Source organism: Quercus lobata, chromosome 10 (assembly GCF_001633185.2).
Source record: "Quercus lobata isolate SW786 chromosome 10, ValleyOak3.0 Primary Assembly, whole genome shotgun sequence".
NCBI lineage: Eukaryota > Viridiplantae > Streptophyta > Magnoliopsida > Fagales > Fagaceae > Quercus > Quercus lobata.
The window spans coordinates 36,055,382-36,127,470 of NC_044913.1; the positions used below are offsets into that span (position 1 = coordinate 36,055,382).

Below are 72,089 nucleotides of genomic sequence, written 5' to 3' on the forward strand. Positions count from 1 at the left end.
CATATTTCACGGGTATATAGGTCTATATATAGTGGGGTGAGAAAGGAATGCGAAGAGTCAGTTTTTCCCAAACAGGGTGGTCTGGCGACTTGGCCTCGCGATTGGACTGAGTCGCGAGTTCAAGTCGTGAACTAACGGCCTAGCCAGCCTAGGACTTTTGTCTTGTAGTGCAACAGCTAGCATGACTCTTCAGCTCCCCTGCATGCTTCACATGTGTGTCAGCTTTGGCGGCTTGCCAGTCGCGAGTCACCCGCGAGTCCCTGCTACAAGTCTCTACATCTTTGTACAATCTTGAACATTTCTTCACAGTCTCTCACTCACTACACTTACATGATTCCCACCTAAATACAGGGTTACTAATTGCTAAAATACAAGCAAATTTGGCACGGAATAAAACCAATAAGATGGTTGATAAAATTCAACCTTACAAGGTCCATTATTCTCTCAGGATTAAAAGTTCATGTAAATAAAAGTTGTGAAATTTATTATTCATTTGATAGTCGTTAGGAGAATAATAAATCTGATAGCGGTCCAATTCAATATGTCTTAATTCTTAAAACATATCAACTAGAAGTCTCCACTTCCATGATCAAGACAAATTATTTTAGTTGATATGTTATAGTCTTTACAGATGAAATACCCAATTTCATCACAAACTATGAACTAAATTTCTGAGTTTACAAAGAACTTGTGATTTATATCTTCTGTGACTTTTCATATAAATTACATACTATGCATCTCATGGACTATATGATAATGTCCGAATATTCATGTTACCATTATTTTAGATAATAATAAGATAACTTTATCAATCACAATATTAAGTCATACAAAATGTCATACTTAATATCATACATTGCATCATACAATAGGATTTAAGAGCACTAATCCTAACAATATCTCCCCAAGCACTATTGTGATTGTAGGTCTAAACGCATCAAGATGAGTTTTAATGAGTTCATGAAGCATATTGATGTCTCAGATATTCAGTGGGTAGTGGAATGGTGGCGCATTACAACCATGGTCAACTGCATCTTCAAAGACAATTGTGTTCCTTTGGTTAGGCTTCAGCATTGCCCTTATTATTCCCTAGACCATATTACAAGGAAATTTAGAGATCGTCAAGGGATTCCTAGTGATGATAATTTCTTTCATATCTCTGTCTTCATAGAGACGGTCTTAGGTAGGATCTGTGGGACTTGGTTGAAAAGGATGGTGGCTAAAGTCATTTGTTTCCCTCAGTTTCTTCATCCTACTTTGGGCTACAAAGCTTGGCTAGAGGCTGACATGAAGTGGTTTCACATGGATGAAAAAGCTTATAATAGGTCCAAAAAAAGAAAGAAGGCGGACTCACTACCTTGATATGCCCTAAATTTTACTTTTCTGCACTTTATGATTCTCATGTCTTTTCTTTTGAATTTAATAAAGGATTGGAATGTTCCAATTACCCTATGGAAACAATTTATTATCTTTTAATTTGAGCATTAAGAGAATCATCCATTTATTATATTTGCTTATTTTCATTATATTTCTTCTTCTTTTTTCTTTTTCTTTCTTTTTTCCGTGCCATGTAACTTTTGCCCATGATGTCCTTATATGAATTTTCGCTATGTCCATGGTCTTTTCCCCTATCTTTTGCCTAGACTGCCCTTTCGGGTTTTCAATTTAGCGGGGTTCTTTTGCCTTAATTTTTGCCTAGGCTGCCTTTTCGGGTTTTCAACCTAGAAAGCTTTTTTTTTTTTTTTTTCCTTTTTTTTTCTTTTAAATATTATACCTTCGGAGCCTATCCATGTTGATTGGGATGAAGCATCTCTTCTCCATCCAAATCAATAATTCTTGTAGCACCTCTGACATGATTTTCTTGATAATGAAAGGCCTAGACCATCTTGGCTTCATCTTCCCTCTTGGATCAAAAGTTTCATCTCTAAGCACTTTTATGACCAGGTCCCTTTCTTTAAAGTTCCTAGGTTTCAATTTTTTGTTGAATGCTCTAACAATCCTCTTTTAGTACCCTTGTGCGAGATATTGTGCCCTAGATCTCTTTTCATCTATCAAAGCCAATTGCTCATATCTTTCCTTCATCCAATCCTCCTCTAAGACCTTGGTTTCCACTAGCACTCATAAAGATTGTATCTCTACCTCAATAGGAAGGACTGCCTTGCTTCTATAGACCAAAGAGAAAGGGGTTGCCCCAGTCGATGCTTGAATAGAAGTTCTGTAACCCCATAGGGCGAATGGGAGCTTTACCACCATCTTGGCTAGGATATTCTTGACATTCTTATTGGTTGCTTCTATGGCCCTATTAGTCTGTGGTCGATATGGTGAAGACTTGTGATGCCCAATGTTATAAAATTCCATATCTTTCAAACCTCCCTCAAAGTGGGAGCCATTATCTAAGATGATCTCTTGTGATACCCTATATTGGCAAATGATTTTATTCTCTATGAACCGAGCCATATGTTTGGCTTTTAATACGGAGTAAGAAGCCGCCTCTACCCACTTGGTGAAGTAGTCAATTGCCACTAGGATGTACTCGTGCCCTTTAAAGACTTAGGGGTTATCCTTCCAATCACATCTATGCCCTAGACTGACAAAGGCCAAGGAGAAGTCATGCTGTATGGCTCACTAGGTGGTACATGATTCAAGTTTACATGTGTTTGGCAGTCATTACAACTTCTCACAAAGTCTATACAATCGGTTTCCATTGTATTTCAATAGTACCCTATCCTTAGGATTTTTTTGGCTAACATTCTCCCATTCATGTGAGGACCACAAATCCCTTGATGAACTTCTTCCATGACTCTTTCAACTTCTTTCTTCAAATAATGGAAGTGTATGCCATCAAAGATCTCCTATAAAGCTGTCCTCCACATAGGATATATTACATAGCTATCATCCTAATCGAATGACGTTCTCTCTTATCGGCCCCCTTAGGATACACTCTCAATTCCAAAAATTTCATAATGTCATAATACCAAGGAACCCTTCTTCTTCTATGGCCAAGACTGAAGATTCTGCTTTCCCTTTGTACATTAGTTCATAACTCTATTCAATCTCTAAGGGTTGTGTCCATACTCCTTCAAGTATTTCAACCATGGAGGCTAAGGTAGCCAAGGTATTTGCAAACTAATTATGAGCCCTAGGGATGATAGTGTATTTAATTTTATCAAAGGTTTTGGTCAAATCCTCTAAATATTGTTGATAAAGCTTCGAATTTTCTTCTTTTACCTTCCATAACTTCTGCGCTTGGGCTATGACCAAGGTTGAATCCCTAAAGACCTCTGCTTCCTTTACCCCTAACTCTCAGAGAGCTTCCATTCCAGTGGTACAAGCTTCATATTCTGCCATGTTATTAGTTGCCTCAAAGCAATGTTATGAATACCGTTTCGAACCCCATTTCGGTTTATCTAATGGAATAGAATATTTTGGTACCAACTAATTTTGGTGTACCATTTTAGGGTGTTTCGGGGTTCCTAAAAAAATAATATATATACATATAATTTCATATCCTATTAATTTTTATATTAAAAAAAAAAACATAAAAGTTATATTTTCATACATTTATAAAATTTGTTATTTTAAAATTAATCTAATTAATTCACTTAAAATATTATTATTTAAATTAAAATACTAGATAATTTTTTTTAATGCAAAGGCAAATTTGAAATAAGCCTAGATAGTGGTTTCATAATTTGGCTAAAGCACACTAGCCAAGCCAACTCTATTTACAACTTTTTTTTTTATTATATTTTTCCTCACCCACCATATTTCACTTTCTTCCTATTTTTAATTTTTTTCCTCTTGTTTTTTCTCATCCACACACTTCTTCTGTATCTAACTCCTTGATATTTACCCTTCTCACTTTTGAATTCTATCCCATCTTTATGAGATCTACACATTAACTGACACACTATCTTATCTTTTCATGATTTCATCTTTCTTTCTATTTTTTTTACTCTCACACACAACTTATCTCAGTTTTCCTCTCAATTCTATTCTCTCTTCTCTATTCTCCTCTCTCTCTCTCTCTCTCTCTCTTTGATGGATATCCAAATTTGTTAAGCATGACTACGTGAGCCACAACATTCCTCTAGTTCTGATACTGTTATTCTTCTACAACTCATCATATGAAGCAAAAGACTGTGTTTGAGGAAAGGAACGATGAAATTGATTTTGGTCTGTTCTAAAGATCCAAGTTCAACTTTATGCACAACAAACTCATATCGGCCGAATCTTTTATTTCAAGTGAAATTAACTAAAACGGCTCGGAACTACCAAAACACACCAGAATAGGCCGAAATCTTACCTGAGGTGGAATAGAGGGGCTTGCCATTCCAATTTGCTTGCCGATATGAAATTTTCCGGCCATTCCGGCCGGAACAGAACGGTATCCATAACGTTGCCTCAAAGTTCAACTTGACCACCAAAGGCACATGAGATCCATCGGGGGCGATCAAAAGTACTTTTATCCCATTCCTATATTGATTCACGACTTCATCACAGTACATCTTCCATGCCCCTAGTTCAATATCCAAAATATCCTCACCTAGGAAATCTTCTTTTCCATCTTCTCCTTCTATGGGATTCTTAGCACAAAAATCTGACATGACGCTTCCTTTGATAATTTTTCTGCCCACATAATTTAAATCAAATTCTGCCAATAGAATCAACCATCTTGACAATCTTCCACTCATGGCGGGCTTCTCAAATAGGTACTTCAATGGGTCCATTCTGGCTACTATCCATATCTAGAATGGTAGGATGATGTGTCTCAATTTCTGCACGACCCTTATGAGAGCAAAGCATGACTTTTCTATGGGTGTGTATCATGTCTCATAATCATGGAACCTCTTGCTTAGGTAGTATACGGCTCTCTCATTCTTATCATCATCCTCTTATACAAGCATACTCCCAATCGCATCTCCCATGATAGAGAGGTAGAGTAGTAATGGCCTACCATGTTTCGAGGGTACTATGATGGGTTGATGGAGGAGGGATAGGCTAATAAGTGGAGGTAAGTTTGGCAATGAACCAGCTGATATACTGTAGTCGACCAAAGAATCCCCTTATTTCTTTCTCACTCTTGGGTGGAGGCATGTCCAGTATGGCCTTGATCTTTGAGAGGTCAACTTCTATCCCTCTATCACTTACCAAAAAGCCTAGCAATTTCCCAACTGTCACTCCAAAGGTACACTTTTGAGGGTTCAACCTCAATCTATTCTCTTTAATCCTTTCAAAGAACTTCCTTAAATTAATTATGTGACCCCCTTTATCCTTGGATTTCACAATCATGTCATCAACATACACCTCTACCTTATTGTGCATCATGTCGTGTAGCAAAGTTGTGCCCATTCTTTGATTTATTTCTCTGGCATTCTTGAGCCCAAATGGCATTACTGTGTAGTAGTAGTTTCCCCCATTCTGTGGTGAAGGTAGTCTTAGTCACATCTTTAGAAGTCATCTTGATTTGGTTATATCTTGAGAAACCATCCATGAAAGACATCAAGGCACTACCAGCCATATTTTTTGGAAAAATACATGTTTGTATCGCATACAAAACATACGCAGTGAAAGAATTAACGGATCTACTTCATTCGCAATTGATAACATGTACTATGTAAGTTTCAAAATTTGAGAACAAGAATGCGTACCTTGGTGTGGTCAAATTCAAAACCAAAGATCAGAAGTTCTTGGGAAGACTTTTAATCTTCACTCCAATTCCACTTAATGCCCAAGATGTGTGGTCTCTCGATCTGTTTCTAAGGAGAGAATAAAGAGTGTCCAACACTTACATACACTATTTCATTTTTTATGAGAACTCTTATGAAAAACCCTTAATCAAATTTTGTATGTTTCTCTCCTTATATATAACTGATTATCTAATTGGGCCAGCCTTTTGGGCCATTCCAATTGGGCTCTAGTATGTGGCTTGGAGTGGGACCAAAAGGGAATAAATAAGACTTTAGCTCCAATGGGCCTTGGTCCTTTCTGCCAACTCTTGACAAGTCTAAAGTTACCATTAATTATATTTAATACCATTATATGAATATAATTGCACTCTAAGCCTTATTAATAAATTATATCCCAAGACTTTATTATACATGCAACCCCTTCATTAAAATATTCGTAGTAATACAAAGTCATAAAACAGATTGCCACTTTGAAGATTATTACTTCTTAATCCTTGAGTACCCGGTTTAATCCTTTATGTTATTCAATATATATTTATGAAATCCAATTTCATAAATATATATACTTTAGTAACTCCTTACTAAAGTGGTTGGGCCCAACACTCTGAATAACCAAATCCATTAAACTTATCTCAAGGGAATATTTTATATCTCCGTTAAGAGATTATGAATTTCATCTTGTGAATATATGTTCCATCAACATTAAATGCGACTATCCAACATACTGAGGTTTTGACCATAACTTATAGATCTCACTCCTAATATTCAAAGCAACCTATATCTCATGATCAGGTCCATTATTCTCTCAGGATTTGAGTTGATGTAAATAGAAGTCGTGAGATTTATTATTCATTTGATAGTCGTTAAGAGAATAATAAATCTCACAGTGGTTTAGTTCAATATGTCTTAACTCTTAAAACATATCAACATACCAACTAGAAGTCTCCACTTCCATGATCAAGACAAATCATCGTAGTTGATATGTTATAGTCTTTGCAGATGAAACGCCCAATTTCATCACCGACTACGAACTAAAATTCTGAATTTACAAAGAACTTGTGATTTATATCTTCTGTGACTTTTCATATAAATCACATATCATACATCTCATGGACTAAGATAATGTCCCAGTAGTTCATTAATAAATAGTCTCATAATTAAACAATTTAATTATTTATGTCATGCCAATAAATTGGATTTTAGGGCATAAACCCTAACAATATTATCCATTAAGACATCTATATGAGGAAGAGGGAAATCATCCTTAGGGCAAGCTTTTTTCAAATCACTGAAATCCACGCACATCCTTACCTTTCCATCCTTCTTTGGTAAGGACACAACATTGGCTATCCAATCAGCTTGGTGTACGGGTTTGATGAGCCCAGCTTTCAATTGTTTTGTGACCTCTTCTTTGATTTTTAGGTACTATGTGAGCATAGGTATCAATGTGGTGTTAAGCTATCTCAGGATCAATTCCAAGCATATCTTCATAGGACCATGCATAAACTTCTTGAAATTCTGCGAGAAGCTCTTTGAGATCTTTCCTTTCTTTGTCATTTAGGGTTGAACCAATTATAATTAAGCGTGGATTCTCATCATTTGCCATATTAAGAGTTTCAAAAGTTGGTTCCATAGGTTCAATTTCCTTTTCCAATTGTTTATTAATTTCATTTTCAAATACATTAGAATCATTTAAGTGCAGAATTTCAATATTATGGGGCACATCAAAATAAGTGTAGATACCGTATTTTGTCTGCCCTTAATTTGCATGTTAGACCTCGAAAATTCCAAATATTATCTTTTCTCCATGGGGCCATGGAAACATCTAGATTGACGTGTTGCAACCCGTTCGGGCATTATAACTATTATAAAAATAAAAAATAAAAACAGGAAACAAAAAACAAAAGAATCAGTAGTGAAGTTAGATAGAGAAAATTAAACATCTTAGACTTCTCAAGTGATCAAGCAGAGCAGGCATCCAATTCATATTCATTTGTAGGCCCAAAATGTCCTAACTATAAATGGAGCAAGGTGAAGGTGAAGGTGACTGTTGCTACCATTTTGAAATAAAAAAGGTAAAAAATTTCAATTGCTCAAGTCTTTGCAAACAATTAAATGTTATTGTTCATGAGAGAGGGCCATAGATCATATTAGTTTTATGCTGATTTTAAAAGGGGAAGATGAAAGGAAAAAGTCAGAAAAATTCAAAGAAAAGACAAAAGAAAAGAACCAATTTATCTTAATTAGATACAGATCCAACCACAATTCTTCTAGCATACAGTCTAAATGCATAAGTATAGAGAATCAGGACATTTTGGAAGTAGTTTAACATAGAAACAACTTTGAAATACAAAATAATTTCAACTTAAAAGACATAATGCTATGATGTTAATTGTTTCATTTGGTCATAACTTGCTGGGTTAACGGCATTTACTATAGCATTTTGTGCTACATTAGGGCCAAGGCTAGTCCAATAATTTTCTTAACAGATTTGTGAAAGACATAATAGCTTACATTCATGATTCTTGTATTTGAATTCAGTCAACTGTTCAACTCAAAGTTTTGTTGATCTGGGTAAAAGTGACTTAGAGTAATTAATAATATGTACAATTCCCCTACTACATAGTTAATTTGTATTTAAGTTGAGCATGCTTAAATATCTAAAGAATTTAAAGAATGTAGATGTCAGTGGTACTGAACTCTTAACTTCCAAGGATTTGTTCACAAATGATGGAAATATTATACTTGAGCACTTATTATCTCTAACTAATGCATAAATCATTATGAAATTTGTAATTCTCATGCCTATAGTGGTTCTATTTTAAGAGAACCATCTATAGCTCACAATATCAATGGAATAAGAATAACAAATTCTAAAAAAATATAAATTATGCAGTAACAAGATTACCAATCAAAGTGAGTATTGGCTTTGCAATGCCCCAATTTATACTATCTTCCTTTGCCCTGCTCTACCTCATTTATTGGCCAACAATCTCATCTTTTTTTCTTTTCTATATCAATTAACAACATGTCAGAACAAAGAAAAAACAACAAAATTCAACTTTATGTGATATCCCAGAACATTAATAGTGAAACTAAAACAAATCCAAATATTTTATTAATAGTGAAACTAAAACAAACCCAAATATTTAATTAGACTGTATAAAATACAGATCAAACCAAAAAAAAAAAAAAAATCCATCTTTGTTTCTCATAAAAGACCTTAAAACACAACAAATTTTTCCAACATACTTAAAATATGTCTTTACCTAAACATCATAGGGTTCAATTGTATCCTTATGGCTTGCAGAATCTTGATGAGTAATGCCTCCCTAAAATCCAAAAAACCCAATTTTAATTTCTTTACAATTAAACCTAATAATGATCAAGTAATTGAATAGCTTTGTGACAAAGTGTACTTGTAACATGTATGTGACAGTCAAAAAACCTATAAAACATAATATATATATATATATATATCAGAATATACTGAAATTATCATACACAATGAGTTAAGATTAATGAACACACATAATATCAAAAACAACAATGAGTGCAAAACCTCTGTGTGGATGATATAGAAATCCACTAAGAGGAATCACTGCAATCCATATTAAACAAAGAAAATTGAAATTTGAAAAAGATCAAAATGAAAAATTTTCATACATTAAAAATAGTCAAACATTAGAAGAATCCAAATTCTTCAAGTCAATCCTGAAAATCTAATACCCAGATGATAAAAACTCAAGAAAACAAAATAACCATGAATCAAAATTGAAATAAACCAAACTTTAAGGAGTGAGAGGAGTGAGGCCTTATTGAAACACCAACCAAACTTTAAGGAGTGAGAGGAATATGGTTGGAGAGGGAGTTGAGGGCAACCTTGGAGGTAGAATGCTCGACATGTTCGGTGGAATCAGAAATTTCAAAGTGATTGGGAGCAAAAGAAATAGAACCAGAAAAGAGTCGGTTTTTTTTTTTTTCTTTTTCTTCAAAGATATCGTGTCGGTTGCATGGTATTCATTTAACTCTAACATCGAATTCTACAAAAGACAATTAGAATCTACCAAGATTTTTCTCTACAAATGTTTGGCTGCCCCAACCTTATCATGTGAAGAATTGGAACAGAAGAAAAAAAATGGGAAGAATTGGAGTTTGATTTTGAATTAAACTCAGATTTAAGTAATTAAGATTTGAAATTATATATCAACAAATAGTACACATTGCTTCTGTACTGTTTTTGCAGAAAATAAACTAAACAATAAGGAGGAAAAAATGGAGTGAAACGGAACAAACAATATGGAGAATCACCTTCACCTTCAACTAACTTGAAAGCCCATCCTTCAAGACTTGTAGTGTCCAATCTAAATGTAGGTTGTTTTAATAGATTTTCTTTTGAAATAGAGCAATGTGGGTATTATCGACAACTATAATAAAACACATTGTAGACAATCCATTAAATGATGAAAATGACATCAAACAGTGATATAGATGTGTATATTACAAATTAACAATTGAAACTAAATTTAACTCCCACTATTGAATGAAATTTAGTTTATTAAATAGAGGAATAAACAAACTTTAATACATTCAATCACCCCACTAAAAATATGGTGTAGTACTCTTAAATTTCACTAGTTTAAACAAATCATTGGTTTTTTTTGGGGGGGGGGGGTGTGGTATTCAAAAAATAAATAAATAAATTTAAAAATTAAAATGAGACACACATGCTCAACAATCTTGAACGAACATACTAACCAATCTAAACCTTCAAAATAGAAATAAAATCGCCATAAAATGCAAAATAGCAGCAGCCCCAACATACATTCCACAGTCCAGCATATAAAAAACTGAAAGATTATATTACCCATTAAACTTGTTTACTGTTTCTTAATGTACAAAACTAACTTACATTTACAATGCCCATATAATAAATTATAGAAAGGGAAAACCAATGTAAGATAAATACAACAAAAAATACCATACATCAAACCAAAAAAAACCCAGAATCAAAACCAAATTAAAGAATCCCAGGAAAATAAAAATCCAATAAAAATTGCATTAAAAAAAATTCAATACCAGAATTTTAATGATTCTTCTTTGGTATAACTTTGACAACAAAGGAAGAAGAAGATGTAGAAACTCCGCAAAAAACAAAAAATCAATTAAGAGGAAAGAGAAAGAGGAAAAGAAGCACACCACAAAGCAACGATTGGATTTTCTGAAGGAAGGCCCAGTTGGCTGGGTCGTACTAATGGACGGGCTAGGAGGCGATCGTGAAGGCCACTTTCGCCTTCAACAGTGGCGATGTCAACCCGGTTTAGATTAAGCCCACTTCTTTATTGTTGTTAGATTCAAAGAAAGGCGAGTAATAAAGAAGAAGGAAGGGCTGTGCAAATTTGTGCACTTGTTATTATAGGGATATATCATACTGTGTCAAACTCAAATGAGGAAAACGAAGAAATTGTTTCAATTTTATGCAGTTACAGAGAAAGAGAGAAGACGAATATAAAGAAGAATTAAGAATTTTTTTTTTTTTTTGGGAAAGGAATATGAGTAATGCTGCAGACACAAACTATTTTACAATATTTTTACAAACTATTGTTGTGGCTTATGTAATTTTCAAATAATCATTAATAAACATAAATGTGATGTTAGTAGTAGACCCATATTAGAACTAATAAGAATTTGTCATGTCAATTTTGTAAAAATATTGTAAAATAATTTATGACTATAACATTACTCAGGGAATATTAAAAGGCCAAAACGTTGTCTATTTTTGTAGTTTAGGGTCTGTTTGGATATTGCTTATTTTGTTGAAATTGAAAACTTATTGTTAAAAGTACTGTAGATAAAGGTAAAAATTAGCTAAAAAAGTATAATGGGGCTCATGAATAGTAGCAAAATAAATTGAATAGTGAAATAATTTTCATTTTTTATTGGTATCCAAACGGAGGCTTAGTATATTTTTCTAGTTATAGGTGTTATCTTTTAAAGAAGAGAAATGATATATTCACAACATTTTCACAGCATTTTTATAACAAATCCTAAGTAGCAAGTTATTATTGGTTGTTATTGTTGGAGTGAAAAAGTTATTAGATTCAAAATAAACTTGAAGTTTTTCATTTTTTTCTAACGAAATATAAGCTAAAATTATTAGGAAATGTGTGAAATTTATAAGTTCCCGCTAGAACAGTGGAACTGAACACCAACCATAGCAAAAAATGGTATTGAAACGTTACTTTTATTCCACCAAATGAAAAGGCACAATGTTTCATTATTTTAAAACGTAAACGTAGACTTAATTTATGTGTGTGTGTATATATTTCATAATTTTTTTTTTTTATGAATAGAACAAAATTTCAACTTAAAATTTTTATGGTCAAATCAAGGAACAAAATTGGTTTTTGGTGTAAAACCCCATAAATACTAGTAGTGTATTTAGAGCATTTTCATCAAAGGTGCTAAAAATGCTATATTTTAGCATTTTTAGCACCTCAAATCAATGTGGGTAATACCGTATCGTACCAATCGGTACAACCAATTTATACCATACCGGCCAGTGCATCAGTATCGATACACCCCTGTTTTGTACAAAAAAAAATACCGGCTGTACTGGTGAAATTCGATTGTTTTAGCTGGTAAATGGATACCGGGCCAAAACATGAAATGCAAATCTGAGTAAGCCAAGAAAACCTAGCAGAAAGAAGGAGAAAAATGCAAAAGGTAACCGGTAAACACTCTAGTTTTGTAAACTTACAAAACCGGAAATTCCACTTTTGGGAGAGAGAAAGAAGTAGAGTGAATGAAAGGCCGAACCTGTAAAAGAGAGACTTTGTTGTTATAGATTTTTTGAGGAACTAGGGAAGACACGGACAGAGAAGTGGGGAGAGGAAGAGACAAAAATTGAGAAGTGGGTTGGGAAGATAAAGTAAAGGACTAGAAAGGAGTTTATTAGATTGCTTGGAAAACTATATCAGATTGCTTGGAAACCGTAATTTTAGTGGGAAATGAGTTGGCTTCTTTCATTATTTATTTAAGAGAAATTACCTTTAATGTAAAAAAGCCAATGTTGAGACTTGAACTAGATGACGTGACAGTGGGTAGACATTTGATTTTAATGAGTTGAGAATATTATATTTTTATTTTTGTTGATTCAGATTTTGGAGTAGATACTTTTCTATATAACTTCTTGAAGAGTATTCTTTATTTACTTTTTTTTTTTTTTTAAAAAAAACCCCCTCTTTATTTACTCTAAAGTATTATATAAAACATTAAACATACCAATAAAACAATCATTATAACTAAATATTTATAAAAAAAAAAAATCATTATAACTTTGTATATTGTATAAAATAGTAAAAAATAGCAGTAAACTCGAAATGGTATACTGGTATTGACCAGTACCCGAAATATATCGTATCGCTGGCTAAACTGGTACAGCTTCCAGTACGGTATTGACTTCCTTGCCTCAAATGATAAAAACCCACTTACATCAAACATTCTAAATCTTAAAAAAATTAGTACCGAGTTAAAGGATAATCTCATTTTTGAGACTCTACTGTAGCAAGATGTTAGAGTTTTTTTTTTTATTTTTTTTATTTTTTTTTCCTTTTCTCTCTCTCTCACTCCCTACTTTCATCTCTTTCTCTTTCTCCTTCATAGACCACCATATGCTCTCAATCTCAGTCTTAAACTCTCTACTTTCCTCTTTCTCTACAAGCTGGTGCAGCTGTTGATCTTTCTTTGACTGTTGATCTTTCTCATCTCTCCGTAGGACAAGTTGATTTTGTGGATGGTGGTGGATCATCCTTGTTTGTGATTTCATGGGTCTGGGTTGATTTCATGGTTTGGTGGTGTATTGGCGAGTGTGGGTTTGCGGTGTATCGGCGACTGTGGTGTATCAGTGAGTGTAGGTCTGCGATGTATCGGCGAGTGTGGTGTATCGGTGAGTGTGGGTCTGGGTTGATTTCATGGGTTTGGGCAATGGTGGTTTGGCAAGTGTGGCTGATTTTGGGATTTGATTTTGGTGGATGTGATCTAATTTTGGTGGATTTGTGGTTGGGGTTGAGATCGGGGTGGGTGGGTGGTGGGTTTTGTGGTTGCTATTGTGGCTGTTGGTATTAGGGTGAGGCTAGGCTGCAATGGTGGGGTTCAGATTTGCATCTGGGTTGTTTTTGTGGTTGATGGTGGTATGAGGATGTGGGTTTGGTTGGTGATGAGGTTGTGGGTTTGAGTTTGTGATTTTGGTGGTTGCCGACTGGTGGTTTTTATTTTTTATTTATTATTATTATTATTTTTTATGGTGGTGGTGGCTGGCAGTGGCTAGCCGTGGATGTGGCTATGACTGGGGTTGCTTGGATTGAGAAGAAAGTGGTGGGTTTTATCAGAGAAAGAGAGAGGCACAGTAGTAAAATAAAAATAATATTATTTAAATGAAATTGAAAAAAAAAAAAAAAAAGAATGTTAAATGTTGTGTGTATTGTAAAGTGGTATGTTAAAATTGATAAAGTAGGATTTTAAGATAGTAAATGCTAAAATTTTTAGAATGTTTGATGGGAATGCTCATGGCCCATTTATTACCGTTGTTTAAACAATAATTTTCAGTATTTAAATAATATTACACGTAAAGTGGTGGGTTTTATAAGAGAAAGGGAGAGACACAGTAGTAAAATAAAAATAATATTATTTAAATGAAATTGTAATAATAAAAAAAAAAAAGAATGTTAAATGTTGGGTATATTGTAAAGTGGTATGTTAAAATTGATAAAGTAGATTTTAAGACAGTAAATGCTAAATTTTTTAGAATGTTTGATGGGAATGCTCATGGGCCCATTTGTTACTGTTGTTTAAACAATAATTTCCAGTGTTTAAACAATATTACACGTATTTTCACATATTTTTTTACCCATATGTATATTCAAAAAATACGAACAACATTACTAAAAGTCCCTTACCAATTGCCCTATATGTTTTAAAATGTTAAATTTCATTCATAAAAAATGTAGAAAACAAAGAGGGGAATTCTAGCATTTTACCCTTATTTTTTTTTTTTTTAAATTTAGCAATATGTCTCTGTTTTGAAACTATTTAGGTTCATGCTCCTGTTTTGAAATTAATGAAAAACTTGATTGCTTTAAAATTGAGTTATGCCTGATCAAACTTAAAAAAAAAAAAATTTGCATGGAACTCGAGTTCATGGAGCTCGAGTTCCATACCTATAGCTGCATTCAGAGAGATTTATAGTGGCATTTTAAATGGAACTTGAGCTCCCTAAACTTGAGTTCTGTGCAATTTTTATTTTTATTTTTTATTTAGTTTGATCTATAGTTGCGTTTGTGGAGACCTATAGTAGCGTTTTAAATGGAACTCGAGTTCCATACTTTTTTTTTTTTTTAATAAGTTTGATTGGGCATAACTCGATTTTAAAGCAATCGAGTTTTAAAATAGAGAAATAAACCTAAATAATTTCAAAATAGAGACATTTTGCTAAAAAAAAAAAAGGGGTAAAATGCTAGTATTCCCAAACAAAGGGATGAAAGAAATAAATAAAGGGGGAGGCAGACCCAAGAAATTTGGGAGCTTAGTTTGTGGTGGAAAGGAAGAGAAACCCAAGAAAAGAAAAGATGTCAGTGGTATCACTCCTCAATTCTTGCTCCTCAACAACATGTGCACTGGTGCGTGACCTTACCTCTCCTCCTTAATCACTCTCCTCTCATCAAATCATTTTTATTCGAAACTTTTAATAATGGCAGTGGAAATTGAAGAACCCATTAACATCATGGAAAGAGCTGAGACCCAGCAGCAGGAACGGTGTTCGATTGGGTAATTATCATTCTACGAATTGGATTAACAAAAATGGATTTAAAGTGAAAGCTTTCTTCAATCCCACCGATGATCCCATTATCAAACAAGCTCTTAAGGTTAGCTTCTTCTCGCCTCTCCTCTCCTACTACTCTTTTATTGTATTGTAAAACACAAAACACAACCTCGTACAACAGAAATCAATGCTTGTTCTTTTATGTGATTGGAACTTATTGGAAATTTTTCTTTCAAGAGCCAAAGTAATCACAATAGAGCACTTTATTTCTTGATTTTCTTTTTGGGTATTGGAGAATTTTTTTTTTTAGATTGCTTGCATGTGAACAAGACTTTCAAGTAAATTTATGTGCAGTTACTTAGGTGTTGTGTTATGTTGTGTTGTACCTTAAGCTCCCCAATTAAAGTCAAACGCATGGGCTGCATTTAATTTAGTTGTCTGTGGCAAAGATATCTATATCGGTACTGCATTAATGCAGCCACTGAATTTAAGTGGGAACCTAACGTATAGTACCTATGTAACTCTACCTAAGTTTTACCCTTGTAAGTATGTATTTTCTGCTTGGACATCTCTCTCTCTCTCTCTCTCAGACACACACAGTCAACATTAGATGATACTGACCAAGACCGACACTTGATGTTGCTCAATGGCAAGTGACTTGTGATCATTTGTGTTTACTCTTTTTTGGGTTTCTTGGGTTATGCCAAAGATAGTGATTGAAATGTTGGAGCCAAGAGCCTTGTAGTTCAACTGGTTACTACCTTGTGGTGTTTCCAACGGAGACATCCAGGTTTCAAATTCCTTCTTCCCCAATTATCGAATTATTTAAATAGTGATTCAAATGTTGGAATGTTGTCAAAGAAATGTTTCTCATCATAGGAAGTTGATTTGGAAGACTATTTCCCTTGAGTGTATTGTGGACCGTTTGGTGAGAGAGAAATAGTAGAACACTTGATGTTGTCTAACGGCATATTCACGTACTCAAGCAATTGTTGTTGCATTCTTGTTTATGTGAGTGGATAGCTGTTACTAGGCAGCATCCCTTTGTTCACTTTTTAAAGACCTTTTTAGAGCTTCTGGGCTTGAGGATGTAATTCTTTCTGAATAGGTCAGTTCACATATTGTAAATTGATTTGTTTACTCCCTTTGAGTAAATTTATTTATCAAAAAAAAGGACTTGATCCCTAGAGTTTACACTTTTTTTTTGTGGTTAATTATGCACATACCTGATGGGTCTTGAAGACATGACCTCAACCTACACCTTACACTTATAAAGGAAGGAGGCACCAATTGAGTTAGAGCTCTTTGGCTTTAACAGTATTGCTTGAAAACTCAATATTTAAGTTTCCAAACTAGTTTTAATCAAGATCGTTGGACAGAAAATCTTAATTTGGATGTTATGTTTTACAAAGAACTTATTTCAACTTTGGCGTAATATGTTGTTTCCTGGACAATTTATTTTTATAACTTTTCTGCCTCTTTATCCCTAATAATTGTTTATAATTTAGCTCCATTTCAGAAAGCTTTTTTACTACATGTTTATATACATAAAGGGATATTAAAATTTTAAACCAATGAGCAGGTGATCTTTTGATTAGACTAGTGTTTTTTGGGTTGCAGTTTTTAACTACTGAATTGCAATTTAATAGTGTAAAAATATCTTCTGCTTATTGGTGGCTACTGTCATGCAAGAAAGCTGTCTTAATGCTTAATAATAATAATTATTATTAGTTTTTTTGATAAGTAAAGAAAATTTTATTCAAAGACATAATAATGAGTCACCCAAGTATATAGGAAGTATACAGCAGGGGACCAAAATAATTAAATACATAAATTACAAGCATTCATCAAACCATAGACCGAAAAAATAAAATGACTTCCTATGATAGACATCCAATCTGATAAAGTTTTAAATCAACTTAGTCTTTTTAGAATCTTCAAAATACCGGTTGTTTCTCTCCTTCCAAATGCACCACATCAAATAATGAGGGACAACCATCCAAATAACACCATTATGATGATGACCAAAATTTCCTTGCCAACATGCAAGGAGCTCAACCACAGACTTTGGCATCACCCAATGGATATCAAACAAGGTGAACACCATAGACCACAACTCATAAACAATAGAACAATGTAGTAAAAGATAGTCTATCGATTCTCCATTACTTTTGCACATATAACACCAATCTAGAATTAACACCTTCTTCTTATGTAAATTATCAATAGTCAAGATAGTTCATAAAGCTGCAATCCAAACAAAAAATGCAACTCTGGAAGGAACCTTCTGCTTCCAAATACTTCTCCAAGGGAAGGATTGAGTACATACACCCAACAAAGCCTGATAGTAACTGCTTACCTCAAAGCCCTTGCTCTTAGCAAGTGTCCAACACATCTTATCCTCACCAATACCTCTCAATGAGACTCCATATATAACATCCTAAAAAACAGACAAAGAAATTGATTCCCTATCATGAATTTCTCGCAAGAATTTCAAATCCCAAAAAAGAACCCCATTAGGAAACTGCATGAGATTAGCCACATAAGCCTCCTCTAAATAAATCTAGAAAACACGTACTCAAAGGATTATCCCCACACCAGACATCATGCCAAAATTTCACTCTAGTCCCATCACCAATCTGAAACTGAATGTAGAGAGAAAAAGTAGACTAACTGTAACGACCCAAGGAAAAACGCTAGCCACATCTGCGCTATACCTCAAAAGGACTAGTCATAATTGAGGCTCCTTGTAGTTGTTAATAAAACCCAAATCTACCTAGTAAATACCCGATGTGGGACTCATCACACATCCACACATATCACACAATCAATCAAATTGGGGTATCACAATTTCCCCCATTTAAATCCCTAACATCCTCGTTAGGGCCCACTTTGTGGTGTAGTGTTTCTGAGCCCACACGGGGTTACCGGGCCGGCTCTGATACCATATGTAACGACCCAAGGAAAAGCGCTAGCCACATCTGCGCTATACCTCAAAAGGACTAGTCATAATTGAGGCTCCTTGCAGTTGTTAATAAAGCCCAGTTCAACCCAGTAAATACCCGATGTGGGACTCATCACACACCCACACACATCACTTCAATTGTGACTAGTCCTTTTGAGGTATAGTGCAGATGTGGCTAGTGCTTTTCCTTGGGTCGTTACATATGGTATCAGAGCCGGCCCGATAACCCTGTGTGGGCTTAGAGACACTACCCCACAAAGTGGGTCCTAACGAGGACGTTAGGGATTTAAGTGGGAGAGAGATTGTGATGCCCCAATTTGATTGATTGTGTGATGTGTGTGGGTGTGTGATGAGTCCCACATCGGGTATTTACTAGGTTGAACTGGGTTTTATTAACAACTGCAAGGAGTTTCAATTGTGACTAGTCCTTTTGAGGTATAGCGCAGATGTGGTTAGCGCTTTTCCTTGGGTCGTTACACTAACCACTACTAATAGTTTTCCATAAGCTCACCCCATAGGATCTTGGAACAGAATTAGAGCACCAATCTCCCTCCTCAACTTCATATTTAATCCTTATAACCCTTCTCCATAACACTTCTCTCTCATACCCAAATTCTCCACAAGCATTTTCCCAATAGGGCTCTATTAAAGTATCTCAAATTTAGAATTACTTAATGCTTAATATATGGTGTTGTCTAGAAGAATTTTCCTGGGAAGGGGAAGGGGGCTTTGAACAATTGATGAATATTTTGTTCTTGATATAAACTTTGAAAGAGGCGAAGAAACAGTAAAGCCCCAACAATGAGACCACTCAAAAAGATTGCATTGGCATAAAACCTTTAACTCATCCAACGTCTTCTCCCTGTTCTCAAAGGAGCGACGATTTCGTTCTAACTAGACTATCTACATTACGCACCTTGGAATCAAATTCCAAATATTTGAGTTATGCTTCCTAAGCCACTGATACCAACAAGATAAAAATCCCACCACCGATCCTGGCATAACCCAATGAATACCAAAAGCCTGAAGTATGAAGGTCCATAAGGTATGTGTAACAGAACAATGAAGTAGAAGATGGTCTACCTACTCCCCATCACAACAACACATACAACACCTATTTATCAAAGGGCGACCCCTAAGCATGTGATTATCCAACGTGAGAATCCGATGGTGAGTAGCTGTCCACAAGAAGAAATCCACTCGCTTAGGAATCTTTGGTTTCCAAACACCCTTCCAAGGGAACAAAAAATTCAGAGTACCTTAAATTGCTAGGTAATAAGATCGGGTGTCAAATTTACCATCACCTTTGAGCCGCCAACAAAGGGTATCCCTCCTATCACCTTGAGGAATACGAGGTTGGATAAACTGAAGTAGAGAATAAGATGCAGCTAGTTCCCAATCTTCAAAAGCTCTATAAAACCTTAAATCCCACACTCTAGAAGTACCTCCTTTTGGAATCCACAAAACCTTAGAGATGCAAGCCTCTTTGGCAGCTGAACACATAAAGCTCAGGATAGAGATCTTTTAGGGTGTTGTCCGGTCCCCAATCCACCTATCATGCTAGAAGCGGATACGGGTGCCTTCACCTGCTACAAAAGACAAATGCTTAGAGAAACTCTCCCACCCTTCATGAATGCTTCTCCAAAGGCCATATCCATGAGTCCTCCTGCACACTTTTGTACACCACCCCCCCTTTTGTACACCACCCCCCTTGACCCTAACCATATTTTGTGGAGATAACTCTCCGCCAAAGATAGGTAACTTCATGCCCATAATGCCACAACCATTTCCCTAATAAAACTTGATCAAACAATGCAACACTTCTTATCCCCAAACCACCCAATTCAACAGGTAAGCACACCTTTTCCCAAGCCACCAAATGATATTTGAAACTCCCCTCAAAAGACCCCCAAAGAAAATTCCTTTGAATACTTTCCATTCTAGTAGCCACAGCTTTAAGAATAGTGAAGAGAGATAAAAAGTACGTTGGAAAACTTGAGAGAGTACTCCTTAGTAATGTGAATCTACCACCCTTAGATAAATAGAGACGCTTCCACACTGATAGTTTCTTCTCCATCTTCTCCAAAATAGGATTCCAAATCGAAACCGTCTTAAAGGAAGTTCCCAACGGCATCCCCAAATATTCCATAGGCAAACTCCCCACTCTACAATGAAGAATGCTAGCCAATGTAGCTAGATTATTTACCTCCCCAATAGGGACAATCTCACTTTTCCCAACATTAACCTTCAAACCTGTAAAAGCCTGAAAGCAAGACAATACCAACCTTATGGATAGCAATTGCTCCCTAAAGGCATCACAAAATAAGATAGTGTCGTCTGCAAACAACAAATGAGAAATCCGCACACCAACAAAATTCACTGCTCCCACATGAAAATCCCGGATAAGGTTATTCTCCTTTGTCTTCAAAATTTTGCTTAAAACCTCCATTATCAAGAGACAAAAGTAGGGATAAAGGGTTTTCTTGTCTCAACGCATGAGAACTTTCAAAAAAACCCTCAGGGGATCCATTAATCAGGACTGAAAAACAGACAGAAGTAACACAAGCCTTAATCCACCCCTTCCATTTCAGCCCAAAACCCATCCAGTCCAACAGATAAAACAAGGCCTCCCAGTTAACATGGTCATATGCTTTTTCAATATCAAGCTTGCAAACCACACCCGGTAGTCGGCTCTTCAACCTACTATCCAGACACTCATTTGCAATGAGCACTGAATCTAGAATTTGCCTTCCACCAACAAACAAATTTTGAGTCTCAGAGATGAGATTATCCAAAACCGGCCTCAACCTGTTAGCCAACACCTTGGACAACAACTTGTACACACTGCCCACCAAACTGATAGGGCAAAAGTCCTTAATGTTAATAGCGTTACATTGACTCCATCACCCGAGTTCCTTCTGTAGAGTTCTGAACCAACACCAACTCTTTGAGATCATTGGGTTCCCCCCGAGACAAAGGGTCACACTCCAACACATAAAAATCTCTCTCCACGACCACAGCTATGGTCAAAGACTTCACTAGTCTCCCATGGTAGGAGATGAAGTCTAGAATCTGTCTGAAATTCCCCAATAGAATCCACTGACCTTTGTAGTGTTGTATCATCATGGTGATTACTCCTCTGTACTTCTCCATGAACTTCCCCTTCCACAAACTCATCTTCAACCCCATGTCCCAGGTCAAAGAGAGGAGAAAACCGATTTTGAACCACCCATGGATTCCAACCAAGGATCGGCGACTCTACATTCCGACATGAAGCCTCAATTGCCGCTTTTGCCGAGCTAACCACCCTATCACTGGTGAACCCAAGGTCTTGATTGCCTAGCCCATGAGTTACCTTGGCATCGGAGACTGAGCCCATAGCAGAAACAGCCTTATCGATGTCGAGAACCACCGCGGCAGAGCTCCTTCTTGACGTCGAGGCTTTTCCGGTCTCCGGATCTGCTAAGGCTCTCGTCGGAATGGAGGTGAGAAGCTTTGAAGCTTGATCGGAGTTGGATATTAGCAACAAAACTGCCATCGAAACCTCAGGCATCACCATTGACTCCATCAGTGGCTTAGAGCTCTCGCCCATCACACTCTCATTCTGAAAACAAAGCACACTCATGCCCAAGTCAAGAGGATAAGAGACCTCCCCTTGGGCCTTACCTCTCGGGTCAGCTACATGGGCTTTATCAAGCCTAGATACAATTTTTAACAAACTAGGCCCACTATTATTGGACTTGTGATGAGTATTTGGGTTCATCCAAGTTGCCACACGTTTTCCCCCAGCTAATTTAGACACCCTTAGCGCCAATTTAGCAGAAGTCAACTCAAGCTTAAACTTACGCGTGGGTCTACCATTTATAGAAGAAACAGCAACCACAGTATCACCCTTCAACATGTTATGTCCTGAATTAGCTCTAGAAAACTCAAAATTCCTAAACTTCCGCTGATTACTGATTTTGACAGATTTTTTCCAACTTGTCCACCACCATCCAACGGACCACCACCAACAGCTTCATCAGAGGTCCTCCCTTTCACCCAAACGGTGTTTGAACTTGCTAGAAAACTATCTAATTCTTTAGTAAACAAGCGCCAGCCAGACCGGTTTGAGCTCGTAGGTACCATAACCCAACCACGACGAGCTCCACCATAATACGTAGCTATCTCCACAAAAATACCCGCCTTATTCGACCTTCCTTAGAATTTGAAAAACTTATTATTAACTCTATATCTTTTGCACAAGAAATCCTTTTTTGGAACCCAATCACGAATATCGGCAAAACATGAGAGAATCCATTCCAAACCCTTACGACCCATCCACATGGAACTTTTAATATTCCAACGACATTCGTGAATAGCATAAGAATCAGCCCGCCGTCAAACGAGAAAGAAAAGGTTTTGTAGTCTATGCGAAAAGAACCATTACTGCCCTCTCTGCCCTGAGGAGAAGGTTTAAGGGCTGTAATAGGGGGAGGCAATTTTTTAGTAAGAGGTGTGGGTGATGTTGTAGTGGTTTGTCTAGGCCATAACGGTAGTTGTAAAGGCAGGTCTGATGGAGGTGGGGTGTTCAGAGTAGAAGAATGAGGTGGACAAAAAGAATGAAAAGGAAAAAACCAAAAGATGAGGGGAATGGGAACGGAGATGGAAAGAAACCAGGGAATGGAGGAGGTGGCTGGTTGAAAGGCAGTGGAAGAGAGTGGAGCAGAGGAGGGAAAGGTGTTGGCTGTGTGGTAGGGTAGGGAGGGGTGTTGCTGTCACCATGTTTTGCCTCAGGTGAACTTGTGTCTCAGTTCTGGATTCACTAAAAACTGTAATTAATTGTATCCATTGATTTCACACCTAGTGTCACCACATGTCACTGCTCTCTAGTTGGTAATCAAGATGAAAAAAAAAAGTTCATTTGGATGAGAAAAAAAGTAAGTTAACATTTGGAATTGATTGCATAAGCTTTTTTACTGTTTATAAAAAGTGTATTTCTTAAAAAGAAAAAAAAAAAAAAGTGTCTTTCTTGCTTTACTTAAAGCCAACTATTTAGAAACAACATTAGAGACTTGTTTATTTTACCTTAGACATTGTACACTTCCAAAGTAAAAACCAAAAACTCGGACGCATTAATATTAGTCCCTCATTTTCAAGTTTCACATCTATTTTGCATTTCTGCAACCATAGTGACTTTATTACTGCCATTATCACTACCACCACCACTGCTGCCCCAAACATTATCCCATGGCCATCACTGATAACACCAAATTCATGGCCACATCTGTCACCATCTAGCATGGCGTTGACATTACCATTTGCTCCACCAACCATAACCACCCCAATCATAAACTTGCCAATGCCTCAATCTAAACTGAATGTTTTGTCAGCATGTTACAGATGTGTTTTTCCTTTAAAATTAATTATAAAATAGACCTTTGGAATTATTTTTTCTGTTTATATAAGAAACACTAAGAAATGAATCCAAAAGATAAACTCAACTAAGGCCCGGGCCAGTGGGTGGTAACGCCCAGGTAGAAGACGCCAACTTAGGTCGTCCACTTCTACCCATTTTTCTTTCATAAAAAAACGAAGAAGATAAACTCAACTACTCAGAGATTCGTATTACTGCAATATCTGATAGGAAGCAGTAATTAGAGCACACTTTCACAAACAAATTACAATGTATTCAATTTAACTATCTTTTCTCTTCTATGCTCAGATGCATTTCATGTTCATTTTGTTTTAAAAAATGAAATTTCTTTACTTATAAAAAAATTCATGGATTTAAGATTATTATTAGTCTAGGAGCTAATATACTGTATATCATAAAATTCCATTTTCTTGTTGATTTGTGATGGCAAAGCCAGTGATGCTGTTTTTGTCTTTGTTGCTTGTGTATTTGCGTCCTTGAGAGGCATTAGGTAATTCTTAAGGCCAGCAGTCTTACGTCCACACTGTCACTTCATGGCTCCATTGCAACTTTATACTGGACTTGGAATGCAGAATGGGATGAATGGGTACTGTCAAAAGTGAACCAGTTATTCACTAGGGCACTTGGGCAAGGCAATGCTCTTAATAACACATTAAGAGCATTATCTTGTGCAAATTTTTTTGTTTATTTTAGGATAAGAACCTACTCACTTTTCAAAACATCCAACATCAGACTATCTATATTATACACTGCATTTCATTAAAATATCAAATTTCTTGATTTTTAATTGTTTCTCTTTCTTCACATACACCATACACTCTTCCTTCATCATCGGGATACGTTATACATAAAGAAAGAATAAAATATTAAATGCAAAATGAATAGTTTTAGTGTAAATTTACATGTAGCAAACTTGTAAACACAACTATGTACTCATTGAGTGAGTCATTTTTAGGAAAAAATGGGTAAATTTTACACATTTTTCTATTATACATGTGAGTGCTGTGCTTTAAAACTCTTTAGGTTAGGCAACTTTCCTGAGGTAGTTGCTTTTTGCCCCTTGGCTGAGGTGACAGTGGCAAATGTTAAAGAACCAGTGCCTCATTGAACTAATAGGTCTATTCATTGAATTACCTAATGACTCACAATTTAGGCCATAATTCATATAGTGGGCATCTTTGTCCAATGATATTCTACCATCCTGGTACTAACCTTGTATAAATGAAATATGTAAATAGGAAGTATTATTATAAAACTAAAATAAAAGAAAGCTGCAAATATAAAGCTTGTAAGTTAATAATAATCATGAATTTTGGTCTCTCTCTCTGTAAGCGCATTTCTATCTTTCTTCTTTCTTGTTTGTATATTCTCCTCGTCCTTATCCTATTCTTTTTTTCTTAATTGCCCCCAAACCTATTAATTTTAAAATAAGATCCTTAACAGTTTCTTTTTGTCTCCATTATTTATTATGATGACAATGATGAGGTGATGATGATGTTAAATATGCTTATAAACTCATTAGACGTGGAATACCACATATTCACTATGTATTTTTTTGACTAATTTGTATCAGAGCCTCACGTTATGCGGGCAAGAGCCTTTAGAGCATTTAGTGTATTGGGCCATCTAGGGTCTTGGAGTGTTAGGGGTGCATTTACATTTTGCTACCTAGGTTTGGAAGCTTAAGTTGGATGTTTTCCTGACGTAGGACAACCACACTAACAATAGAACGAAAGATAAACCCTAGGAGTCAACACCTAAGGGTTGCTTGGAGTCAGTACCAAGCAAACTGGAGTCAACACCAGTAAAAGAAAACACACGTTTATTTTTTTATAATTTTCAAAAACTGTCTTACAATAATCTGAAAAAGTGTTTAAATAGCCAACAATAAAAAAACCTAAAACCCTAATCATTAAATGCTTGGGCTTGCTTAATTTCAAGCCCAATAACTAGTATGCTCCATCCATAAGGCCACAGGTTGGACCGTCTACTTTTTGCTCTTCTTCCTATATGTGCGTGTAATTGGGGGCTTGTACCTCGTGTCCACACCAACTCCCCCTGGGTGAGAAGAACTCGACCCCGTCGAGTGGAAATCTGAAGAGCTCTGATAGTACTCCAACAAATCAGGATCCAGTCGCAATAGCTCATCTCGAGTAATCCATGTGCAATCAGAATCTGGTCGCCCTCGCCACCGAACTAAGAAACGGTGAACTCCTCCATCCCTGGTAGAAACAATTTGCTCATCTAAAATAGCATCAATAGATTCTTTATGTGTATAGGGCAAATTTAAGGGTAAAGGGGTGGGAATAGGGGCATCAATAGGATTAGGCAAAGACTCATCAAAAGGGGTATTAGGAATAGTTGTGGGGCCTTTATAAGCAACTAGATCCTCAATATTGAAGGAGGAGCTAATACCATAATCATGAGGGAGGTCAATGACATATGCATTTGGGCTCATTCGTTTCAATACCTTGAATGGTCCGGCACTACGAGCCTGCAATTTCTTAACGGTCCCAGAGGGAAACCGTTCAGGTCGAATCTGAATCATGACATAATCCCCTACCTGAAACTCTGCATGATGTCGATGAGTGTCAGCATGAATTTTATATTGAGAATTACTTGCCTGAATTTTTTTACGAATCTCATTATGCAAATCATGAATATGTCGTGCAAATGCCTTAGCAGACTCAGAAATCCTAACATGTGGGGACATGGGCAAAAGATCTAAAGGCCTCCTAGATGTATATCCATGCACAACCTCAAAAGGACTAGCACCTATAGACCTATTGACAGAGCTATTATATGCCAGTTGGGCTACCGGAAGAATAGAATCCCAATTTCGATTGGCTTCACCCACTAGACACCAAAGGAGGTTGCCTAGACTACGATTAACCACCTTAGTTTGACCATCAGTTTGAGGAAGAAATGCCATGGAAAATTTCAATTTGGTGCCCACTAAATGCCACAAGGTCTTCCAAAAATAACTCATGAAACGAACATCCCTATCAGACACTATGGTTTTGGGAAGACCATAAAGTTTGACAATCTCATCAAAGTAGAGTTTTGCAATCTTAGAAGCATCAGAGGTCTTAGAACATGGTAGGAAATGAGCCATCTTGGAGAAGCGATCAACAACTACTAGAATGAAATCATGCTTCCTAAAGGTGCGGGGCAAACCTAACACAAAATCCATAATCACATCCTGCCACGGGCGATCTGGCACAAGTAGAGGTGTGTACAGGCCAGTGTTTTGCTTGCGATGTTTGGCTAGTTGACATGTACAACACTGACCAACTATCTTGGCAACGCCCCTCTTAAGACCAGGCCAATAGAATTGACGTTCCACTTCCTCAATTGTCTTGTCTTGACCAAAATGACCTGTTAGGCCTCCCGCATGTATCTCCCAAACTAGGAAATCTCTCACTGAAGACCGAAGGATACATAACTTGTTGGCCTTGAACAAGTAACCATCTTGAAGGGTATAATCATCCAGGATTGGCCATGGGGCATTACTTAGGCTAGTGTAGAGGTCCCCAAAATCTGGGCATGACTCATAATGGATAGCAAAGACACCCTTTGACTTAGTGCATCAGTAGCCTTATTCTCAATTCCCGCCCTATGCTTCACTACAAAGTGGTAGCGCTGCAAAAATTCAACCCAACTACCGTGCCTAAAATTCAACTTCTTTTGGGAATGGAGATAGCGCAAAACTTCATGATCAGAGTAGATAACAAATTCTCGAGACAACAGTAATGGCGCCAATGCCAAAGAGCTCGAATAATGGCATAAAACTCTTTGTCATATGTGGAGTACTTTTGCTTAGCGTCATTCAACTTTTCACTGAAATAAGCAATTGGGTGACGCTCTTGACTAAGTACTCCCCCTATACCAATACCTGAGGCATCACATTCCACCTCAAAAGGCTTGGTAAAATCAGGGAGACGCATGACAGGTGCCTCAGTCATCTTTTGCTTTACCTCATTGAAAGCCTTAGCAGCAGCTTTAGTCCAAACAAACTCCCCTTGTTTCATGCAGTCAGTGATGGGGGACATAAGGGTACTAAATCCCTTGATGAATCGGCGATAAAAGGAAGCGAGCCCATGAAAGCTTCGAATCTCATGGATATTTTTGGGCTCGGGCCACTCCACAATCACTTGAATCTTTTAGGGGTCGGCAGAAACTCCCTCAGAGGACACTATGAAACCTAGGAAGACGACTCTATTAGTGAAGAAAGAACACTTCTTGAGGTTGCCATATAAACTCTCCTTCCTAAGGGTAGTACAAACTTGAGTTAGGTGGTCTAAGTGTTGCTCCCTAGACCTACTATAGATGAGGATGTCATCAAGGTACACAACCAAGAATTTCCCCATAAAAGGCTTGAGCACTTGAGTCATCACTCTCATAAAGGTACTAGGAGCATTGGACAATCCAAAAGGCATCACCATCCACTCATATAAACCATCCTTCGTCTTGAAGGTAGTTTTCCACTCATCACCCGAACGAACCCTAATTTGATGATAGCCGCTTTTTAAGTCTATATTAGAGAAGATCATTGCTCCAGCCATCATATCTAACATGTCATCCAACCGGGGGATAGGAAATCAATATTTCACAGTGATCTTGTTGATGGCACGACTATCAACACACATCCGCCAAGTTCCATCTTTTTTTGGAGTTAAGAGTGCAGGGATCGCACAAGGACTCATGCTTTCACGTACAAAACTCTTCCTAAGTAGTTCTTCTACTTGCCTTTGCAACTCGGCATGCTCTGCAGGGCTCATCCTATAATGAGGCAAGTTAGGTAGGGCTGCTCTTGGCACAAAATCTATGGCGTGTTGTATGTCACACATGGGTGGCAAATGATCGGGGAGTTCCTCAGGGAAAACATCCTTAAATTCCTGGAGCACTAACCTCACTTCTTCAGGTTGCTTCTCACTAGTCTCTCCATGTAGTTCCCTGGCAACTAAGACAAACACAATAGACTCTTGAATTGCTACCCTTTCAAATGCCTTTGGGCTTATGATGTTCAGGCCTTTTGCTTTTGGTGCTTCTGTCTTCTTGCTCATGCCAATTGGCTTGGGTTTCAAAGGATTGAGCACAATCTTCTTACCTTCAAACATAAATGAGCAAGAATTGGATCGCCCATGAAGGGTGACATCCAGATCATACAGCCAAGGTCTACCTAAGATGATATATCCTACATCCATGAGAATTACGTCACACCATATTTCAGCCTTGTAGGTGAGGAATTGAAGTGTGACAACACATCTTTCTTTTATGGCTATGGAGGAAGTATCCACCCAAGAAACTTTATATGGGTTAGGGTGTGGGGTCAATTTCAAGCCTAGGCGGGAAACAACGTTAGAAGACACTGCATTAATGCAACTTCCACTATCTATGATAACCTTGCAAATTTTGTCTCCACACTTACTGTAAGTTTGAAAGATGGCACTCCTTAGCCAATCATCAGCGTCTCTTTGCTCTGCCAAGGCACACCTTACCACATTCACTCTAGAGACACCAAAGTTCTTGGAGTCATCAACTTAGGGAGAAATGGCTCTAATGTATGCGAGATAGCTAGGATCATTTTCCCATTCTGTTTCAACATCTTGGGTTTCTTCAACATTTGGATCATACACCAGCTCCTCAACATCTTCTACCTTTTCATCACCCTCTTGAATGACAAGGGTCCTAGAGGAACATCTAGCAGCGATGTGTCCAACCCCATTGCATTTGAAGCATTGGAGGCGAGAGCCTAATCTTGAAGGCTCATTGACCACACCTTTTCCCTTGTCCTCTTTCTATTGGGGTGCTATTGGGGTTGACCTTAGGGGGTAAGGCAAATCTAGGTTTGCTACCAAAAGGTTGAGGGTTGGTGGGAACACTTCGGGGCTCAGAACGTCGCCAAAAGATAGATTTGGATGCTAATTCACAATTCCTAGCGAGGTCATATGCTTCTCTTAAGGTAGTGACTCCTCGGGTGATAATCTCGCCTAGTAGGTTAGCATTTAAACCTTTCTTAAACCTATTGAGTGTGACAACCTCTTCCTCGACTATTCGAATTCGCCTCTTGAACTCCTTGAACTTTTCAATATATTCAGCCACAAGAGTAATGCCTTGCTTTAGGTGATCCCATATCTCAAGGAGGGAACTCCTATAAGTTGAAGGAAGATAATTCCTTGAGAGTGCACCCTTCATCTCAAGCCAATCAGTAATGGGGGGCTCATGTCGTCGCCTAATGCTATCCTCAAGGTCCTCCCAGAAAAGGTCGGCTCTTCCAATTAACTTCATCCTAGCATACCTCACTTTCTTATTCTCAGCCCAATGGTAGTAGTCAAAGAATTTATCCATCTAACGTAACCAATCAATGAAAACCCATGGGTCTAGGTAGCCGTCAAAGGTGGGAGCTTCTATCTTTTCCTTGAACATTCTATCATCATAATCCCTAGGATCATTGTGATTATAGTGATCATGTTCAAAGTTTGGAACCCTATGAAAGTAACCGTGGTGATTTTGCCTAAGCAGGTTATCTCCTTCATGGTTAACGGTCTCTCTTTGAGATGCTTCAATTTGATCAACCTTATCCATTAAATTACGGACATTTTTTGCTAGGTCGTCTATGGTTTGCTCTAAGGAGGACCTAGACTCAGAAGTGGATTGATGTTCAGAGTTTGACATGATGCGACCACTACGTAGATGCATGCACACTATATTTATGAATGCAATTGAGATTCACAAAAGTTCGAGTAATCAATTCTCAATTTAAAATTAGGGTCAGGCAAGAGTGCATGTGAAGAAATTGCAGTCAAGTAGTGACAGTGTTCACAATATTGAGAGATAGTCCAAATAAAAGTCAATTGCCAATAAGCTCCACAATTAATAATGAGAATCAAATATTTCAAAGCCCTCCCTTTTTTTTTCTTTTTTTTGGTTTTGGCTTATCAAAGGAAACATATAGGTTTTTTTTTTTTTTTTTTTTTTTTTTTTTTTTTTAAATGGGTATTGAAAGAAACAGATGGCCAACACAACAACTAGCTAACAAAACAAGGTAAATTAAATAAACTAATGGTGGGGTATGCACGTTAAGAAACTAGAGATGTATTAAGAATGACAAATTGAAGCTACCAATGAGACAAAGAAAGAACCTAATACTTGGAAAGGAAGCCCACTTGGATGACATGCTCTTGGGCTTGGACTAGTCTGTCACGAGCCTGGAATCTGCTTGGTCAGATTTTTTTTTTTTTAATGCCAAAAATAATAAAATATAGTACACGAAGGACTTAAAACTTAGAAGAAGTTACAGACTGAGACTGAACTAAAGAAACTAAAGAAACAAACAACGGACTCAAAACTGAGAAAGAAAAAAAAAAAATATATATATATATATATATATATATATATATTCTCTGTGATGAGAGTCTTCTGCCGGTGTAGGGGACTGACGTTGGTGGCGGCGCGAAGGAGGCGCAGACAACGGCGGGTGGCTGCTTGTCTCGGATCTCGGCAGCGGCAGTGGCTCATCAATCTCAGCAGCAGCAATTGATCGTCAATCTCAGCAGCGGTGGGTCGACAATGGGTTTCGGCGGCTGGGTCTTGCGGCGGTGAGTGTTGATTTGTGGGTTCCGGCAGCTGGTGGCTGATGGGTCTTGCGTGGGTTACTCTTTTTGATGGTTTTGCTTTCTATTGGTTGTCTACGGTTGTGTTGTATGGACCGGAAGTTTGCTCTGATACCAAAACTGACGTAGGACCACCACACTAACAATAGAACGAAAGATAAACCCTAGGAGTCAGCACCTAAGGGCTGCTTGGAGTCAGCATCAAGCAAACTGGAGTCAGCACCAGTAAAAGAAAACACACGTTTATTTTTTTATAATTCTCAAAAACTGTCTTACAATAATCTGAAAAAAAGTGTTTAAATAGCCAACAATAAAAAACCCTAAAGAAACCCTAATCATTAAATGCTTGGGCTTGCTTAATTTTAAATCCAATAACTAGTATGCTCCATCCATAAGGCCACAGGTTGGGCCGTCTTCTTTTTACTCTTCCTCCTATACGTGCGTGTAATTGGGGGCTTGTACCTCGTGTCCGTACCATTTCCTTTTCTTTCTTTCTTTTTGTTTGGATTTTTCATGTAAAGCAAGATTATTTGGGAGCAAGATCAATTTTTTTTTTTTTTTTAATTGGTAAGTTACATATGCACCTTGTAAAGTTGTGATTTCCAACTAGGCTTTGTTGGCTTTAATTCCATGCCAAATTTGATTGTAATTTCTTCAATCATTTTCCTATATTTATGTGAGTTTATTTGTAAGGGATGAGTGTGAGAGATTAGTGAAGAATCAAGCTTCAAAATATGAATCAGTGCAATTCGCAACTAGCTCACGAGAAGCAAAAAGCAACCCGCAAAAGGGTCACATGTGAAGCACTTGACTAGAAGCTGAAGAGCTATTGCCAGCCTGTCATTTCGCGAGTACTTCGCGAGAAAGACCATCTCGCGAGATACCTACGAAACATTCTGTTTGGCGAAAAGTTAAGTTGCTTTACCAAATTCTTTAGCCACACTATATATGCCCCCATTACCCACGAATTGTAAGAAGTGCTTTTCAGGAAGAAAACTCTAGCAAATACACTTGAGAGTTAGAGATTGTTTTACCTATAATCCTCTACACATTTCCTCTTTGTTATGTTGTGTTTGCATCTCTATTTTCTACTCTTTAAGCTTTACTTTTGAATACTCAAAAATGTGTGAAAACACACGAGCTATTTAGACCCTCAAATTAAAGTTACGGCTTGGTTGATTTTACTCTTAACTTAATATTAAGTGCGGAATAGAGTAAATGCGAGCGGATAAAAAAACAAGCTACTCTAACCCATAAACATTATAGCACAACAGTAAAATGAAAGGTAAAAGAATAGGGAAGAAGAATGCAAACACAAGATAACATACTAATGTGTTATCGAAGAGAAAACTGAAGAACTCGGTGGAAAACCTCTCCGCCACCCTCCAAGCAGTAATCGATCCACTAGACAATTAATTGGAATACATGGGTTAGCAAGAGACCCTCTAAGTCTAATCTACCCGAAGTATTTAAGCCCTCCAAACTCTTACTTCAACAAGGTTTCTCGGAACCGTGTCTTATCTAGTTTTTCGAATCCCGTAACAAACTCCATGTTGCATCTGTCATCTTTGGCTTCTTTCAATGTTTTCCAACAGTACTAAAACCTCATTGAACACTCTGAAAGTGTGTGGTAAGTGTTTGGACTATCAACCTCTCAATGATATGGAAATAGAGAGGTAGGAGTTGAGAAAAATTCACAAGCAATTGTGTAGAGGATTATGGGTATAACAATCTCTAACTCTCAAGGTTTGTGACTAGGGTTTTCTCTCTGAAGCACTCCTCAACTTTTGTGGGTAATGTGGGTATATATAGTATAGGTACAAAAAGTGTGTATCAGATAGCACAGTCTGGCAAAACAAAATGTTTCACGAGTGTTTCGCGAGAAGGCTTACTCGCGAGCTACTCGTGAAACACAGTTTTCTCTATCTGTCCTGACTCTTTGTATTTCAGTTATGTGCAGGGTACATGCATCATTTCGCGGGATGCTTAGTCGCGAGCTACCCACGAGAACTCTTCTGTCTTCAATTACTTGAGTCTTCACACTCTCTTTCTCTATCACACAACCCTTACACTTAAATCCCACAATAAATACAGGGTACAAAAGATTGTATAAAATTACAATAAAATTTGGCACGGAATGAAAGCCAACAAAACACATAATTGTAAGTTACAACTTTACAACTTTTATTGTTCATTGTGGTTGAATATGGCCTAGAGTAGTGTTATCGGCATATTGTGCTTATTTACTCTTATTCCGTATTTTGATAAGTTAGGGTAAAAGCAATTTAGCCGTAATTTTTATTTTGGGGTCTAAACAAGCTCTATCGTTTTACACAAATTTGAGCTTTCACACCTGGTGGGTCTTGAGCCCACAACTTTACCCTACACTTAGCACTTACAAAGGGAGGAGGTACCAGTTGAACTAGAGTTCATTGGCAGCAAGATCAATTTTTTTAGTCTCTCAAATTTGCTTTATCTACTGCATATGGTTTCTGTTTGTATAACTTGTAACCATATGCACATGCACATGCACATGCACATGCACATGCACACGCACACGCACACAGTTGCAGAAACTACCACACATTGGTAAACATGTAAACATGGGTAAGGCATAGCTTTGAACGGTAAGATGGTAGAAAATATTTTGGGAACCGTTGAAGCCTTACACAAATACACGTCCCATGTACATTCCTTCTTTGACAACTACAGTGAAGAGCTCACAGCTCAAAAATGAGATTTTGAGGAAAATATATTATTTTTCAATTTTATTGGATTGTTGTTGGATTAGTTGTTATGTAATTGCGTATTTGAATTTGTGTTTCAGCACTATTGATGCGGGAGCATAACCAAAATTATTTTGGAATTTGTTGTTTTAGATTTTCTTCATCTTGTAGGAAATTGGATATTTTATGTGATTGGATTAGCCTAGAATTTCATTTTATTTTTAGTTCAAATAAGGATTAGATTAGATATGAGTTAGTATTTTAGAATGTTATCATTTTAGAGTTTTATACTTTATGAACTTTCATTCGTGGAAGCTCTATAAAAAGGCTTCAAGTGGTTTGTTTTATTTTAGTAGACGATTGATTAATGAAATTCAAATTGGAGATTTTCCAAATTGTTGGGTGCTGATTCCTGACACCTTAGGTGCTGATGCCGTTCTTGCTTGGTGCTGATTTCAAGTAACCTCTAGGTGCTGATTCTTAGGGATATCTTTTAATTTTCTTGTTCTTTTATTTTCTCTTGATTGTCCTGCATCAATTTTTTTTTTTTCGGTCATTTAATAACACTCTTTCCCCTCAGGTATATATCACTTTGAGGGCCTCTGACTGAATGCAGTAATTAATTGTAATATTGGGTGTAAAACAAAATAGCAGCCATCTTATTGTGTGGTGTCGGAAGCAGACACTATCACTCTTATTAGATTTATATTATGTGTACGGCTTTATTGGATCATTGAACATTTGCTTATTGTATCTTTCTGGGTTATTTGTCAAATGAAGTTTAAATGTATACTGTACTCCATTACCCTCTTTTTGTTTCCTTATAAAATTTATATTAATAGCCATGAAATGCATTTATGTGTAAAGAGTGGAGTTTCTAATACTTCTGAAGAAATTTATAGGAGCCAGTTTCCTTCATGGGTGGGATGTTTGCCGGTCTTTTAAGGCTTGATTTGAATGAAGACCCACTCAAGGAATGGGTTACACGGACTGCGGAAGCCTCCGGAATTGTAGAGGAAGAAATTGATGCTGATGCTGAGGGATCAAAAACTGACGAAGTTCCACAACAAATTGAGATTGAATGACACTTGCCGTGGTTCTGTCTGTATACTAAGACTCAAATAGTTGATTGATAATTGATGTTTAACTTGCACACAACACAATAATGATCATTCAAAATGTTCTGCTTAGATGATATGCAATCTGTAATACTCTGACTTTGATGTGTATCTCTCTTTTCTTGGGTTAGTTGCATATAGCACAAGAAGCCCGAAAGTATCAACACCTATTTCCAGACTTGCATGTAATTTGTGTCGATTAGCAGTTAAGCTAGGCATGATTTGGGTACCAAAATCTTGGAGCTTGACTCTCCCCTTGATCGCTCATTTATTTTTTATTTTTTATTTTTTATTTTTTTTATTTTTTATTTTTTATTTTTTTTTGGAGAAACCAGACCCCAGGCTTGGGAATTTATTCAAAAAATAAAATCAATGAACATCACACAATACAAAAGGAGCAATGTCAGCAGGACGGTCTCCCAACCAAACCTGCAACCCCACAACTGAACTAGCTTTCTTTGCTAAAGTATTAGCAACAAAATTATAGAGATGACTAACTAAATTAAAATAAAAAAACTGGAAAGCAGAAACTTGAACTCGAATATCATCCAGAACATTCTCATAGCTGGCGAGCTCACTTGACCCATGTCAAAGAGCATCAATAACAACAGCTGAATCCCCTTCAAAAACCACTCTGCCAATCTCAAGCGCAAACTGAATAGCCCTAAGACAGGCTAACGCTTCCAACTCAGCCACTGAACAACCAAGAGAAATGGGAACAGAGAGTGCTCCAACAGTTGCGCCACTACTGTCGTGCACAATCACACCTAAGCTAGCCGAGTTTGAAGACCGAAAGAACGCTGCATCGAAATTAACCTTAAAAATGTCAGGCGCCGGAGGACACCATCGTTGCAAGGGTGGAGGGCAGGGAAGGACCAACTCCTCTTCTTGGGAAGCCAAAAACTCCTGTAAAAACTACTAGCGCTGCTGCAAATATGATCCACAGGGAGAGCGTTTCGCCCAAAATGCAACGCATTTCGATGATTCCAAATGCTTCACGTAGTAATGACAAAAATCTCAGCACAATACTCCTCTCAACAATGCATGAACTTAGATAGGAGCTCATGAAAACTTACAGGTTGAGCCGGAACCGCTTGGTGAAACCACTCTAGAGACAACCAAACTCTCGAGATGTCCTTACATAGCCAAAGAGCATGCACAACTTCCTCAAACTGCTCTTGACAGAGATTACACCGATCAGATGGAGCAATATGCTTTTGATGCAAATTTTCCACAGTTGGTAGAGCATCATTACAGGCCCTCCACACAAAAAGCTTGATTTTATTAGGAACCCTTAGTTGCCACAAGACCTTCCAAAATTTCCTTTGATTGTCCAAATTGGAGCTACTTGCAGTAGAAGTAGAAGTAGAAGTAGAAGCACCTGAAACAATTAGTTTGTAAGCACTACTAGTAGAAAACATACCCGAAGGAGTATGAGCCCAAGCAATACGATCAGGTGGACGCCGAAAACTCAGAGGAATTCCCAAAATAATGTCAACTTCGTGAGGGAGAAAAAGCTCCTTAACCATCGATTCCTTCCACGCAAATCTGTCTTGGTCAATAAGGAAACTAACTCTTGTATCATCAGCCAACTAAGGCAAGGGCGAAATAACAGAGCAACAAGCTTCGTTTGGCAGTCAATGATCTCCTTTAATCCGCACAGATTTACCATTCCCTACACGCCAAATCATCCATTGTCGAATAACATCCCTTACACTAAGAAGGCTTTTCCATGCATAGGAACCTACAATAGACTCCCTAGCTTCAAGAATAGAATAATCTGGAAAAAACCTCGCCTTAAAAACACGATGACAAAGCGAATTAGGATTATTTATCATTTGCCAAACTTGCTTAGCCAATAAAGCATCATTAAACTTCTCAATTTCTTTGAAGCCCATTCCTCCAACCTCCTTAGCTTCGCAAAGCCTATCCCATTTAACCCAATGGGTCTTCCTAGAGCCACTGCGATTTCCCCACCAAAATTTTTGTATCATGACTTCCAATTCCTTTATTAGACCCTTAGGGAGCTTAAAACAACTCATAGTGTACGTCGAAATTGCTTGAATGACTGCTTTAATTAGCACCTCTTGACTTGCTTGAGACAATAACTTCTGCTTCCACCCTTGAAGTTTTTTTCCAAACCCTTTCCTTTATATAGATAAAACTTTGCTTCTTGGCCCTTCCCACAAATGCTGGCAAATCCAAATACTTCTCATATTGCCGAATGGCTAGAACACCCAAAATAATTTGAATACAAGACTGCATATCAGAAGAAGTATTAGTGCTGAAAAAAATATTAGTTTTGTCTCTATTAATTTTCTGACCCAACCCTCTCTCATAAGTAGCCAAAATATCCAAAATCTTCTGACATTCCTCCTCTTTTGCCCGACAAAAAAGCACACTATCATCAGCAAAAAACAAGTGAGAAACCCTTGGTCCATTCCGACAAATAGCCACTCCTTGGATGTGCCCCTCCATTTTAGCTGTATGTAACAAACTTTGAAGCCCCGTAGCGCACTTAAGGAAAAGGTAAGGTGATAAAGGATCACCTTGGCATAATCCTCGCTCCGGCTTAATAGACCCAACCGGCTGCCCATTATGAAGCACAGAATAAGAAACAGAAATTATACAAGACATAATAAGGCTTACCATTCTATCCTCCAGCCCTAAATGCCGCATGGTTTTCTCCAAGAATTCCAACTCTACCCAATTGTACGCTTTGCTCATATCAAGTTTGAGAGCCATATAACCCAACTTCCCCTGTGTCTTTCTTTTAAGGTAGTGTAACGTTTCAAAAGTGACTAACACATTATCAGAAATAAGCCTTTCGGACAAAAAAGCACTCTGAAATTCAGGAATAGCATTAGCTAAAATTTTTTTCAGCTGGTTTACCAAAACCTTTGAAATTAGTTTATAGACCACATTGTATAAACTTATAGGACGAAAATCAGATACCTTCCTTGGTTGCTTTACTTTTGGAATAAGAGCAATAAAAGTAGAATTAAGGGATTCCAGAATCACACCTAAATTAAGAGCTTTAAGCACCACAGCAGTAACATCCTCTCCCACAATATGTCAGAAAGACTTATAAAAAATGGGTGACATCCCATCGGGACCAAGAGCAGTAAGAGGAGCCATCTGTTTAAGTGCAGCCCAAACCTCATCTGCATGAAACTCACAACTTAAAAAACCAGCAACATCCTTGGAGATAGCTGGATGAATCCCTTGCAAAATACTCTCAAACTTAGATGGCTCAGAGGAGGTAAAAATGGATTGAAAATATTCCTCAACAATGGCACCCATTCAGCCTTCATCCTCCACCCACTCATTGGCACTATCCTCCAACCCAGCTATGAAGTTACGTTTGTTGCGTTGATTTGCCCGACAATGAAAGTAACGAGTGTTGCTATCACCCTCCTTGAGCCAAGCATTGTGGGACTACTGCTTCCACATGCTCTCTTCTTGAATTTTTAGCTTCTAAATCTCAACTTGTAATTTATAAATCCTCCCCAGATTTATGACATAACAACCCACCTCCTATGCATGATTAAGTTCTCGGAGCTTCTTTGCCAGGGTATTTCGAACATGCCTAAAAAACTTTTTATTCCATTATGTCAAACTAACTTGGCAGCCCAAAATCTTCCTATTAAAACTCCACACCTCATTAGATATCATATGACCACCCAATGAATTTTTATCACCTCTTCACAAGTGCTATCTTTTAACCACATGGCTTCAAAACGAAAAGGCCTCCCTTTCCTATAAAACTGCTTAAATTCATAATCTGAACATAACAACAACGGTTTATGATAAGAATGGAAGGCTTCTAAATGATGAATTTGGGTTGTAGGAAAGCGAAGAATCCATTCAATAGTTGCCACACCCCTATCCAGACGAATCCACGTATTCTGAGCACCAGGTCTACGGTTACACCAAGGGTAAGGAAATCCATTAAAGCCAAGATCCTTCAGATGACAATAATCCAAAGCATCCCTAAACCCCTGCATTTGTCATTCTGGCCTGTCCAACCACCCCATCTTCTCATTATAAAAAAAAATTTCATTAAAATCACCCATGCAAACCCAAGGAAAATTAAATCGGTGGCTTAAAGTCCGAAGTAAACCCCAAGAGTTTTCCCGACTGGTAGTATTAGGATCTCCATAGAAACTTGTGAAACGCCAAGTGTCATCCACTCCTTGTTGACAATAACATCAATGTGACAGTCAAAGAAAGTTTGCACATCCACATCCAAATCAGACTTCCAATACAAAGCAAGGCCACCACCTGTATTGACACGAGGAACAACAAAAAGATTAGTAAATTGAATCCTTCTACCAACCCTTTCTAGAATATATTTTCGACTTTAGTTTCCATTAAGAAAACTAATTTAGGATCTTTTGCTGTCACTAGGGCAACAAGCTCATCCTCTGTCTGTGGGTTCCCAAGCCTACGATAGTTCCAGCTTAAGCAACTCATAATGCCCAATGGTGCTGTCTTGCAGCCACCACCTCAAAAGTTTGTTCCTCCTCACCCTTATGGAGATCCATACAAAACTTCTTACTCTCCATATGATCCTCAAAGTCTATGCTCATGCGTTTCTTCCCAAAGTTAATGTTATTATCCACTGTCAAAGCCCCAATATCTGAAGTGTTATCCTTAGTAACCTTGTCCACTTCACGAGCTAACCTCTTCCATGCCTTAGTTAAGAGTGTAGGCCCCGTTGTCTATGATAAATCATCATCAACCAATGAATATAACCGAACTGCATGGGCCGTAGTCTTAGCTTGACAATCTTACTTAACACAAGGTACCTGTGAGGCCTCAGTTTCAGAGAGGGTACGTCCCACAATAACCTTCTCTAACCGAGCTTCATGCACCATCTCAGTACTCAAGTTCTCAACCTACCCAACCTCCACAACCGTTGAAGGACGCAGAAAGGAATCCACCTCTTCGAACACACTTCCCTCCCTCCTTCTTGTTACATCGTGACCATCACTAGGGACAGCTTGCATGGGCGTAATGTTGGCATTGCTACGAGATTGGTTTGGCACATTGGACTGCTTCTTCCAAGGAGCTTGTCGACGAGAATTCCCCGAAATAATTGCCACTGTCTTACGCACTACCCTAACAAAATTAGCCCACAACCATTCTCCATACTCTTGATCTTCCTTCCTTAATCTTCCCTTACTACAAAGCCATTTCTCGCAATCCTTGTCGCTATGACTTACTCGACCACACCAATAGCAAAAATTTGGAAGCTACTCAAACTTAATACCCACCCATCCCATAAGTTTCTGCTCAACCCAAAGGTTAAAGCATCGAGGAAGTGGCCGCGAAATATCTAAATTAATTCGGACTCCCAAAAATTCACCATCAGCCCCTTCGTCTTCCGGGTTAGCCACTTGTAACACCTTGCCTAAAGTTTTTCCTACGGATTCACCAGTTTCCTGCATTAAAAGATGGTCAGGTACATTATGAATCTAAATCCTAAATGAGGATCGAGTAAAGTCGAGTGAAGGGGCAGACTCAACATCTAAAGCTCTTTGAAACACCACCAAACTCTTGTCATATGACCAAGGTTCGAATTCCAATACACGTTCAAGGTCCAAACAATCCTTGAATTCAAATAGTAGGATATTATCTCCTACGTCCCGGATTTTGAGTTCACCTCTAGGTTTCCATAGGGGTTTGAAAGTACGGGCCACGGCATCAATGTTTACAACCCTTTTTGTGAAGAATTTTCCAGCCAAATGATGGATAATGGATTCCTCTTGTCCACCAACATCAGCATCCCGTTTTTCCTCTTTAGACAGCGAAAACCTAGCCCACATCTCTTCTAGTCCAGCCATACCGAAGCAACTAGCAACCAAAAACACAATAGAAGAGAACAACAACATCAATAGCATGCACAAAACACTCCATCCTATCAACCTTACCTAAGTCTGAAGGGAAAAGAAAACCTAGACTAGGCTAGGGACTAAATTCTACAGGTGTCAGGAAGAGAGAACCCTAAACCTAGCACATAGAACACAAAAAGAATTAGTAAAACTTTCAACTTGTGGACCAGCAACCTAAGAGAGGTTTTCTGATGAAAATAAAATTCTAAGTTTGAAGCACATAGGATAGATAAACTAATAAAGCTCCCTTCACTCTTTGATCTAGAGATTTGTAGTGCTTTTATTGGTGGAGTACAGAACTCATCCTTATGCTATGTGAGATTGGGTTTTGAATTTTAACTTAATTTCCGATAAAAACTTTCCATGAATAGCTCCACTAGCCATAAACACATACACAGTTGCGAGGGCGTATACGCAGGAGTTGTGTTGAGTCTATGCATAGATTAGTGCATACCCATGCTTTAATTGGTTTTTTTTTATTTTTTTTATTTTAGGGGAAAAAAAAAAAAAAAACCTATGCTTTCGGTGTTCATTTGAGAACACTTTATCTAGGCTTTTGCTGAAAACTTTATGGGACAAAATGGGGTTTTACCCCTTTCAGCCAAACTTTCCAGCATTTTGCCCCCTTTCTCAAACTATATAGGGATATGCCCATGTTTTAAAACTCGACATTACCATAATCGAGTTCTGCGTAAAACTCGATGATCTTATAATTGAGTTTTTATGAGATTTTTGCCACGCTGGCTCGCCAGTGTGGCATTTTCATTTTTTTTTTTTTTAAAATCTGTACATAACTCAATTATTGTAAAATCGAGTTATATACCCAACAATAAAATTATCAAGTTATAAAGCAAAATCGATATCTCTAAAATCAAGTTATGCTCATGTTATACCCTTACATTTGCTCCCATTCAGACTGTCTTGCTTTCAGTTTGAACTGAATTCCACTACTGCTCCACAGATCCACAACTGCTTCTGGACTGAATTGAAATTTCTATCACCTCAAGTAAAAAACCAATGCTAGAACTTTATGGCAATGGTATTTTCATTTGATATTGTACTGAATTTTTATTTTATTTTTGGTTGAATGAGTGTTATGTGAGTACATTGGTGTGATTTTGGTTGTTTGTTGTAGTAAATTTTAATCACAAGAGAATGAGAATCTTTAGTATAGCAAGAAGTAATCAACTATATACCTTATTTTTCTTAGATTGTTATAAAATGGTTAGTGAAATGAAGGATAACACATAATTATAAGAATATGATAAGTAGCATTTATGGCCATGTTGATAACTCTAGAAGGCTTTTATTAACAAATCAGCAATGCAAAAGCAATAAAAATGATTACTATAGATAAAATTGTATGCTGGTCTCCCTATAGATTATTTGTTAATATGCGTCCATAGGTGGTGGGACTCACATATCATGCATTAATGCATTCCATACTTTAGTTGAACGTACATAATCATCATTGTCAGACATTAACAACAGTACTACGTCTTACACATAATGTCTAGTCATTAACAACAACGTCTAATCTTTGTAGGTAGGAGTTTTTGGAAATCATCATTGCTTGAATCTGAGAAGTCTGAAATATCTTTATCATCATCTAAAGTAATAATATCATTAATAGACTTGATTGCTCACTCTTGCGCCTTCCCTGATAGATGTTTCCTAGCCTTTTGGACTGCATGAAAACGGTCTAGTCACCTTTGCATTTGATTATCCTTTTGTTCAAGATGAGCAAGTATGTTGGTAGGTTTGTCTCTAGGTAACTCGGCTGACCGTGCCTTACGAACTCGTAACCCATGCCATTAATAGTACACCTCCAGCTCACACCTCTTCTCGTATAGCTCTGACCATGGTTGTTCTGTTGTGGTGAACTCTGTTACGGTGGTATCTGTACTCAGTTGTGCAAGTCTACCGACCATGATGTGTCCAACGCTTCCTAGACTCTCGTACATATATATTGGAATATTAACAAAATCTCTTTTCTTTCCAACCCATTTCCCTCCATAGTGGTCTTTGTATGTCTGTAGTCGTTGCTTTGCTGGAACTTGTGATGATGAATTTGTTGAAGTAGATCCAAACTTGTTTCGCACCATAGGTTTTGAGCTTGAGGCATTGCGACTTATGGCTTAGTCAGTCGAAGAAGTTAATGGGATAGAAATAATCCATTTAGTATTATGGCGCATTTATAAGCTCATCTCATGGTCCAAATATCATAAAAAAATTTATATATGAGTATCAGGACTTGTCATGTCAATACAAACTGGAAAAACGTTACATGAACAGGAGTACCCATGCTCCCATTGTTACAGTGTATTCCACATGTGTAAAGTAGTAAAAGTCAATTATATTTGCATAGTTGCAGTGTGCTTGACTAGATCCTCATTTCTGATTCTCACAGTGCCATGCATTATGCATCATTGTACGATTATTCTTTTTTTTTTTTTTTTTAATGTTGTGGGCCACATGATAGATCTAGCATGTAAAACTACATCAATTTAGAATTGTCTTAGTCGTGTACCATGTTATGTAGCTATACATTATTTACTAATAGCTAATGCCCATTGCTAACTCGATCTTTTGATGTTATTGTAGTCAACGTCAATGGGTGACCCTTATTGCTACAAGTCACACGATGTGTTCACCGCAATGGGTCGTTGCTGGGTCCTAGAAGATGAATTTAGCTATCCAATCAATCTCAACTTACAAAATAGTGCACAGGTCCACAATACCATGAGGGCAGAGTGGGACTGGTTACTCCGTGAAAAAGAGATGTTTTATGATGAGATGGTCAGTTATAAGTTGCCAGTGCCTTGGTGACTCGCATCGTAGATGCCAAGAGACACTATAGAAGAACTTCGTAGAGCATTGTGCCACATAAGAGAAGAAAATAATCGAATGAAGATACACCTCAATCGATATCGGACCTAAGTGGAGATTCGAGAATTAGTGGAGTGTATGTTGCATGTGCATGCACGATACATGCAATCACTTCTTGCAGCAGACATTTATCAGTCGGACGTGGAGATGTTAGATGAAGAGTAATCGTGTTATGGTCCACTCGCACTTTGATGTATAACTATTATCCTTATATATGTTTTAGATGTATGTGTGTCATTGTTGTTGTATTCATACTGTGTAGGGAACAGTGTCAATGGTTAGGGGTTTATGTAAACCTTATCATCGTTTGCACAAATATGCACGTTTGATGTGTAATCTTGAATGAATACTTATAGCAAAAAGGTAGGCAAATTATTAGATGCATAACACGTACATAATACCTAAATTTTCCTACGCAAGATGCCATCAATATGCATGACCTGCATATTGACCAACTGGCATTACCAACATTGATAACATAATTCTAGAGATAGTACGCACCCCACATAGAACCTAGCTAGGCGATGTAGTACATAGATATTCATTTTGATAGGTAGTCCTCGTAGCTGAGGATACTATTACGTTCTGTTGGGGTGAACTGCCTGTTGGTTGCAGTGGCTTGCTTTTCTGCAAGTTGCAGCAAGTGATACCTGCACCTACGAAGGAACATCAGGTTGTTTTCCTTTCGGATTTTGGCCATAGCCTGCCTACATTGCTCCATGTTTCCCCTTGGCATTGTCAGCGAGACTCGGTCCACCAAATGTGCCCTAAGTAGAAGGAGATCATTATATAGAGAGTTGGACTCATTCATGCGGTACTTCCATTCTCGCCATAGTCCTGCATAATATTCCCTCTCATCATTATCTCTCTCCCTCCTGTAGTTATCAGGAAAATGGGGAAGGAGCCAGTTGCACATCAGCATTGCAAAAGGTGAATTTGACTGAGGTATATCTAGATGTGATGCTTACATGACTATATATAGAAGGATTGCATGGGCAACTGTATGGTGTGGTAGTATCGGCCATGTGCAAATTGTTTAATTAATAGTAATTGGTACATGAGTTAGCTTGATTAATTGATATGACTACACTGGGTGCAACAGTTCATAATTGGTACAGGAGTAAGCTCAACTGCATGATAGTAATTGGTACATGTAGGTTGTTCACTTGATATGACTAGACTTGGTGCAGCAATCCCGAGCTGATGCAGTGAAGTGCATCAGGTAACAGAAGTATACACGTGAGAACGATAGTAGGGCTTGTGTTTGATCTAACTGGACAAGGTGGAACAATGATGGGATGTCGAACAGTACACACATAATTGAGAAATTGACTCGACTCAACCGTAACATTTGTTGGCGTGTGTGGTGTGTCTGATGTGGTTGACATGACTGGTCTTGGTGCAACAACGGTAGGTCCATGCAGTGTAGTGTAGAAGCATGTGTAATTAATCACGTAAATGTGTTTCTATCTCAGTGAGCATGGTGAAACTATTAGAAGCTGTTTCATAGTAGTGGAAAAGTTGGCCACATTAGTCATTTGAATTGCATTCATGTGATTCGGTTTGATATGACTGGAATCGGGGTAATAGTAACAAGCTGATGAGGGTACTGTGAGAAAGTTTGCGTACATATTCACGTGAAGCAATTTGATAGGACTAGACTTGGCGCAAAAGTAGCTGGCGTATTGAGTTACTCTATTTATTATTATTATTATTATTTGGAATGATACTATTTATGCTCTTTGAGGTTCGGTGGGAATTTAAAGTTATCATGTGAGTTACCCCGTTGTATTTATTATTACTGTTGTAGTTATTATGACTATTACTGGTCACTAACCCATGCAATGCATGGACCAATTGAACAACACGTTGAAGAAATGATACTGAATAGCATTATAAGACTTCTATAAGATTAACATTCATATACTCCATTCCATAGCATGAAATAAAAACAACTAATATTTCATAAAAAAAAAAAAAAAAAAAAAACCCTTAGACCTAATGTGGGAGTGCATGAGGTCGTGCCAAGTGTCGCTCTATTTTTATTAATTTTTTTTTATTATTGTTATGCAAAGCATGAGCTAAACATATTTTACTGTTATCTCATTAATATTGTGTAAACTGACTGTACTGTAAGGGTTCATTAATAAATTTCATAATGAAAATATGATGCATGAGGTACAGTCCACACGGGGACCAAATTCAAAATAATATAAATGTTGATTTAAGAGGGACAATAATATCCAATATTAAACCCATACATAAAAAAGGAGAGGTCAATCAGTAGAAAATATATGACTGAAAAGCAAAACCTTCAATAAAAACAGTTGCCTGAACTTCCTTGGCTAGCTTAATCCATTACTCCAAGAAAAATCTCCTAGGTGGTTCATTGGCAATATCAAACCTTGTAAACCAACTGTTGTAAACCAACTGTGCTTTCACAAACCTTCAATTTGTATTAATAATTACTATAATCTAATAACATGTGAATGCTGTAAAGAATTATGAAATAAATCTTATTTACATTTTTGGATCTACTTGATATTATATAGAATCACATAGTAACATAAAAGATTCTTACAGTTAGAACCATTTCAATAATACTAATAATAATAATGATGGGAATGAAACTAACCATCATGTTAATATATCAAATTACTTTCCATAGATACCATGTTCTTCAAAATGCCACTAAAATAACAACTGGCTGAAAGTCACCACACAGAACTGTCATGTAATTTTCCAAATATGCTACAATAACTACAAAAACTTTGTCTTCCCTAAGTACAGTGACCAATGGCAATCATCAAGAGTCAGATGGTGGAGAAGGTGGAACAAGAAATCTATAGTCAGCCAAGTCTGCTCACAAAGCTGCAACCTCGGCAAGAAGACCATCCCATAGGCTGCCTGAGTTGTCATAACAGTCTCCATCATAGCACGAAGAGAGGGAAGAGGTGGGCCTGTATGCGCTACAGCAGCAATGTGAACATCTACCTCGTCATCACCAACCTCGGCAACAGCAGTTGTGGGATCCCCACACATGTCCTTATTTGGAACATCTCCAGCAGTAGACCGTACTCGTGGTCTCTTGGATGAACCAACACTGGGGTTGACAAAATTCTTTTGGGCATTTCGTTGTTTTTGAAATTTGGCTTCTATGGGGGCAAGGATGTGGACCAACTCTTGGGAGGGAAAGTTCTGTAATCTTAAGTATTTGAGAACCCTATGGATGAAAACTGGACAGAACAGACCATGCCTCTTATACTTGCTCCTACGCACCTTCACAATGATTTCAATGAAAAGGGAAGGAAAACAAATGGAGCTATCGGTGATGAGGGCGTAAAGAAAGAAATGCCCATCTATAGGGATTGTATGGACATGAGAGATAGGAAAGATGTTGTGACAAGCTATCCTAAAGAAGATATAATTAAGCTCAGTTAACTCACTTGAGCTAATACTTAGGTCAGAACCCCAAGTGACTGATCTTCCACAAAGAACATCCATAACATCATTAATACAAGGAGACTCAAAGTATGGATAAGTAGGTCTACAAACACAAGGTATATCAAGAGCTTCGGATACGACGTCCCTAGTTATTGTAAACCTTTCACTACGTATCCATGATGTCAACTAATGACCATTGTGAACATCCTTATACATCGAGAGATTCAAATAGAACTCTCTAATTGAGTTAGCTGGAGAGGGTTGTATATTTATGCACAGAGACAGCCAATGCCTAGAGTGTAGATTCCCACGAATAGAAGGATGCAATTCATCTACATTGATTTGCCTTTCTCACCAAATAGACCTAAACTTAATCAAGGTTTCAAAGGTTTTGCTCATCCTCGTGTGTTTCAAACCTTAATTGATCAAACACCACTTCAAGTTCGGATGCAGCTTTGGATTTTCCCCTCTTAGCCCTCCTCAGAGCCATAACTAACTAATGGTCAGCAATAAAAACATGATCAGCTAACAAAAAAACAAAACCAAAAACTCCAAAAACTGCATTACGAAGAGTTAAACACAACACCCACATTCTAATCCTCCTACTGTAGAACATGCATAGACACGCATTATGCATGAAGTACTATTTCGGTAAACCCTAAATATATTCGACAGTCATCTTGATTAGGAAACAATACTAATCAAAGTCTTAAACAATTATTAACAATAGCTTAAAGGGGGAAAATTACTTCCAAAAATACTCATCAAAGTAACAATGAATGTTTCAGCACTAAATATTCATTTCCCAACTTCGTTTAAATTTGTTCACACTTTCTCATCCACCAACACACAAACAGCCACGGGGACAAATATATATGCACAAACTCGTACTCATTTCCCAATTGCACGTTCATATATTATATTTTTTATTTTCGTCTTGGTTTTGCTAATCCATCAACATAATATGCTATACCAAACCCAACTATTAAAGCCATGAAAGGTATAGAACCTATCAACAACTAAGTTTGCAATGACCGGTATAGAACAAAACACCCACGTTTATGAAAATCCCCAATTTCGCATGTATACACAAGAGCCCATTAACCAATTCTAACATTTGCACCCATAATCATGAAATCTCCAAATTGCCAAGCATGCATTATCAGCCCTAGATTTTTAGTTTTCAACAAAATCTAATGTACTTTTTGCAACTACATAGTATTAAACAGGCAAACAACATTCATATTTCCTAACCCATTAAGCATTTCAGAGCCAAACACCCAATTTCATCACAATCTACATAAACAATGAAGTTTTAAATTGAGAACAAAACTTGGAGAATAATGCACCACCATATGTAATTTTAAAGACAATAACGGTTAACAGAGTCTTATTGCATAAAATCTTCGAAGAATTTGCGTGGGAAATTGTCGATTCTTGCCAGATGTGTCAAGAGCAATAAAAAATTTGCACTTCAATTGCAATAGATTTTGCAGAAATGGTGAACTTATCATTGTGGGTTAGGGCATAACTCAATTTATAAGTCATCGAGTTACATGTAACTCGATGATTGAAGAATTGAGTTACTAAGTACCTCAATAACAACAAAATCGAATTATGCCCTTTTAGATCCAGGTCTAGTCCAGAACTTTGGATTAATCCAGATGTAATCCAGGAGGAATCCAACTATCTAGGGGGGTATTGTGCATAACTCAATTTCTCTATAATTGAGTTACATTGCATGTAACTCAATAACAACAAAATCGAGTTACTCCCTTTGGTTCTAGGTCTAGTCCAAAACTTTGGACTGATCCAAATGCAATCCAGGAAGAATCCAAGTGTCTAGAGGGGTCTTCTGAATAACTCGATTTCCCTATAATCGAGTTACGGGCAATGTAACTCAATAACAACAAACTCGAGTTACTCCCTTTGGTTCCAGGTCCAGTCCAGAACTTTGGACTAATCCAGATGTAATCTAGGAGGGATCCAGATGCAATCTAGGAGGAATCCAAGTGCCCAGAGGGGTCTTGTGAATAACTTGATTTCCCTATAATCGAGTTACGTGCAATGTAACTTGATATCTAATATATCAAGTTATTTGAAGCATGCATGTAGCCTTAAATTGAGAACTCATGCAAAATTGTTCACAACCATACTAATTTTACATGTTTATTCATCATAAAATTGTGCCTGTTCACAACCACTTTCATAAACAAATCATCCATACAATTCCAACCACTTATGTAAACAAATCGTCCATTCATTTCCAACCACATCCATAAAAATTTTATGCATACAATCTACAAAGGAAATAAAGAGCCATAATACTTTTATAACCATTGAACCAAGTTGTTCACAAAGTAAGTACAACCATTTATATATAAATGATGTATTCTCATACTTTACAAAAAGAGATTTGAGTTCAAGTAGCACTACAAAAATTGTCTCTTTACCATGAATCCCATTTTTGCACAAGAATAAAGAAAAATACATCAATACTGCATCTACTAGAAGAAGCAACTACTTGTACAACTAATCACAAGATTGCCCAAAGTTAAGCTAAACTTGATACATTGATATTACTATCATGTTTCCAATTTAAAAATTACTCCACGAATCTTAATTACAACTTATATAATTTAATATCTACAAATGTAGGGGAACACTAAATTTGCCAATTAAAAATCAACTCCTTCATCCATTATTAACAAATACATATATCATCATAGTTTAGACCTCTAGCATCATGCATATCTAAACATGTGAATTCATAATGTCTACACAATGCTATTAACAAGACTAATTGACAACAGATGATGAGAATAACTTGTAATTGTTACCTGCTATGTAGCACCACGGCTTGTTGATTCCACATTTTGAGTCAGACATCTACGACGATTATGCCCCTCTTGGTGACATAACCCACACTTCGACTTCGGTCCGTTCTCAATCCACAAAGAGGTTGGCAACTCCCAATCATGCTCATCCATCTTATTGCGGATTCTCGTGGATTTAGGCCGACCTTTCTCTCGGATCAATCGTGGGTTTGGTATCGCCATTCTCCTTTCTTTCAGATCCAGCCATTCTAACCTATCTTTCAATGGTTGGAATATCGGCTCATAGCTGTGGTACCGTTCGAACACGCGGTAAAAAGGATCCATAAACTCTATCACATTGTGGTTATACTTAGCATAAACTGCTATTAAGTGTGAACAGGGGATCTTGCATGCTTCCCATTTCCCGCATGTGCACGTCATCTTTATGAGATCAACCCTATGGGTGTGATATCCCCCGCTAGTAGCCAAAAGATTAGACTATGTCTCCACTGTATATAAGCACTGTTGCTAACAATATGGAGCTTTGCCTTCTCTTGATTTGCCTCGAACTTGTCATAGGCATATTTACACCATTTGCCCCTCTTCCATCTGCTCTAGGGTTTTTTTCGATGATCATCAAAGTATGAGTTCACCTTGTAAAATGTGAACTTCACTGTTGCGGTTATGAGCAAGCTGTGTGCTCCCTTAAGTACCTCATTGAAGCATTCTGATAGGTTGGTTATCATTGCTCCATATCGGTGCCCATGGTCATGTGCAAGTGTCCACTTTTCCTTGTCTTCAACCTTAAGATAGTCGTACGTTGTTGAATTGACATTCTTGATTAAATCCACTTTGTTTTCAAACTTCCTAACTTGATTTGTAGTTGCTGCCTTCCATACCAAGTCCTTCAATGCCAGATTGTTGAACCTAGTGTTAACATTGCTTACTAAATGGTGAAGGCAATACCGGTGATGGGTTAAGGGCGCTTGCAAATAGCCCCTAGTGATGTCATCAAAGCATGATTTTATCCCACAATGCCCGTCGGAGATTATACACATATTGGTCTGATCTGTAACATAGGTTAGCAAGCATGCCAAGAACCATCCCCATGTCTTTGTGCTCTCACTTTCAACAATGGCAAACACGAGTGGATAAACCTTGTTGTTACCATCTGTTGCCATTGCTATGAACAGCTTGCCTTTATACTTGCCATAGAGGTGCATTGCATCAATGCTTATCACCGGCCTGCAATGCCAAAACCCTCTAATACATGAACCAAAAGCCCAAAACACTGAGTTGAACATACAAGTCCCCGAGACACGGGGGTTGCACTTTAACAAAGTTACAGTGTTTGGATCTGCATCATCCATTGCCATTAGAAACCATGGCAATTCCGCATACGACTCATCAAAATCCTCATAAATACGTGCAATTGCCTTCTGTTTCGCTTCCCAACCCTTGTACATAGTTACTTCATGCCCATGCTTTGCATGCAGCATACTACGTAGGTCCTTTATGGATCTTGCAATGTCCTTCCATAAATACTGCTCAAGTGCAATGGAAATGAACCTCAAATCTATCATCCGTCCATTGGTCACTACATGGAGGAATGTGCAATTGTGGGGACCTTTACATCTAGTGATCAGCCACTGTAAGGTTGAATTTAATCAACCATCTTGTTGGCTTTATTCCGTGCCAAATTTGCTTGTATTTCAGCAATTAGTAACCCTGTATTTAGGTGGGATTTTTGTAAGGGTAGTGAGTGAGATAGTGTGAAGAAATGCTCAAGAGTGTGCAAGAAAAACAGAGACTTGTGACTAGATCTCGCGGGTGACTCGCGGCTGCAAACCGCTAGAAGTTACACACATGCCAGGCATGCCAGAAGTTGAAGCGTCATGCTAGCTGGAGCACTATAGGAAAAAATAGGAAAAAATAGGACAACTGGCCATTCAGTTATCTCGCGGTTGGATCTCGCGACTCAATCAAGCCGCAAGGCCAAGCTGCGAGCCAGCCCTGTTTTGGAAAACCTGACTCTTCACATTCCATTCTCACCTAAGTATAAATACCCCTCATACCCACGAAAGTAAGAGGGCTTCCAGAGAGAATTTTGAGAGAGAAACCCTAGAGTAAATCAAGATTGATTCATTCACAATCTTCACAAAAGAGACTCTTCAAATTCCTCTACTCTCTTCCTTTCCATTGTTAAATCCTTGAGAGGCCTTTTACCAAAACATTTTCTCACCATATCCATTTCTGTGAGAGGACTATTTGGTGTTCTGGGAAGCAGTTAGGAAGGAACCAATTTCACATTGGTTGATACTTTGGTCAAGTAGCGGAATTCGGGAAGCTAGAAAAGAAATAGGTTCGGAGCAACTGATGACTTGCATAATTGAGTGTAATTTATCACTTCTCAACTTTAAACTTTAGTCTAATTTTATTTATTTTGTTGATTTTAGATTTGATTTTTATTATTTAAATTTTATTCCAGATTTGAAGAAAATAAAGATTTACTCAAATAAAAGAGATGTGAAGCAGCTAGAGAGAATATTGGGTCTTGGATAAACGGAACCAAAGGAAGATTTCTTTATGGCCTTAGAAGTTGGCAAGGAAAAAAAAAAGAGCAACGTTTTTGGGCTGAAAAGAGGAACGTTTTTGGGCTGAACAGAGCAACATTTTTGGGCTGAAAATAGCAACGTTTTTGGGCTGAACAGAGCAACGTTTTTGGGCTGAAAAGAGGAACGTTTTTGGGCTAAAAAAGGGCAACACGTTTAAGAAAAGAGGGAGGCGCTGAACAGAGAGAACAAAAGGAAAGAAGGAGGCGTTGAATAGTAAAGAAGAAAGGTGTGCTGAAGCAGAAATGAGGGCTGAAGCGGAAAGGAGGCGCTGAAGCAGAAAAGACACTGAAAAAGATTCTTTTGCATTCATTTTTTCCTTCAAATTTCTCAGAAAAATTATGGTGAATTCGTTTATGTTGAATTTAATTTTTAGCATGAACTAAATTTTCTTTATTCTAGGAAAACGATGTAATCTAATTCCGAACTATGCTTGCTTTTCTATGGTAATTTGAATTAATTCTCTTCATGTTTGTCTGGTTTATTTTGAGCTTATTGCTTCTAATTAACTGGCCATTAATTAGATTATTTTGATCTTGTGATTTGCTGTCGAAAGAGGGAATTATAGGATAGATCTTGAATATTTCAGCATAGGTAAATATAGAGATCGAAAGACTTATATGAACCTATGTAGTATTAAAATCGTTGGTCTTAATTCTTTCTTGCTTTATTAAATTGCATACTCTTGTGTCAATTGATGAACAAGAATGTTTCCAATTGACTGTCGAAAGAGGCTTTTGGAAGAATTTGGAGATTGCTAACAAACAGAGAGAATTAAATTAAATTAGCTAGATGAGTAAAGCATAGTAAGGGATTAGGTGAAATCGATTTCCTAGAAGTTTCTTTCTCATTAAGTTGTTTTTCAAGCAACATCTTTCTTTTCCTCTGCGTATTTTTTATTTAAATTGATTTTATTTTGAATTCCAATTACAAAAACCTTAGTGACTTCTCTAGATAAAATCAAGATTAGCATAATTTTGGTATTTGTCAAAAGTAAGTTACCAATCCCTGAGGACAATACTCTTCTCATCACTTTACTATAAAACTACGATATTGTGCACTTGCAGTTTTGCACCGATCAGCAACCTCGTTGGAGTAAGAAGCTTGGAGGGCTTTGGTACACTGGGTAGATTAGGCTTGGAGGGTCTATTGTTGTTCATGTATCCAAACTACATTTTCTAGTGGATTACTTACCGCTTGGAGGGCAGCGGAGAGATTTTACGCCGAGGGCTTCGGTTCCCTATTCGATAACACATCGTTGTGTTGTCCTTGTGTTTGTATCTCTCTTCCCTCAATCTTTGCCTTTTATTTTCTATTGTGGATGTGATTTTAATTGGCTTAGATTGTTTACCAATTCAGTTTATAGCTTGTGTTCATTTTCCGCACACTTATTGTTTGTCATAAAGCTTGAATTGGTATTTTTGTTATTGGGGGTCTAAACGTTCAAGGGTGTTTTATACACTATTTGAACTTTCAATTGGTACCAGAGTGGGTACACTTTTATTGGTTTCATTACCATAGTGTGATCCTTGACCCCATATTGAGATGGACCGGTTTTAATCCCTAAATGCACCTCCATATTTTGATGGTAGTAATTATGCTTTTTGGAAGGTTCGTATGAGAGCATTTTTATGTTCCATTGATGAATCAGTTTGGGATGCTGTTGATATAGGTAGGACCAGGCCTGAGGAAGCCAAATCCACATGGGATAAGGCAACACTCGCTGCATCTAATGCTAACAGTAAAGCACTTAACGCGATTTTCTGTGGTGTGTCTCCAAATGAGTTTCACAGGATTTCTCACATTACCATTGCCAAAGAAGCATGGGAGATATTCGAGACCACCTACGAAGGCACGAAGAAAGTGAAAGACACCAAGCTGCAGATGCTAACCACTCGGTTTGAGGAGCTCAAAATGAGTGAGGATAAGTCCTTTGACTCTTTCTATAGCAAGCTGAATGAGGTGGTTGTCAGCAAGTTCAATTTAGGGGAGAAAACGGAGGGTTCTAAAATAGTAAGGAAGATTCTTCGGTCATTGCAGGAAAGTTTTCGTGCCAAAGTGACAGCGATTGAAGAGAGTAAGGACCTTGATGACATCAAAGTCCAAGAGCTGATTGGTTCTCTTCAGGCTTATGAAATGTCGCTGCCCACTCAACGGAAGAGCAAACCTCTTGCTTTTAAGACCATTAATGAAAATTTGGAAGTCCATGACTCATCGGATGAGGATGTGGTTGACAAAGATGTCGCATACCTTGTGAAAAATTTTCGAAAATTCTTGAAATTCAAGAATAATGGAAAATTTGGTGATAAAGGGAAATTCCAAAATTCAGGAAAGGAGAGAAGGGAATTCAAAAAGAAAGATGGAAAAGAATCCCAATCTACACAAGGTGTCACTTGTTTTGAATGCAACGGGCATGGACACTTTAAGAAAGAATGTCCGAATTATTTGAAATCGAAAGGCAAGGTGTATGCCACGACACTGAGTGACTCGGATTCATCCAACTTAGATTCTAAGGAAAGCTGTGACGAAGAAGGGAATTATTCTGGTTTTATGACTATTGCCCATGTTAAGTCTTCAGACGAGTTGAATTTGCTTGTACGAGAATTTGGAGAACATAGTGATGAAGAATCATTGGGAGTTGTTGAAGAATCAGATGCTAAAGAAGATGAAAGCACAGCCAATCTTCAAGAAAATTATAACTCACTCCTGGAGAAGTCGGGTGAGTACACAAGGGTGGCCAAGGTAGCTGTGAGAAAGATGAAGAAGGCCTCGAGGACTATAAAAGTCTCCTAATTCGCTACAAGGAGGCCAAATGTGAGATAGAGACACTAAATGGTGAGCTGTCAGAAGCCTACCCAAAAGTGAGATTTCTTGAGCAAGAGGTTGTGCAAGCAAATGCTAAGATAGAGGGGGTCTCCACCAAGAAGCTAGATGATGTTATTTCATCTCAAAAGCATTTTCAGACAAATCCGGGTTGGGATATACCAGAGGGAGTAGCTCATCTGGTAATATCACCAAAGAAGTGAAGTTTATAAAGGCCAAAGAGCCATTTGAAGTTGACCCTACTGCTGAGAAGGCCAAGATGGAGGAGAAGAGGAATGTGGAGAACCAACAGATGTTGAACAACCCCCGTAATCAATCTGTGGGCATGTTTGAATCCCGAGCCAAGTCTCGTCCACGACCACAAAGAGGTCCTAGATCGAACTACGTGTGTCATCACTGCGGACTTCAAGGGCATACTCGACCAAATTGTCAAAAGCTGAGAGCAATGAATAGTGCAACTGCTCCAAGGTCACGAGGACCTAGAAATGACAGGAGAAATTGGGCTGGTGAACCATCAAGAGATCAAAGTGGTGATCTCGGAATGATGGACGTAATGAAGATGATTGGTGCTTTCACCAACTGCTTGGAAAGCTTCACACGAAGGTTTGAAAGCCCTAAATCTCGTACCCAATCCTATAAGGAAATCACCCCAAACGCAAGTAACGTGTGGGTAAAAAAGGGTACTCATGCATAACCATTACAACATGTCCATGTATCAATACTTCCTATGCTTTGTGACTTTGTTTGGTTGTTTGCTTATTAATTGTGTGGGTTGAAATTTGTTTGCATGTTTTTGCATTCTATCATTCAAAATTTTTTAATGTTGCTTTTGATCAATCTTTTCTTTCTTTTGTGTCAAAAATCCAAAAACCACATAAAAAGTAGAAAATAAAAAAGTTTGATTGACATTGTTGAGTTTTGTCTCAAAACTTGTTTTGCCTTGTGAAAGTTCAAAAACGTGTAAAAACACCTTTGAACGTTTAGACCCCCAAATAACAACTTAATCAATTCAAGCAATATGTCAAACAACTAGTGTGCGGAAACTTAACATATGCTATCATACGAAATTGATTAAATACTATCTAAGCCATAACAAAATAAAATCCACAGCAGATAATTTAAAGGCAAAGATAGAGGAAGGAAGATGCAAACACAAAGACAACATGCGATGTGTTATCGAAGAGGAAACCGAAGTCCTCGGCGAAAAACCTCTCCGCCGCCCTCCAAGCGGTAATCAATCCACTAGAAAATATAGTTGGGATACAAGGACAGCAATAGACCCTCCAAGCCTAATCTACCCAGTGCACCTAAACCCTCCAAGCTTCTTGCTCCAACGAGGTTGCGCCGAACCTTTTTCTTTTCTAGCTTTCCGGATTCCGCTACTAGACCGTAGCATCAACCAATGAAGATTGGTTCCTTCCTAACTGCTTCCCAGAAATCCAAACAACAGACTCACAATGATGATGATGGTGAGAACCTGGTTTGGTATAATGCCTCTCAAGGATTTGACAATGGAGAGGAAGAGAGTTAAGGAATTTGAAGAGATTCTAAGGTAGAGATTGTGGGTGAAACAATCTGGTTTTTCTTTAGGGTTTCTCTCTCAAAATTCTCTCTGGAAGCTCTCTTTCAATCGTGGGTAATAGGGGTATTTATACTGGAGTGGAGAGGAATGTGAAACGTCAGAATTCTACAAAACAGGGGTGGCTCGCGGCTTGACTAAGTCGCGAGATCCAGTCGCGAGATAACCGTATGGCCAGTTGTCTTGTTTTGTCCTGTAGTGCTCCAGCTAGCAGACTGTTCACCTTCCAGCATGCTTGGCACGTGAGGTTGCTTCTGGCGGCTTGAAGCCGCGAGTCACACGCGAGACCCAGCCGCGACACTCTGTTTTCTTGCACACTCTTGAGCAAACTTCACTCTATCTCACTCACTACCCTTACATCAAACCCACCTAAATACAGGGTTACTAAATGCTGAATTACAAGCAAATTTGGCACGGAATAAAGCCAATAAGATGGTTGAATAAATTCAACCTTACACCTTGTACCATTGTGCTAATGGCTTTGTGCATTTACGAGCGTAGCTTGTTCCATTGCACTCTTATCACTGTGGAAGAAATCTTGAAATCTATGTGACTATTGTAAATTGATCTTCAAACTTGTCATGAATGATTAGTGATTGGTTATGTTGATCTTGAGACATGCATAGACTTGTGGCTATATATCTTCCCACTCTTTATTTTGCAAAAGCCTGTCACACATACTAGTATTCGACTAGGAAAAAGGGAAAGCGACCAAAAATAAAGTGTATGATTGTTCAAAAAGCCAAAGGCTATCTCATCAAGGTGAAATATCAAATATCATTCTCACAATGAGAGGTGATTGTTTCAAAAGGATCAAAAAGATCAAATGTTATGATTGAAAGTGGAGTCAAATGTAAAGCTCCAAATTATGTAATCAAGTCTTGTGGGAGGTCATATATGCATACTTATATAATTGAGATGGGTCATATGATCTAGTGCTAATTGTGTATGCTTTGGTTGAATTGATCATTGAAGCTTCACATTAGACTAAGGACTATCTGATTGTTGATATCCACACATAACACACAAGTTTATGATCAATGAATGCCATATTCATTTGTGTGATTGTACTTGATAAAATGTGTTTTCACATGCTCAATCTTTGTTGATTCAAACACAAAAAGATTTTTGAGTGTTTTAGGAAAGTATTTTGTTCTCACAAAAACTGAAAATTTCAAAAACAGTGTTGCCCTATTTTGGCGACTCAATCGCGGGTCAGTCAAGTCGCATGCCACAATCGCGAGCTCATGGGTTAGTTTTGGCGACTTGTTCGCGAGTGGAAGGTCTAGTCACGAGGGGTACACAGAGATTTTTGCAGCTCAGCTCGCAACTCCCTCGCGAGTGAGACTTCCAGTCGCGAAAAACACTTAGCAAATTTTTCAAAACTTTTGAATTGAAGTGTTTTTTGCAACTTCCTGGCGACTTACCTTAGTCGCGAAAAACGCGTGTTTTGTACAGTAAGGGCAGTTTTTAAAATCTTTTTCAGTTTTCCCTCAAACTTTTTTTGACTATTCACTTTCTCTTTTGACTGAAACTGACCCAAACACCCTGTGTCACTCTCTCCAAACTCCATTTTTCTTCATTTCAACTCAAAATCTTCAAGAAAAAGGTATGGGTTCTCACTTTCTCACTCAGTATTTCTTGATTTGAGCATTTCCCTCTTGATTTTATGAGTTGATTTTCTAATTTGTGTTGGGTTGGTGATTCGGTGTTGAGCTTTGTCCATGTATGGCGGGTTGAGGATCTTGGTTTATATGAACTTGTTTAGGTTGCTAGATTTGTTCATTATCATTTGTCTTACTCTAAGCTTAGGGTTTGTTAACTGACTTATACCCATTTTGTTTGATCTTACTTTGGTTTGTTGTTTCAAAATGATTGAGTTTTGTTTGTTGGGATATATTGATTTGATTTGGTGTTTGTATATCTTGTGTGTGCTTCTGTCTTGAGTATTTTGTGTCATCTCATTCTCATCAAGATATGTCTCATTGACATATGTTTGCCCCTTGTGTGATGTTATTCTATGCATCTTTAGAAATTTTCTCCAAAATGTTGTTTGGTCTTGAGTATCTACCAATGGGTACACTCATTTGAGTTATTGGTTTATGATTTGAGCCATTTCCTCTTTACCTGACTTTAAGCCATCTTTGGTCTTGTTGCTCTACTCTTATCTCTTTATGACACTAATAGAGTACTAATATTTTTTATATACATGTACTGTGCTTTGTTGTTGTGGCCTTTTCTGCTTGTCTACAGATGGCTCCTTCATCCCCAAAGAAGAAAGCACTTGCCAAGAAAGCAGATAAGAGAATGAAAATGGACCAGAATCTATTTAGGTCTGTTTCCCATTTTGAGAGATACAAGAATTTTTTCTTAAAGGCAAGAATCATACAAGAAAGGCATGTGGATTTGGAGGATTTGAGAACCCCTGATTAGGGAGTTTTACTCTAATGCTGTGATAAGGGAAGACAAGTTGAGTTGCTGGGTTAGAGGAACAGAATTCACCTTAGATGCACATGACATTGATGATGTGCTAGGTCTTGAGGGGTTAGAAGATCATGAGTTCATCAACTATAAGGATAGGATGCTTTCTATAGAAACTATACAGCAGAGGATTGGTGGACAGACAGAAGGGAAATGCCTTAATACCACAGCCTTTCCAGTGGACATGAGGTGTCTCACTATTATCATGATGTTTAACCTGTATCTTATAAAGAAGTTGACTACAATTAACAATGCCAGAGCTATTTTTTTGATGGAGCTCAAGGAAAGACATTCATTGATATCAGCTCCCACATATTTGATACTATTGTGGATGAGTCTAGAACCACTTCTAGACCTAAATTTATCTTTCCTAGCCTACTCATAAGGATTTTCAGAAAGAAGGATGTTGCAATCCCTCGAGACATCAGTCCCATGTCTACACCTTCAACAATTAACAAGCAAACCTTCAAGAGGATAAGTGTTCGTCTTCCAGGTGAAGAAGATGAAGGTGATGAAGGAGAGGGTGTCCTAATGGAGACTGAGGCAGAGGCAGCAGGTCAGGCATCAACTTCAACAACCAAAAGGAGGCAAAAGGACTAGAGCATCAACTTCTTCCAATATACCTCCAGATGCATTTCAGGTCATCCTGGATAGACTTGATGGGCTCAGAGAGGTCCAGACCAAGCAGTCTGAGAGGATAACAACCATGTAGGACCAACTTAATGTTCTCACAACAAAATTTGACAGCATCACCACACATCATGAGTAGTGACCCTTTGGCCATTCCGGTCAAAAAGGGGGAGACGTTTTTTTTGAAGCAACCCTTGAGGGGGAGTACTAATTTGAGGGGGAGCAGTCAAAAACTGTGTTTATCTTGTTTACTTGGTTAATGTTTATGGTTATAGTATTATGGTTTGGATAATTGTTGTTACTATGGATTTGATACATTGTGGTTATGGTTTATGTTTGGTTCAAACTCATAAGTCATGGATGGTTTTGAAACTTTGTTACTTTTTATATATTGATGATGTTTTTCAGTATATAATGTGGTTTGTACCCATGTTGCTTTTGTAAGGTTTTAGGGTTTGTTTTTATTCTGTAAGCTTTATGGTCTATACCTTGCTTTATGCAGCCTTTATGCTTTGTTAAATCAGTACTTCTAACTAAATGTCATGCATTTTCTTGTTAAGTACTATCACTCTTGTTCCCTTGTAGGATTGTTCCTAGATGCATATACTTAGTGTATTATGCATTGGTTGAGTGTTGGGCATACAAGTGACTTGCATTGTTCTTGTTAGCTTGTATGTCCAAGTTTTCATTCCAAGTGTGAATGAGCATTGTGGTCACTACCTTGTAGTGATTAATTGTTTGATCAAGCCATGGTTTGTTTCTTAACTCCATCTTTGCTTGATCACATCATGCCTGCTTCATACGCATTTCATGCTTTTTTGCATACAATGATCATGGTGTATTGTTGTGTTTTAGGAGATTCATGTTCATATGATTCAAGAGCTTCACAGTTTCTAGAGTTAGGTGTGAGTGAGTTATGTTCAACTATTCCCAACTCACATGTTAAGTCTAGAGTCTGTTTTAGGATTTTGTCACGGAATAGCCAAACGGGGAGATTGTAAGATTGAATTTAATCAACCATCTTGTTGGCTTTATTCCGTGCCAAATTTGCTTGTATTTCATCAATTAGTAACCCTGTATTTAGGTGGGATTTTTGTAAGCGTAGTGAGTGAGATAGTGTGAAGAAATGCTCAAGAGTGTACAAGAAAAACAGAGACTTGCGACTAGATCTCATGGGTGACTTGTGGCTACAAGCCGCCAGAAGCTGCACACATGCTAGGCATGCCAGAAGTTGAAGCGTCATGCTAGCTGGTGCACTACAGGACAAAATAGGACAACTGTCCATTTAGTTATCTCGCGGTTGGATCTCGCGACTCAGTCAAGCCATGAGCCAGCCCTGTTTTGAAAAACCTGACTCTTCACATTCCATTCTCACCCAAGTATAAATACCCCTCATATCCACGAAAGTAAGAGGGCTTCCAGAGAGAATTTTGCTAGAGAAACCCTAGAGTAAAACAAGATTGATTCATCCACAATCTTCACAAAAAAGACTCTTCAAATTCCTCTACTCTTTTCCTCTCCATTGTTAAATCCTTGAGAGGCCTTTTATTAAAACCTTTTCTCACCATATCCATTTCTGTGAGAGGGCTGTTTGGTAGTCTGGGAAGCAGTTAGGAAGGAACCAATTTCACATTGGTTGATGCTATGGTCAAGTAGCAGAATCCGGGAAGTTAGAAAAGAAATAGGTTTGGAGCAACCTCGTTGGAGCAAGAAGCTTGGAGGGCTTAGGTACACTAGGTAGATTAGGCTTGGAGGGTCTATTGTTGTTCATGTATCCCAACTACATTTTCTAGTGGATTACTTACTGCTTGGAGGGCGGCGGAGAGGTTTTACGCCGAGGGCTTTGGTTTTCTCTTCGATAACACATCGTTTTGTTGTCCTTGTGTTTGCATCTCTCTTCCCTCAATCTTTGCCTTTTATTTTCTGCTGTGGATGTGATTTTAATTGGCTTATATTGTTTACCAATTCTGTTTATAGCTTGTGTTCATTTTTCGCACACTTATTGTTTGTCATAAAGCTTGAATTGGTATTTTTGTTATTGAGGGTCTAAACGTTCAAGGGTGTTTTATACACTATTTGAACTTTCAGCCACATCTCGTGTTTCTTGCTGCAAATAATCTGAATTGACCACAGACATGCATCATGCATGCATTGCACTACCAGCCTATTAGAGTCAGACTTGATGTACTTGTATTGCTTATTATTCTCCACAGAGTACAAGGTCAACACACACTGAACAGAGGCTTTATTCTTGAATAGCATCCCTTTTGCTGGCTGGCCACCTTTATGCCAACTTGTAAGATGTCCTGTATCCATAGAAGGTGATGGGTCATTAATATTGTCCCATATGTTTGATGTGAACCATTCTGGGATAGGAACAGTATTAGGGCAAGCCTCCTCATTATCTAAGACCTCTTGATTGTCCACCGGTCCATCTTTATCAATGAACTCTTCGTACACATCTTGGCTGGTATCAATATCAAGTCTCCCATCCAATAGGCCTGGACATCATCATATGCGTGACTAGACCCTCCCACGTCATGTGTCTGGGTGGCACCCAACAGTTTGGCTTCTTCAGTGTCATCCAAATCATCAACCGCATTGCGTGGTTAAGTGTTGTGGGGCAAAGGCATGGCATCGGCAATGGAAGGATACACATCAAGCGGAGATGAGTGTGGCTTTTCCACCCCACTAGCATGCTACAAACTTGCACCAGCATGGAACTCAACAACCTCAATAGTTACATACAAGTCGGACACTATGAACTAGGGGGGTCCGTTTAATCACTTTCCACATCATCATCAGAAAGCAACGGATTTGAGTTGTAGAAAACCTGAGAATTCACAATTAGCTGAGGGGCACGGTACAGATGGATATCTTACGCGACTCCTTGTCCAACCCTAGAGCTGTTATTATCTTCCAGTGCATTTTTCTCAAGTGTATTCCACATTTCAACTTAATGAACTTCTGCTTCAATGACTGGCCTTTTTAGGATAGCCTATGCAAGTAATGGTAATATTGCTCCCCATTGTAGTAAACATAGAAGTAATGATGACCTATGGCAGACCTGGATAAGGATAATTAATCGTGGTTATCATGCAAAAGATAGGGGGTTATGTTAACACAACTGTAATTAATCTTTACGCACGTGAACGCATAATGAAACTTTTACAAACACAGTATAATGATATCCTAAGTATTGTTAAAAAAATTGATTTGTTTGTACAAAAACATGCACTTAAACCAGACAATTTAAACCTATGATTGTTTGTTACATCATTGTTGTGATAAGTACATGTGAACACTAATATACCTATGTAGGAATGCAGAAGTGTATATATATATATGATCATATATGTGTAGTTATGTTTGTTTATATATAGGTATATCCATACATACATATATATATATATATATATACACACAGTGTCAGAATCATACTAAAGTGTAATCACATTTTTTGCAAAAGTCAAGATATAGTTGCAATCTCATATATTTATAGCTTTGTACCTATCAAGGGAGATGTGCCATAACAGAGAAGAAGGGGACCACAACTGTAGTGCGCTTGGTGAAGATGCAATGGCGAGAAGGAAAATGCCAACACGCTCAAACTACTCTCCTTTACCTGCTAAGCTTTTCAGAACTGAACACCCAGAGTCGTGCATGGGTTCTGATATGTGGTCCCTGGGTAACAAATCATAACTTGACATCCACAAAGTCGAGTTATTAAATAACTCGACTTTTCAGTGGCCGAGTAACATTTACAAAAGGCTGATGATGTGATGGCAATTTCAGATACTCGACAAATGAGGAATCAAGTTGTGTGTAACTCGATTATTGCGGAGTCGAGCTATGCCCTTTGCAGTCCAGACCTTTGGACAAATCTAGATGCAATTCAAGAGGAATCCAAGTGTCCAGGGGGGTCTTGTGCATAACTCGACGTCTATATAATCGGGTTATGTCTTATGTAACTCGATACTTAAAATATCGAGTTACTCTTCCCATGTTCTCTATAAACACTCAGAGCTACTCTGTTATTAAGAAAGTATGCACCCACCATTGTGGTGCAAGGACTTCGCAGGATAGCACATTCAGAGATGGCGAAGTACTATTTCCAATTGATTTCTGAAGGTAAGACTTTCATGTTGTATATGATCAATCTCTCTAGGTTTGTAATGCGTAGAAAGTATCTGCATAGTATTCAGTACTTATGCATGTGTTGAAAGGAATGTTTACTGTCTATGCAACTACAATCTTTCAACTGTGATTGGGTATTACGTAGTAGGTGTCCAATGCATGTGTTAGAAGCATTTCAACCTGTACAAGTTGAGTCATTTAAACTACCCCCCAACGTCAATAGGTGCAACGTCTAGTATTATCAGCCCAGCAGTGCGTGTTTATAGAGCAGGATGGGACGTAGCTACATTGTGTTTAATGGTCATGTTCCAGGCATATACAACAATTAGTTAGATTTTCATAAGTTTCCAAATGCCAATCACAAATCATATAAAGATCGAAGGGAAGCGGAAGTCGCATACATGTAGTATTTGCATCGTAATGGTATGGATGTGCAGGGTGGTGCATCCGCATCATGGGCAACTTCGAACATGTTGAACTCAAGTCCACCAAGCACGTTTCCAAGTGAAGGAACCAACAATAGCAATGGAGACATTAGGAACACCTTGTTGAGGTATCAGTTGGAAGTTGCCATTGAGGAGCGTGACCACACAAGGAGGATTGCAACCTTGAGTGCAAACATGTTGAATGAAGTGGTGGCCCATGTTGTGGGGGATAATGAAGTTGATGAACCGACGAGATAGCGTATGAGTAAATGAATGCAAAAGTATGACTTCCTGTTGTGGTATTCAATAAGATATGTATATATGCCAAGTAACTAGTTTCATGTGTGTGGTTTAACTAGAAGTGTCATCGTTTTCCAGCTGTTTAACTAACAGTGTGGGTATCTTGCGAATATGCCTTACTATTTTGAGATGCTTCATAACTAATTGTTTCACTTATCACATTTTCTGCTTAACCTTATTATTTTTGAGAAGCACTACTTTTTTACCTCAATTCATTGATGACCCAGTGGAGGATTCGCCTTAAAAAGGAAATATTTTAAAAACATAGGATACAATCTAACTAAAAGGATTAAGATAATGAATGGTCAGCATTCTGTCCACTTTGGTCTTATTCAATCTATTCAGTCCATTTTGGTCCCATTCGGTCCATTCTGTTTACTTTGGTCTTATTCGGTCCACTTCGGTCCTATTCTGTCCACTTTGGTCATATTCAGTTCACTTTGGTCGTATTTGGTCCACTTTGGTCTTTTCAGTCCAATTTGGTCTTATTCGGTCCACAATGGTCCTATACAGTCCACATTGGTCCTATTCGGTCCAATTTGGTCTTATTCGGTCCAAAGTTTTTCTAAAAATGAAGCTATGAATATACAAATGTAAAATCTAGGGCAATTACTCAATTACTTTAATGACATTACTTTTAAATGAACTACATAAGTTTGATTATATCTTCAAGCTAAATAAATAAACATATATATATATATATTTATATATATGAGTTAGGTTCAAGTTACACCTAGTGTAACTCTAAGTAATGTTACACCACCCAATAACTTGTTATTGAATTAATCTTTTGAAAATCTAACCGTTGAATTACATGTTCTATATGTTCTTAACATGCATACCAATTTTCATATCAATCAAATGTTATTTACCATTTGATCCATAAACTTATCTTTTATGCATTATTTTAAACTACAAAAACTTGAATTTTAACAATTGATCAATGACATAGTTATTAATCTTTGATCACCTTAAAATTTTGTAAGCATGGAGAATATATGAAGAAAATGTAATTTAACGGTGGATTTGTCAATATTCGCATCCAATTAAAAAATATTGGATGGTGAAAGTTCAACTAGTGTATAAAACACCCTTGAACATTTAGACCCCCAATTACAAAATAACCAATTCAAACTTTATGACAAACAACTAGTGTGCAGAAAATGAACAAAAGCTATAAACAGAATTGGTAAACAATCTAAGCCAATTAAAATCACAACCCACAGCAGATAAAAAAAGGCAAAGATAAAAGGGAAGGAAGATGCAAACACAAGGACAACACACGATGTGTTATCGAAGAGGAAACCGAAGCCCTCGGCGTAAAAACTCTCCGCCGCCCTCCAAGCGGTAAGTAATCCACTAGAAAATGTAGTTGGGATACATGAACAGCAATAGACTCTCCAAGCCTAATCTACCCAGTGTACCTAAGCCCTCCAAGCTTCTTGCTCCAACGAGGTTGTGCCGAACCTATTTCTTTTCTAGCTTCCCGGATTCCGCTACTTGACCATAGCATCAACCAATGTAGATTGGTTCCTTCCTAACTGCTTCCCAGAACACCAAATAGCCCTCTCACAGTAATGGATGTGGTGAGAAAATGTTTTGGTAAAAAACCTTTCAAGGGTTTAACAATGGAGAGGAAGAGAGTTGAGGAATTTGAAGAGTCTCTTATGTGAAGATTGTGGATGAATCAATCTTGTATAACACTAGGGTTTCTCTCTCAAAATTCTCTCTGGAAGCTCTCTTTCTTTTGTGGGTATAAGGGGTATTTATACTGGGGTGAGAATGGAATGTGAAAAGTCAGGTTTTACAAAACAGGGATGGCTCATGGCTTGGCCTCACGGCTTGACTGAGTCACGAGATCCAGTCGCAAGATAACAAAACGGCCAGTTATCCTATTTTGTCCTGTAGTGCTCCAGCTAGCATGACGCTTCAACTTCTGGCATGCTTGGCATGTGTGTTACTTTTGGCGGCTTGAAGTCACGAGTCACCCGAGAGATCTAGTCGCGAGTCTCTGTTTTTTTGCACACTCTTGAGCATTTCAACACCCTATCTCACTCACTACCCTTACAACAATCCCACCTAAATATAAGGTTACTAAATGCAGAAATACAAGAAAATTTTGCACGGAATAAAGCCAACAAGATGGTTGATTAAATTCAACCTTACAATCTCTCTCTTTGGCTATTCCGTGACAAAACCCTAAAACAGACTCTAGACTTAACATGTGAGTTGGGATCAGTTGAGCAAAACTCACTCACACCTAACTCTAGAAACTGTGAAGCTTTTGAATCATATGAACATGAAACTCCTGAAACACAACAAGATACCATGATCATTGTATGCAGAAAAGCATGAAATGCATATGAAACAGGCAATATGTGATCAAGCAAAGATGGAGTTAAGAAACAAACCATGTCTTGATCAACCAAGCAATCACTTTAAGGTAGTAACCACAATGCTCATTCATACTTGGAATGGACACTTGAATAAACAAGCTAACAAACTCAATGTAAGTCACTTGCATGCCCAACACTTAACCAATGCACAATACACTAAGTATATGCATCTAGGAACAATTCTACAAGGGCACAAGAGTGACAATACTTAACAAGAAAATGCATGACATTTAGTTAACAGTACTAATTTAAACAAAAAATAAAAGGCTGCATAAAGCATGGTACAGACGATAAAGCCTACAGATAAAGAACATAAACCCTAAAAGCTTACAGAAGCAACATGGGTACAAACCAAAACATCAACAATATATATATATATATATATATATATATATATATATATATAAAGTAAACCAAGTTTCAAAACCATCCATGTGTTATGAGTTAGAAACAAACATACACGAAAACCACAGTGTATCAAACCCATAGAAACAATAATTATCCAAAAACATAAACCTATAAATTAAAAGGTAAGACTATAACAAAAGTATGTGTACTCCCCCTATTACTATGCACACTTCCCTTTGAACTTTTCTCCCCCTTACTGTATGCTCTCCCTCTTTTTGGCACAAATAGCTAAAGACCGTCGTCTAACTTTTGTTGAATAGCTTCTAGCTGATTCTCCATGGTCTCGAGTCGCATTTGAACATGGTTGTTGGTGGAGTAGAGAAGTGTCACCATTTCCTCAATGCGCTTCTGAATACTTTCAAGCAAACTACCCACTCTATCAGTTTGAGGATCAGACTATGATTGCGGAATGCTAGTTTGTTGAACTTCAGGGATGACACGCGAAGTAGGTGTGGTATGTACATATGTCTCTGACTCAGGAGCAGATGGAGTAACCGGAGAGATGTGTGCACTCTTTGGTGTTTTAGAGGAATGACTTTTGCTGGCTTGTAGAGTGAACATGGAAATTGGACACAGACGGGTCATCATTTTTCCATTTGAGGGAGGAACAATGCACGAAGAATGAACTTCATGATGAGACTGCAAAATGGAATACATCCTTGAGTTGCTGATCAAGCCGCGGTCTTCCTTATTGTTTGGAAGATGTGGGCCTAAATATCAATGGGGGCTCCTGTAATAAGATCACAGAGGAATTGAGGTCTTCTAAGATTGATGAAAGTCGTGTTGGACAATGGGTAGAGATTGGAGAACATGATCAGCTTTAGTGTGGTTAGCTCAGGTGCAAACTTGGCAATGCTTATGGATGTGCCTGTACTAGAGACTTCATGGTCAGGTCCAAGAACTTGTAGAATGTCTTGAGTCTCTGGAGTTCGATCATCATACAGAGTTAGATCCACATTCATAGGTCTAGTGATGCGGAGAATTTCGGCTATGGAGTTTGGGGTGATGATAAATTCCTTTCTTCTTACCCAGCAAATTAACTCAACTCCAAGATCACTTGAATTAGAGTAGCATTCCTTAACCCAGTTCATCCATTGGGTCGTCAAAATTCCCAAATAAGTTTGCCCAATCTCTTGGCTCAAAGATTCGAGGGATAAAAGTGGTCCCCAAGGTGTTAAACTCAACCACCTGTTCCACTATAGGAGATGCCCTGTCAAAAGTGTTTGAGTAGATGTGTGAGGTAAGCGGGGTTCTAAACCTCTCCAAATTGGAGTCTTGAGATGACTGAGATGAGAGTCGAGTCCTTTTAGCAACTGGGGTTGGTGGATCATCAGTTACAATGTCTTTGCCCTTAAAGGATCGACGAGACATCTGCAAGAGAATAGGCACACAACAAAGAACCAAAAATAGCACCACAAAGGACAGATATCAACTTGATTAGATTCAGAAATGAGTGTAAACCAGAGATATCACACACAATTACAAACATAAATAAGCAACACTGAAAAAAATGAGGCAGGTGCATCAAAATGGTGAAAGTGCAATAGAGCACAGAGTAACACAAATTTATAAATAACTTTCAAAAAGACAATCTACCATGATCATGATATGCACAGATCAAATGCAGTAGAGAACAAAATAGACCACAAAAGAAAGGAACAGGCAAAGAACATCAATAAAAAAATGAAAACCACATACATCCAAAATAGAGCAAATGGCAGTGGAACATAACATACTGAAAATGGAGTGTTTTAAAGTAATACCCTCAAGACAGAAGCACACACATGTTATGTCAACATAAAAACACGGTAATATAAGATAGACAATCCAAAGCCACAGACATATTTAGACTCTCATACTCACAAACGAAGTATAACACAGAAAAACACCAAACCCATTTACCAAATGAGTAAGAAAACCAACAAAAACCAAAACACAGAACAAAGATTAGCACAATGTGACCAACAATATGAAAACAGATGAAATCAGCATCAAACACAACCAACCATACCCAGCAATCTAAGAGTAAAATGTTTGAACACAGAATGTTACAAAATACAGTATCAACTCGAAAGGCAAGAAAATAATACTCAAAACATAAAATATGAAGTGAGGAAGAGAAGACCCATACCTTTTCTTGATGATTTTGAGAAGAAATGAAGCAACAATGGAGTTCGAAGTGGGTTACACGGAGCGTTTGGGAAGTTTCAGACAAAAGAGAAAATGAATAGTCACTTAAAGTTCGTGGGAAAACTGAAAGAGATTTTAAAAACTGCCCTCACTGTGCAAAACACGCATTTTTCGCGGCTGAGGTAAGTCGCCAGATAGTCGCCAAATACACCCGCCAAAACATTTAAAGCCAAAAGTTTTGAAAAAATTTCTAAGTTTTTTTCGCGACTGGAAGTCTCACTCACGAGGGAGTTTCTAAGCCGTGAAAATCTCTGTGTACCCCTCACGATTGGACCATCCACTCGCGAACAAGTCGCCAAAACTAACCTGCGAGCACGCGACTGAGGCATGCAACTTGACTTACCCGTGACTGAGTCGCCAAAACAGGGCAACACTGTTTTTGAATTTTTCAGTTTTTGAAGAACAAAATACTTTCCAAAAACACCTAAAACACTCAAAAATCTTTTTGTGCTTGAATTAGCAAAGATTGAGCAGGTGAAAACACATTTTATCAAGTACAATTACACAAATGAATATGACATTCATTGAACATAAACTTGTGTGTTGTGTGTGAGTATCAACAATGAGATAGTCCTTTGTCTAATGTGAAGCTTCAATAATCAATTCAACCAAGACATACACAATTAGCACTAGATCATGTGACCCATCTCAATTATAGAAGTATGCATATATGACCTCCCACAAGACTTGATTACATAATATGGAGCTTTACATTTGACTCCACTTTCAATCACAACATTTGATCTTTTTGATCCTTTTGAGACAATCACCTCTCATTGTGAGAGTGATATTTGATATTTCACCTTGATGAGATAGCCTTTGGCTTCTTGAATAATCATTCACTTTAATTTTTGGTCACTTTCTCTTTTTCCTAGTCAAATACTAGTATGTGCGACAGACTTTTGCAGGTCAATATCTCTTTTCATTTGGAGATTTATATTTGGTGAGCTCTTTTTAGTAAAAACTAAAATAAAGAGAGGGAAGATATATAGGCACAAGTCTATGCATGTCTCAAGATCAACATAACCATTCACTAATCATTCATGACAAGTTTGAAGATCTATTTACAACAGTCACATAGATTTCGAGATTTCTTCCACAGTGATAAGAGTGCAAAGGAACAAGCTACGCTTGTAAATGCACAAAGCCATTAGCATAAAGGTACAAGGCAAAACAAGTTTTGAGACAAAACTCAACAATGTCAATCAAACTTTTTGATTTTCTACTTTTTATATGGTTTTTGGATTTTTGAAACATAAGAAGGAAAAGACTGATAAAAAACAACCAAAAAGGAATAAACGATAGAATGCAAAAATAAACAAACATATTTCAACCAACACAATTAAAAAGCAAACAACCAAACAAAGTCACAAAGCATAGGAAGTATTGATGCATGGACATGTTGTAATGCTTATGCATGAGTACCCTTTTTCACCCATACGTCACTTGCGTTTGGGGTGATTTCCTTATAGAATTGGGTACGAGAGTTAGGGCTTTCAAACTTTCGTGTGAAGCTTTCCAAGTAGTTGGTGAAAGCACCAATCATCTTCATCACGTCCATCATTTCGAGATCACCGCTTTGATCTCTTGATGGTTCACCAGTATCTTCTTGACCAAGTATCTTCTTGATCAAGTATCTTCTTGATCTTCATCATGTGGATGAACTGAAGAACTTTGCAACCAACAATCTTCTTAGTTGGTGATTGAAGTC

General features: G+C 37.7%; 3 protein-coding genes across 5 annotated transcripts; 1 reads left to right on the forward strand and 2 right to left on the reverse strand.

Annotated features, from left to right (window-relative positions):
- The first annotated feature begins 15,215 nt into the window (after window positions 1-15,215).
- LOC115965514 (UPF0426 protein At1g28150, chloroplastic-like) lies at window positions 15,216-35,540 on the forward strand. 3 transcript variants are annotated; one of them, XM_031084758.1, is made up of 4 exons: window positions 15,246-15,367; window positions 15,446-15,613; window positions 31,326-31,492; window positions 35,136-35,224. In XM_031084758.1, the coding sequence occupies exons 1-4, from the start codon at window positions 15,317-15,319 to the stop codon at window positions 35,176-35,178; spliced, it is 429 nt and encodes a 142-aa protein (XP_030940618.1). In that variant the 5' UTR covers window positions 15,246-15,316; the 3' UTR covers window positions 35,179-35,224. The 3 variants fall into 3 exon arrangements, with proteins under 3 accessions (XP_030940619.1, XP_030940618.1, XP_030940620.1); XM_031084760.1 differs by lacking the exon at window positions 35,136-35,224 and adding an exon at window positions 34,814-34,844; XM_031084759.1 differs by lacking the exon at window positions 31,326-31,492 and having other exon boundaries at window positions 15,216-15,367; window positions 35,136-35,540.
- A 1,448-nt stretch (window positions 35,541-36,988) lies between these two features.
- LOC115964685 (uncharacterized mitochondrial protein AtMg00310-like) lies at window positions 36,989-37,393 on the reverse strand. The gene has a single exon (XM_031083946.1). The coding sequence runs from the start codon at window positions 37,391-37,393 to the stop codon at window positions 36,989-36,991; it is 405 nt and encodes a 134-aa protein (XP_030939806.1).
- Window positions 37,394-37,424: 31 nt separating this feature from the next.
- Window positions 37,425-38,654, reverse strand: LOC115964686. The gene is made up of 4 exons (XM_031083947.1): window positions 38,511-38,654; window positions 38,307-38,411; window positions 38,001-38,195; window positions 37,425-37,940 (listed from the first exon to the last, which is right to left on the reverse strand). The coding sequence occupies exons 1-4, from the start codon at window positions 38,652-38,654 to the stop codon at window positions 37,425-37,427; spliced, it is 960 nt and encodes a 319-aa protein (XP_030939807.1).
- Window positions 38,655-72,089: the final 33,435 nt, after the last annotated feature.

Coding starts and splice junctions, on each gene's coding strand:
- LOC115965514 (XM_031084758.1), top strand. CDS start 15,317: ATGTCAGTGGTATCACTCCTCAATTCTTGCTCCTCAACAACATGTGCA. Junction 15,368..15,445: donor CCTCAACAACATGTGCACTG/GTGCGTGACCTT, acceptor TAATAATGGCAG/TGGAAATTGAAGAACCCATT. Junction 15,614..31,325: donor TTATCAAACAAGCTCTTAAG/GTTAGCTTCTTC, acceptor CTGCCGGTGTAG/GGGACTGACGTTGGTGGCGG.
- LOC115964685 (XM_031083946.1), bottom strand. CDS start 37,393: ATGAGTTGTTTTAAGCTCCCTAAGGGTCTAATAAAGGAATTGGAAGTC.
- LOC115964686 (XM_031083947.1), bottom strand. CDS start 38,654: ATGGGTGCCATTGTTGAGGAATATTTTCAATCCATTTTTACCTCCTCT. Junction 38,412..38,510: donor GTGAGTTTCATGCAGATGAG/GTTTGGGCTGCA, acceptor ATTGTGGGAGAG/GATGTTACTGCTGTGGTGCT. Junction 38,196..38,306: donor AAGTAAAGCAACCAAGGAAG/GTATCTGATTTT, acceptor CCTGAATTTCAG/AGTGCTTTTTTGTCCGAAAG.